The 69,664-nt window shown below is 53.4% G+C and overlaps 2 protein-coding genes across 2 annotated transcripts; one reads left to right on the forward strand and one right to left on the reverse strand.

Annotated features, from left to right (window-relative positions):
- The first annotated feature begins 3,628 nt into the window (after positions 1-3,628).
- LPIN3 (lipin 3) lies at positions 3,629-17,179 on the forward strand. Its single transcript, XM_075721020.1, is given in 19 exon segments — positions 3,629-3,841; positions 4,184-4,279; positions 5,097-5,332; positions 5,557-5,664; positions 6,094-6,214; positions 6,385-6,814; positions 7,678-7,777; positions 7,895-8,064; positions 8,153-8,246; positions 8,467-8,536; positions 13,341-13,453; positions 13,921-13,975; positions 14,248-14,370; positions 14,617-14,765; positions 14,925-15,011; positions 16,149-16,301; positions 16,611-16,730; positions 16,815-16,916; positions 17,035-17,179. Coding segments are annotated over 19 exon segments (2,664 nt in total). The 5' UTR covers positions 3,629-3,649.
- A 3,995-nt stretch (positions 17,180-21,174) lies between these two features.
- On the reverse strand, positions 21,175-31,040 carry EMILIN3 (elastin microfibril interfacer 3). The gene is made up of 4 exons (XM_075721381.1): positions 30,844-31,040; positions 26,904-27,026; positions 23,612-23,859; positions 21,175-23,069 (listed from the first exon to the last, which is right to left on the reverse strand). The coding sequence occupies exons 1-4, from the start codon at positions 31,038-31,040 to the stop codon at positions 21,175-21,177; spliced, it is 2,463 nt and encodes an 820-aa protein (XP_075577496.1).
- Positions 31,041-69,664: the final 38,624 nt, after the last annotated feature.

Consider the following 69,664-nt stretch of genomic DNA (forward strand, 5'->3'; position numbering starts at 1 on the left):
CCTTGGGTTCTGGTGAAGCCTCATTCCTACCTACAAGCACCACACAGCAGCACCTTCCACATTCTTCCTACTCCAAACCTGGCCAAGGTGCACCCAGTCTTACATCTAGGGGCAATTAAGTGAGCAACACAGCAATTACACCCTACCCACCCTTTGTGGTCCTAGTCCATGTGACCCTATAACCACCCCTATAGCCCTATGGAGAAGGTAGAAATTAGCATCTGGCATAGGCTCCCTAGAAAGATACTTCCCACTCTGAACTGTCCTCAGCCCAACCATAGCTGTGTGAGGATGGTCTCCAGCCATTGCAAGGCAGCTTTTAAAGGGCAGATCTTTCCCAGAGCTGCGCACTCAGCCTCTGTGAGCACCTTTTCCAGAGGGCTCAGTCTTCCCTGGGGTCCTGAGAGCTGGGGCTTTGTATAGTTTGTGCCCTGAGGGGTTAAACACTGGGAGATCTGGTCTGGAAAATGAAAGAACTGTCTTTGGAAATTCCAGCCTGGTGGGTCGGGCTGCAGTGTCCTTGCGAGATGGTGGGTTGGAGGAGGGGGGAAGGATGTCCATCGGTGCAAGGCAGTTGGCAGCTCTGCCCGGGACTGCTGGAGCAAACGAACTGGTTTCAGTAAGGTACAGCTGCTCCGTACAGGTGTCAGCTGCCTCCCCACATCCACCCTCCGGCCTCCCAGGAGCCCTCATAGCCTCAGCAGGAGGCACGGCGTGGGGACTGGCTGCTGTTCGGGAGATGGGGCCCTCCCCTTGCTCAGGTGAGAGGAAGGAAGCAGTACGGAGAGGAGGAGCTTGAGGGTGAGCGAGTGTTCCTGCTGGCAGAGAGCAGCTTCTGGGGTAGTTGCCCCAAAGTTGAGGACGTGCTGAGGTTCAGTAGCTAATCAGGTAATGGGGAAAGTCCTGGGCAGTTTGCAGCACGTGATGGATGGGGAGCATGGATGTGCAGGGTGGGAAGGGTGCGCTGCTTGTGGGGTGGCCCAGCTTGCTGCTACCTAGGAGCAGAGCAGGCTGGTGTTAGCAAAATACCTGGCTTATTTGGGGATTCTTTTTAGCTGGAGAGGTGGATGTGAGCTGTGTTGCCTTCACAGGGAAGGAATGCCCCCTTTGTGCTCCACAAGACCTGCATGGTGAAGGGCTGTGATCCTGCTGGTTTTGGGGTTGAGGGGTGGGGATGTCCCATTCTTCTGTAGGGTTTATTTCTTGAGTGTGGCTTGGTGTCCTTGGGGTGGCTTGAAAACCCTTTCTCCTGCCCTGTCCACCTATTAATCTCTCTCCAGAGTATAATTTATTCTTCATCTCCCTAATGGGCCTGCCCCATCCATGGTGGGGCTGAGAGCTGTGAGAAGTCCGAGCCTCTTCTCTCTGTTCTCTGCCTGTCTCCAGTTGTTCTGGGTGAAACCCACAGGGAGTTACATTCACCAAGCTGAAAACTGTACCAGAGCCCTCCTTTTCCTGCTGCCTGGGTCCCCAGCAATGTGCAGGCAGATGCCTGGGGAGGGGGCAGCTGTGCATTGAGGCAATGGGGCATAAAGTCCTGGGGGGGGGGACGCTGGCTCTGCAGAGGGGATGTGGCCCTGGCACGAGGCACTCAGCAGCATGTTTAGCTGGGTGGCTGCAGCACTGTCTTAAGCCCTTGCACCCTGCATTCACTGTGAAGATGCTGCTCAGCGTGGGGCTGTTCTTGGGGACTCTTTCCAAACCCCACGGGCTGTGCAGGTTTATCTGCCCAGGATTTTCCCTATGCACTTTTTAGGTCTGTTTCAGTGTATACCCCAGCCATCAGAGCTGCCTAGGGATCATTGGGGCCAGCCCGATTGTTCCTCCTCTCCGAAAATCCCCCCCTCTGTAGTGAGGAGCACTCTCCTGTTTGCTACCAGGCCCTGCAGCACAACAGGAAAGGCAGCTGGAGGGCTGGCCACAACAGCAGCGATGCCTGGGAAAGCTGGGCTCAGCAGGCTGGTGGGTGGCCCTGCTCGCAGCAGAGCTGATGGAGGGATCGAAGCTTCAGGAACCAGCTAGCACTTCCCTGATGTCCTCACTGCCCTGGGGAGGATCTGGGCTTTAGGCTTATTCCTGGCTGTCAGGGAGAGGCGGGGCGGGGGCAGGACATGGAGTGGGGACTGTGTCTCCCCAAGCAGTCTGCCTTCCTGGAGGGATGTCTGGGAACGGGACAGGGATGAGTTTGTGCAAAACAGATCAGAGAGGCTGGGTGCCTACTGGGGCAGAGGGCTCATTGGGTGGCACCTGCTTGTCCTCGTCCCTTTGGGTAAGGAACCAACTCTCGTCGGTCGTCCCTTGGGTTGGGTGTGTGCTGAGAGCCCCCAGGGATGCCATGCCATCGGCTGATTGTGTTGCCAGCACAAGAGGTTTCCTTTAGCTTATCTGTGGTCCTTCTCAAGTGGCCATCCTGTCTCCTCATTCTCTCCTTGGGGTAAGGTGGGGTGCAGAGCTGGCAGCTTGGGAAGCTGAGCTCAGCCTCTGTGGTTCCCAGCCTCTGGCATGATGCACTGATACCAAGACCGTCGTCCTGCTGATGCTGAGTGCTGAGTACATGGAGCAAGGAGCTCCTCTGGCCCACGGGCTGGGACCAGCAGCCCAGCACAGATCTGTAAGAAAATACACGAGGGATTTCAATGCATTGACTAGGACGCAGCTGCCAGTGGTGGCCTGCAGGAAGGGAAGCTGCATGAGAGCTGTTTGGAGCCTGTGTGCCACCTTGTGTGGCTGGAGGCATGGCAGCCATGCCCCTCCTCCAGCACGGCAGTCTCTACTCAGAGTGAGCAGCTGGAGGATGTGAGTGGGCAAGGGGATGAGCAGGAAGCAGGCAAGGCTTTCCTTCCATGTGTTCTTGCTAATGAAAAACAGGACCTATGCAACCTTGGAGTGCAGCAGTGCCTTGTGAAAACAGCATTGCAGAACTGTCCGGGTGTCCTCCAGGCAGCATGGCCCCTTTGCTGGGATTCCCTGGGAAGGTGGATGATGGTGGCAGAGGCCAAGGCATGGAGACCAGGGAGTTCTGACTTTAACAAGGGCTATGCCTGGCCGATTCAGCAATGCAGGTGGGATGCCTTCCCTCCCGAGCAGGAAATGTTAGGTTTGAACGTTGCTCAAAGAGATCATGTGGTGTATGCAGCAGCTCCTCGGACTTCCCACCTCTCTGCCCTGAGGTGTGTGGGGTTTTTTGGGGTTGGTTGGTTTTGTTTTGGTTTGGTGGGGGTTTTTTGTTTGATTGTTTGTTTTTTTTAGGACAGTGCAGGGCAGGAGGTCTCCTGCCAACCAAATTCTTGTTTGAATGCGATGTTGACAGCTTGATTGCAAAGTGTTTCTGGGAGGTAGCATTTGCACTCTCAAGGGTATGTGTGGTGCATCCCAATGGCAAAGCTCTCTCTCCTCCAAGCTGGATGAAATAACTAGTGCTCTGGCTTCTGTCCTGTTTTCTGGTACTCACAGAGGTCCTGGCTGATCTCTATCAAGGTCTTTCATGTGTTTGCCTCAGTTTCCCTAGAGGCTTACCTGTGCCCATGATGGGGCTGTGTTTGCAGCTGTGAAGTGACTCTCATAGAGTAAACTCACATTGCATTTAGCTGCTGGAGCCCCTTTTCTCCGACCTGAGTCTATTCCTGTCTCTCGCTTGCAGTCTCAAGCAATGAACTACATGGGGCAGCTTGCTGAGACAGTCTTCGTCACAGTGAAGGAGCTGTACCGGGGTCTGAACCCTGCCACCCTGACAGGCTGCATCGATGTGGTCGTGGTGAGGCAGCCTGATAACTCCTTCCAGTGCTCCCCATTTCACGTGCGCTTTGGGAAGCTGGGTGTGCTGCGCTCCAAGGAGAAGGTGGTAAGTGGTGCCTGCCCTGGGACTATGCTTCCTCTCTGGTGTCTCCACACCTGGGATCTTCCATAACCCACAGGTTATGGAAGAACTTTGTTTGAGGGGAATAGGAGCCCTGCTGGAAGGGGTGCTTGCCAGTTTTTGGAGGGGATGACCCAAATGGAACCCATCCTCTTCCAGGGATGACTGTGCTTCCCAGGCAAATTGGGAGAGATCCCTTGCCTCAAAGGGTGGGTGGCTGTCAGCCCTGTGAGCAACCCCAACCCATCCCCTCCCTGGGGAAGTGCCTTCCTGTATGCTGATGGGTGAGTGGGTTCAGATGGACAGGCTGCTTCTGCCACTTTCCAGGTTGACATTGAAATCAATGGGGAGCCTGTAGACCTGCACATGAAGCTGGGTGACAATGGAGAGGCCTTCTTTGTCCAGGAGTCAGAGGAAAATGAGGTTGGTGATGAAAAGGTGCTGCTGGTCTGTGTCCTACTGTGACCACCTGGAAGTGCAGGCTTGATGCTGAAGGACCAGGTTTGGACTTCTTTTCTTCCCCAGGGTGACTCCATTATCCCCTCTGATGTTTTGTGTGTCCAGAAAGGTTCCTACTCAAATGACCTAGTAAACAGTGTGGAGAATCTGGGCAGTGGAGCACCCTAAGGGAGCATTAGACCAAATATCTGCATCCCAGACTGTCCTCCCTCCCTGGGCATGGCTGCTGGCCAGTGAGGCAGATATCTTGAAGATTGGTCTCTTGGGGGATCTTGTGACAGGGATGAGAGTGAGCCAGATGTTGTGGCAGGTTGCCCGCTCTACTGGGAAGCAGCATGAGACTAGTTGTGTGTTCCAGAAATCTTGGCAGCTCTCTCCCAGGCTGACTTGTGGTTGCTGCTAGCTTGGGCTGGGTTTGAGAGCAGGGAGAGAGCTTCAGAGTCGAATCCCATTTGCAGCCTTTGTAATTCTGGTCTCGTAGTGCCATCTCCTGCCTGTCTCTCCTTGTCCATGTTAAAGGCGTGTTTAGCTTGTGGCTGGATAACCCTGGTTTTGTTTGGTTTGGGGTTTTTTTGTGTTTGGGGTGTGGTGGTTTTTTTTTTTTTTTTTACTTGCATGTACAAAAGCTTTCCTTTTGGGCCTAGCCATGAAACCACCTCCAAGCTGATGGCTCGGTGGTGTTGGTTGTGCTGGTGGCTTATGTTGCATAGACAAGACCCATGAGCTGCCAGGCTGGAAAAGAGGGTACTGGAGCTGATGGGCTCTTCCATCCCTGTTGCAGGGCAGCATCCCCTCCTGCCTCTGCACATCCCCCATCCCCACGGAGGAGAGCCCAGAGGATGCCACTCAGCCCTTTCATGGGCAGGAGGCCTTCAGCACTGAAGCGACCCTGCACAAGAGGAGGCAATGCAGGAGGAAGCCCAGGCGGAAGGAGGTGTTGGACTCCAAGTTAGAAGGCTGTAAGGATACCAAAAGTGAGATGTCCGTGGAGGAGCCGTGCAAGCTGCCAGCCTCCAGGTGAGTGGCTTGGTCTCGGCAGTGCGATGCGATGGGTCAAGCCTGTATGTTCGCTTGATGATGCCCAGCAGTACTGAAACATGGGGATAGGGTTTTGAGTTGGACCCTGGCCTCCTATGGAGTAGAAAGCCAGTGGAAATGGTGAAGTTGGGTATTGCCAGCTTTCCAGGTGAGGAGGCTGGTGCCTATGCTGGTGCATAACTGACCTCTTTCCTCCTTTGCAGTGATTCAGTGTATTTCTCCTTCGCTGATCTCCCTCTACAAGAAACCAGGTTGTTGCAGTCCCCAGAGATGCACCATTACTCTGACGGGGAGCTGGCCTCTGTGGACAGGTAACGAGCAGAGCCAAGGCAATCTGCTCAGCTTTGAGAGCAGGGGATGTGCCTTGTGGCTGGGAAGGTGGTAAGGAAAAGGGATTTGGGGGTGTCAGGAGAGGAGGGTTTTTCTGGCCTCTGGTATGGCTGGAGGAAAGCTTGGAGCCAATGAGGGACACTTCTGGCCATGGTCACAGATGCAAGAAGCCTGCATGCACAGGGCTTTCCTGTCTCTGCTTCTGAGCTGCTTCTGGACAACCGGTGGCATAGCACTTTGCTTTCTTGGGCCTCAGCTTCCCATAGGTCTTGCTCATTTGTAAGTGGGGCAGAACTGACTCTATGGGAAACCAACCTTACAGGGTTCTTGGCCGTAAATGTTCTTGCAGTGACAGAAAAGCATGGGGCTGTAGGGTAGATGAGGTCCAACATTCCCTTCTCTTCTTGTAGCCCCACCCTGAGCCATCCACCTTCTCCCAAAAGTGATTCTGAGCTGGAGATCAGACCGCAGGAGAGTTTTACTCTAGGGGCTGAATCCCATGTGCAGTGGACCTGGGGAAAGCTCCCTCAGGTGAGTCCCTGCTCTTGCTCTTCTCTAGCATCTGGTGGGAAGGGGGTTACTGAAAGGCCTGCAGAAAGTGGAGGAGGCTGTGGCCAGGTGGCCTTAGAGAAGCTGGCCTCTTCTGCCTGATGCTTTGGGCAACTTCCAATCCTCAGACCTGTTCTTCTGCTTTCTTTGAGGTGAATAAATCAGAACGAGTTGAACCAGCCAAGTCCGCAAAGACCTTTGCTACTGCAGCAACTACTGTCTCTGTGACACCGGTCCCAGTGGATGAGGCAATCAATCTTGTTGCCACCTCTGAAGGTCTGGGAGGAGGTCCACACCCAGTGGGACATCGGGGTCTACCTTGTTCCTCCGCTGTGTCTGTTGTTAAGCCAACACCCACACCCTGGGATGAAAACGGCCTCCCCAGACTGAAGGACATCCCCAGTGTGGTGGGGGCAGAGAGCTTGTTGGAGGCCTCCTCAGCCCCACAAGAGAAACGGGAGAGAGGTGGGAGTGTTGTGCTAGAGGTTCAGCCAGATGTGGACCCCTTTGAGGGAGCTGCTGCTCTGAGGCAGGTGGGCTTGGAGGGCCCTGAGCCCCAGCTGGAAAGACAGAGGAGACGAGGTGAGTGGGTGACTGGTGCTGCTGGAAGTGGTGTTTGAGCCTGTGGATGTATCTGACTTGGATGGTAGGGGCTGGGTTGTTTATTCAGTCTAACCCATTCATGACTGCCCTGGGTATTCAAGGTGGGATGTATTTGCTTTGCCCTCTCCATGTGCTACCAGCTCCTCTGCTTTGAAGAGACATTTCTTGGGTTTCCTCCTTTCAGTGACCACCCAGATCCCCAGGAAGGCTTTTGTGCCTTATGTTTTCTGAAGTCCATCCTTGGATGTCTCTGCTTTTGCATGGTTACAAGATTTCTCAGCAGTGTAGACTATACCTTAATTTGAAGTGTCTGGCAGCACCTGGCCTGACTTGTGTCTTCATCCTGAGCATGCCAAGTCAGGTGGAAAATCACACGGAGCAAAGCATGCATATGTCTCCCTTGACAGTGTATTTAAGGACTTTCATGTTATTACCTGTCCTAACCAACTTTACTCTTCCAGCCAGCATAAACTCAGAACAAAATTGTATCCCTGAAGAAGAGACGCTTGGGATTCCTCACTGTACAAAAAGGGAGATCACAAATTGTTATCTTGCATGGTGCTAACTTCAAACGGCACCTTTGTATTGTCATAGCAGCACATAGGCAGGACCCTGGCCTGTCCTTTGTGTCCTCTTGGCAAGTGGTCTTATGCCAGTGCAGGTGTCTTGAGGCACTTCTGTTGCTGTTGATTTAAGGCAGCTTTTCAAGTAGGAAAAGAGATGCCCTCTTTATATGATATATGAATATGATAGAGGTATATGCTGTTAGCTTTCTCAATAGATGCTGAGATGGTTGGAAAGGTAATTCAGCTAAGCTCTCTCCCTTCTGTCTGTGCATTGAGGATCCATCAAAAGAAGTCCTCACTTGGGTCCCAGTGATGTTTACCTGGAAGACCTCTCCAATCTGGGTGAGGAGCAGGTGGCTCTCTCTTTCCCCAGGATGTATGGGTTGCCCCAGCTGGCCAAGCTCAGACCTTCCTGAGCAATTCCCTTACAGCAAAGGACGGAGGTATGTCTAAAGCTATTGCCTGATGTTGCCCCCGTTTCTTTTGCTGGTAGTGACACAGAGCAGAGTTCAAAGCCTGTAACAGACCCCAGCAACCCTCTGTGTGTCCAGCTGCCATCTGACTTGCCCCCTGACAGCCCCATGGACTCCGACTCTGATTTGATGCCTGCAATTGCTCTGTCGCTGTGCGGAGGCCTGGGGGGCAGCAGGCAGATCTCTTGCGGTAGGTGGGAGGGGAGGGGAGGGGGAATCTGCTGTCCTGAAATCCATTATATACACCCAGTGGCATGACACAGCCTCTGTCCCACCAGAGAAGTTTATGGAGCACATAGTCTCCTACCAGCAGTTTGCTGAGAATCCCGGACTTATGGATGACCCGAACCTGGTGATACTGATCAACAAGAAGTGAGTGGCCTGCTCTTCCTGCTGCTTCATCCCAAGATGACCAGTGTGGCCCCTTTGTCCCTACAGAAACACTCCTGTAGGAGTGTGACTCCATCCCAGACAATGATTATATCGCAGTAGTTGTGGGAGGGGACCTACTGGCCATGCTTGCAGGATGGTGATCTGGAAACAGCCCTAGCTCCAGGAGTGGTGATGTTCCCATCCCTCTTGCTTCTTCCAGGTATTACAACTGGGCAGTGGCTGCTCCCATGGTCCTGTCCCTGCAGGCTTTCCAGAGGAACATGCCTGAGGTCAGTAGCACTTACTGGCCATGCTTCTCAGGAGGGCGTGGCGCGTCAGTTCGCGTGGTCAGGGCGCGCGGGGAAGGCTGAGTGTCCCCCCCTCCAAGTTCCAAAGGGGAACCCAGGCAGTGGTCACCGTCCTCCCAGGAGAACACCTGGCAGCCATGGTCACCACCCGCCCGAAAGCCGCCGCCAAAAGGAATGCGGCGACCCAGACGGAGCTCCCGCACAGACACGCGGCCGTCCAGGTCACTGGCTGCAGGGAGTGCCTGGGCCTGTCGCTTGTGCCAGACGGCAGCGGGGACGGCAAATGTCTTCGGTGTGAGCAGGTGGATGATCTGCTCAGCCTGGTGGCAGAGCTGAAGGAGGAGGTGGAAAGGCTGAGGAGCATCAGGGAGTGCGAGCAGGAGATAGACTGGTGGAGCCGCACCCTGCCGTCCCTGGGGCCAGGGCAGCAGGCGGAGGCCCCACAAGGAGCGGAGGATCCCCTGCCCTCTTGCCGGCAAGCAGAAGGAGGGGATCCAGGAGACGGGGGGGAATGGAAACAGGTCCCTGCCCGGGGAGGCAGGCGAATCCCCTCCCGGCCTCCCTCACCTCCCCAGCTGCCCCTACACAACAGATACGGGGCTCTGGAGGTTGAGGGCCAGGCAAGCGGGGAGGGAGGTGAAGGGGAAGGTCCAGCCAGGGGGTTGCCGAGGGTCAGTCAGTCACCCCCACGGATTACGACTGCCCCTGTTAAGAAAAAAAGGAGGGTGATTGTGGTGGGGGATTCCCTCCTGCGGGGAACTGAGGGCCCGATCTGCCGCCCGGACCCATCCCACAGGGAAGTCTGCTGCCTCCCTGGGGCCCGGGTTAGGGACATTACGAGGAAACTGCCTGACCTCGTGAGGCCCTCCGATTATTACCCACTGCTGGTTATACAGGTGGGCAGTGACGAGATTGCAGAGAGAAGTCCTAGGCCAATGAAGAGGGACTTCAGGGCACTGGGGCGATTGCTCGCAGGATCGGGAGCACAGGTTGTGTTTTCCTCTATCCCGTCAGTGGCAGCAAGGAACACTGAAAGGAATGGGAAAACTCACCTGATTAACAGGTGGCTCAGAGGCTGGTGCCATCGGTGGAATTTTGGGTTCTTCGATCACAGGGAGGTCTACACGGCACCGGGCCTGCTGGCGGCTGATGGAGATCGGCTGTCTCCAAGGGGGAAAAGGATTCTCGCCCAAGAGTTGGCGGGACTCATTGAGAGGGCTTTAAACTAGGTTTGAAGGGGGAAGGGGATATAAACGGGCCCGCTAGTAAGGAGCCCAGGGGCGGCATGGCAACATTGGGGGCAAAATCGACAGCCCAGCTTAAGTGCATGTACAGCAATGCACGTAGCATGGGCAACAAACAGGAGGAGCTGGAGGCCCTTGTGCAGCAGGATGGCTATGACATAGTCGCCATCACGGAAACGTGGTGGGACGACTCTCATGACTGGAGTGCTGCACTGGAGGGCTATAAGCTCTTCAGAAGGGATAGGCAGGGTAGGAAAGGCGGTGGGGTGGCTCTGTATGTTAGGGAGTGTTTCGACTGCATAGAGCTTGACAGTGGTGATGACAAGGTGGAATGCTTATGGGTAAGGATGAGGGGGAAGGCTGGAAAGGCGGATGTCCTGTTGGGAGTCTGCTATAGACCACCCAACCAGGAGGTAGAGGTAGATGAGGCATTCTATAAGCGGCTGGCAGAAGTGTCGCAATCGCTAGCCCTTGTTCTCATGGGGGACTTCAACTTGCCAGACATCTGCTGGAAATACCACACAGCAGAGAGGCAGCAGTCTTGGAAGTTCCTAGAGCATGTGGGGGATAACTTTCTAATGCAGCTGGTAAGCGAGCCTACCAGGGGAGGTGCCCCGCTTGACCTGCTGTTTACCAACAGAGAAGGGCTTGTGGGAAATGTCGAGGTCGGAGGCCGTCTCGGGCTTAGCGACCACGACATGATAAAGTTCTCAATTTTGGGTGATGCTAAGCGGAGGGGCACCAAAACTATTACCATGGACTTCCGGAGGGCAGACTTTGCCCTCTTCAGGACCCTGGTTGGGAAAGTCCCTTGGGAGGCGGTCCTGAAGGGCAAAGGGGTCCAGGAAGGCTGGGCCCTCTTCAAGAAGGAAGTCTTAAGGGCGCAGGAGCGGGCTGTCCCCGTGTGTCGTAAGACCAACCGGAGGGGAAATCGACCGGCCTGGCTGAATAGGGAGCTTTTGCGGGGACTCAGGGAAAAAAGGAGAGTCTACCGCCTTTGGCAGAAGGGGCGGGCAGCTCAGGAGGAGTACAGGGATCTTGTTAGGTCCTGCAGGGAGGAAATTAGAAAGGCAAAAGCCCAGCTAGAACTCAATCTGGCCAGTGCTGTAAAAGACAATAAAAAATGCTTTTATAAGTACATCAGCAATAAAAGGAGAGCCAAGGAGGATCTCCATTCTTTGCTGGATGTGGGGGGGAACATTGTCACCGAGGACAAGGAAAAGGCTGAAGTACTTAACGCCTTCTTTGCCTCTGTGTTCAACAGCCAGACCAGTCATCCCCAGGGTACTCAGGCCCTTGAGCAAGAGGATAGGGATAGGGACCAGAATGGAGCCCTCATAGTCCAGGAGGAAGCAGTTAATGACCTGCTATGCCACCTGGACGCTCACAAGTCTATGGGGCCGGATGGGATCCACCCAAGAGTACTGAGGGAGCTGGCAGAGGAGCTTGCCAAGCCACTTTCCATCATCTATCAACAGTCCTGGTTAACAGGGGAGGTCCCTGATGACTGGAGGCTTGCCAATGTGACGCCCATCTACAAGAAGGGCCGGAAGGAGGACCCGGGGAACTACAGGCCTGTCAGCCTGACCTCGGTGCCGGGGAAGATTATGGAGAGGTTCATCTTGAGCGAACTCCACAGGCAAGTACAGGTCAACCAGGGGATCAGGCCCAGCCAGCATGGGTTCACAAAAGGCAGGTCCTGCTTGACCAACCTGATCTCCTTCTATGACCTGGTGACCCGCCTGGTAGATGATGGAAAGGCTGTGGATGTCATCTACCTCGACTTTAGCAAAGCTTTTGACACCGTCTCGCATAATATCCTCCTTGGGAAGCTGGCAGCTCACGGCTTAGACAGGCATACTCTTCGCTGGGTAAAGAACTGGTTGGGTGGCCGAGCCCAGAGAGTAGTGATAAATGGTGTTAAGTCCAGTTGGCGGCCGGTCACGAGCGGTGTTCCCCAGGGCTCTGTTTTAGGGCCAGTCTTGTTCAATATCTTTATCAATGATCTGGATGAGGGGATCGAGTGCACCCTCAGTAAGTTTGCAGACGACACCAAATTGGGTGGGAGTGTCGATCTGCTCGAGGGTAGGATGGCCCTGCAGAGGGACCTGGACAGACTGGATCGATGGGCCGTGGCCAATTGTATGAGGTTCAACAAGGCCAAGTGCCGGGTCCTGCACTTCGGTCACAACAACCCCATGCAATGCTACAGGCTTGGGGAGGAGTGGCTGGAAAGCTGCCTGGCTGAAAAGGACCTGGGGGTGTTAGTAGATAGCCGGCTGAACATGAGCCAGCAGTGTGCCCAGGTGGCCAAGAAGGCCAACAGCATCCTGGCTTGTATCAGGAATGCTGTGGCCAGCAGGAGCAGGGAGGTGATTGTCCCCCTGTACTCGGCGCTGGTGAGGCCGCACCTGGAATACTGTGTCCAGTTTTGGGCCCCTCACTACAAGAAAGACATTGAGGTGCTGGAGCATGTCCAGAGAAGGGCAACGAAGCTGGTGAAGGGTCTGGAGAACAAGTCTTATGAGGAGCGGCTGAGGGAACTGGGGTTGTTTAGCCTGGAAAAGAGGAGGCTGAGGGGAGACCTTATCGCTCTCTACAACTACCTGAAAGGAGGTTGTAGTGAGGTGGGTGTTGGTCTCTTCTCCCCAGTAGCTAGCGATAGGACAAGAGGAAATGGGCTTAAGCTGCGCCAGGGGAGGTTTAGACTGGAAATTAGGAAAAATTTCTTTACGGAAAGGGTGGTCAGGCATTGGAACAGGCTGCCCAGAGAGGTGGTGGAGTCACCATCCCTGGAGGCGTTTAAAAAACGGGTAGATGTGGCACTTCGGGATATGGTTTAGTCTGGTCTACCCTTGATTAGTCTAGAGTGGGCTTGGTAGTGTAGGTTAATGGTTGGACTGGATGATCTTAAAGGTCTTTTCCAACCTAGATGATTCTATGATTCTATGATTCTATGATTCAGTAGGGCTTGAAGAGTGTGGTGGGGCTGCAAGAGGCCAAGCTGCCCATCTGGGGCTTTGCAGGCAGTCTGGGGCAGAGATGAATGTCACTCTAGCCTACAAACCCTGAGGTCTGTCCTTTTCCCCAGAGGGACCTCAGGGTGGCTTTTAGATACCTGGGTGCCACTTGCGCCTGGAAAGCAGAGATTTCCTTGTCAAAAATACCCTATTCTGATGGTTGTATCTCTGCAAGGCTGGCCAGAGCCAGGGGCCCTGGCAGTCTGGAGGATTTGGGACTGCATGAGCTGACTCCAGGGCTCTGTAGACCTGGGTGGGGTTGTATGGAATAAGGCATCCAGGTGTTGGGGGTTTTTTGTGGGGTTTTTTTTGTTTGTTTTGTTTTCAAGCTGCGTGAAGGAAACAAGTCACTGTACCCTTCACCCCCAAACCATCTCAGCTCACAGTGTGGCAGGAGTCATACATTCTGTGAATAATTTTGCAAAGGAAACCCTGCCTGGACAAGGGTCTCTTTAGCCTGTTGGCAGCTGAGCCTCCCTGGGCTGAGGACTGACTTCATCCTGTGTTCTGCCATGCTCACAGAGCACCATGAACAAACTGGTGAAGGAGAAGATGCCCAAGAAAGGCAGCAGGTGGTGGTTCTCCTGGAGGAGGAAAGAATTTCCAGCAGAAGAGGTGTGTTTGCAGCAGTGGTTGTGACAACTGTGTCGTCAGGGGACAGGCATTAGTCTGGTGGCTGGCAGGGGTGGGAGTAGGAGAGCAGCAGGGTGCTGGGGATGGCCTGAGTACGAGGGCAGCCAGAGCAACCTGTTGGCAAGATGACTTCTGAAGGTTGCTGCTGTTCCCTCAGGTCTGTTAGTGCCTGAGCATTAGTGCCCGTTAATGTGGTAACATGGGCCTTGTAATAGTGAAACCTCTTGCCACGTGCCCCTCATGCCACAGCCCAGGCACCATGTGTGCTTGCTGGTCTCCCTGCCCTCCCACAGCACTGCATTGTGGTTCCTCTTCCATGGGGCAGTGTCCTCATGAAGGCAGGGGGATGCATCACCACCTCTTTTCCAGTATCACTGCTCCAAGTGGCAGTAAAGCAAAGCAGCCTCCGCTCCTGCCCTTGGTACTGAGGTGCTAATGACACCATTCTCTGCCTGCAGCAGCAGTCAAGGCCAGGGAAAGCCAACATGGGGACACTGCAGCCTGACTCTGCTCTGCAGAGGTGAGTGCCTCCCTCCCAGGTTGCCTTTAGGAGTCTGTGCATGCTCCTCATCTCTTCTTCTAAATGACCAGTTATTCCCAAGTCTACCTAATTTATGAGGGCAGAAAGTTCTTTTAAGGCTCTGGCTGACCTCAGTCCAGCCAAGCTCCTCTGTGGCTGCTTCCTGGTGGGTGGGTTGTCCTGGGTCCTCTCCAGATCTCTCCTGACCCTCATGGGGAAAGCTGTGGTCTGCAGAGTAAAGTCAACATGCTCTTCCCTTTTCTGTATAGGCAGGAGGAAGAAGGGTCATCCAGTGATGATGAGTCCCTGCACCCCAGGGACATGTTAACAATGGATGCCTCTGCACAGAAATCTCTGCCAACCTACAAGAAATCCCTGTGGCTCTCCTCCGAACAAATTGTATGTACTTTACTCCTCCTCCTTCACTGCCTGCTTGTGTGTGTAGGTATGAGACAACCCTTAAACAGGGATTTCTCTACTCCTGACCTCATGTTTTTATAGGGCATCCAAGTATTTTGCCCTGGGTGGCCACCCTCTAGAGGCCTGGGGTCTCTGGTCTGGCCAAGTGGCAGTCTGGCCTCTGGCAAGCCTTGGACTGGTGTGAATTGGTGCTGGTATACCACTTTTGTTCTCCCTCTGCCACAGGGAAGGCTGAATCTGCAGGATGGCCCCAATGAGGTGGCATTCAGTGTGACTACTCAGTACCAGGGCACGTGCCACTGTGAGGCCACCATCTACCTGTGGAACTGGGATGACAAGGTGGTGATCTCAGACATCGATGGCACCATCACCAAGTAAAGGGCCTTTCTGCCACCCCATATCCCTGCTCCCCTCTGTTTAGGGAAAGTGTCCTTTCAAGGCTTGTGTAAGCAGCCAGGAGGGACCACAAACCCCATCGTCTTCCACATACACACCAGGTTGGATCATCCTAACTTTATCTCCTTTCCTTCTAGGTCCGATGCTCTTGGGCACATCTTGCCACATCTGGGAAAAGATTGGACTCATCATGGGATTGTGAAGCTCTTCCACAAAATCCACCTGTAGGTATTGGATCAACTGAGGCCTAGGGGAAGTGAGAGGATGATGGAGGAGAGGCTGAGTGGGAGCCAGAGTCAGGGCTCCTTACTCACTGATGCTGGCGAAAATAGCTTAATTTACTGCTGTCAGTGATCATTGATGCTTGCTGTGCTGTCTGGATGCTGTTGGGGGGTGAAAGCAGGGGGCTTCCCCTGGGTGCTGGGAGCAGATGCTTGCATTGCCCTCCCTGGGAGGAGTGTGTGTTGGTGGAGGCTTTGCTGGGGAGATGTAGCTGAGCACTGAAGGAGATGAGATTGCACAAAATCACACTTGAGAGGCCACAGGTACAGCTGAATACCTTTGGGTCACTGTGCAGCAGTGGCACAGGGATCCAGCCAGCACTCCCAGCCCTGTAGATCGGTGCCAGTTGCCTCTCTGGGCACCCAGCTACCACTTCCCATCGCCTCGGAGGACCGACCGGGCCCGAGGCATGATGCTGTCCCCGCACCCGGCAGAGGCTGGCAGTGGGTCCTTACCGAGCCCAGCCTTCAGCTCCGTCCCTGGCACCTGTGGCCACTAAGAGGCACTGTGGGCCCGCGGATGGTTCGTCTTGGCCTCAGGGGCGGGACACGGGGCTCCTGCTCCCCGGGGCGCTGGGGGGCTGTGGGCGCGTTGCTGGGGGGCTGGGGTTGCCCTGGCTGCCACCGCCGATCCCCCAAGAGCGCCATACCCCCTCTGCCCGAGGTGCCCATCTAGCTCTGTTGGCTGCTTGAGGGTCTGCAGGGCCTGTGTCCAACTCCCCTCAAGCTGCACGCAGCCTGGTGTGATAAAGGTGCTGGCCTGGGGGTCCTGTCTGGGTGCACGGGTACCAAGCAGCAAAGGGCACATTGCAGCAGGGATGGGCATGTGGCTGCTGGGAAGGGCCTGGAGGGTGGTACAGTGTCCCCCTTCAGTGCCGCTCCCTGGCAGCGAGGCAGATGGGGATTGGTTTTAGCCTGGGTCCCTGGGCAAGTGAGTCATGTTGTTTGTGAAGCCACCTTGCTTGCTGAAGGAGTGAACAGGTTTGGTCTTAGACCAGGTACTCAGCCTCCTCCTCTTTGGAGGAGCAGGAGGATGCCTTGTCCAGGGCATAGCTCCGGGGTTCCCTGTGTCCTCTCTAGGAACGGCTACAAGTTCCTCTACTGCTCAGCCAGAGCGATCGGTAAGGCACACATCACCAAAGGCTACCTCAAATGGGTCAATGAGCAAGGCTGTGCCCTCCCCAAGGGCCCCATCCTGCTTGCCCCCAGCAGCCTCTTCTCTGCCTTACACAGGTACTGTGTCCTCTCCTTCTCCCTAGCCCTGCACCTCCTATGTCCCTGGGGACAGCACCCTCCTTCCCCAGCTTGACACTGAGGGATGTCACAGCCTTAAACTGCTTCTGACCTCCTTGGTGCAGGATGCCTTTTATGGGAGGCAGCAGAGGAACTGCCTGCCCTCCCTGGAGCTTCATGGTGAAGCTCCTGATGCACAAAACCTCTCTTCAAATCACTTCTTCGAGTCCTGGACAGCCTGGCTCCCCACAGCCCTGGCCAGCTGATGCCACTCTGACCTCTGCTCTGCGCATGTGTCTTGTGCTGCAGGGAGGTGATTGAGAAGAAGCCAGAGGTGTTCAAGATTGCATGCTTGATGGACATCCAAAAACTGTTTGCCATGAAGCTGCCCTTCTATGCAGCCTTTGGGAACAGAGCCAATGTGAGTGGGTCTCCTGGGAAGGAGGGAGGGCTCAGGCTGAAGTGAGGGTGCCTTCCTACAGCTCTCATGCCTTGCTGGCCTTCCTTGGGCAGGATGTCTGCTTACAAGCAAGTGGGCCTGCCGGAGAGCCGCATATTCACAGTCAACCCCAAAGGAGAGCTGATCCAGGAGTTCACAAAAAACCACAAGTCAACGTAAGTGACCTGCTTGTTCCTCAGCATCTTTGTGTTAGCCTGGGTTTAACCCAGAGAAGCATCTCGTGGGGTAGGAAAGCAAAATAACCCTAATGCAACTTCTTTCTTACCCCCATAGGTATGAGCGGCTGTCGGAGCTGGTGGATCTGATCTTCCCTCCCCCGAGACAAAGTGGGAGTGTTGCTCTGGTGTGTCCAGAGTACAGCCACTTTGCCTACTGGAGACCTCCACTGCCCGCTGTTGACTTGGATGCCTTCTCCTGACTCCGTTACCTGTGGAGACCTGACCTAGGGTTCTCCTGTGCATCTTCTGCCACGACTGGATGCTGCAGATGCATCTCCTCCCCCCTGTTTGCTGCTCAGGCATTTTGCACTTCTAATACGGGTCATGTTCTGCACTAGAAACATCCCTTCTTGGGGGCCAACAGGGGGTAAGAGGGAGCTCTGACTCTACAAAAACTTCATTTGTTAAACGGAAATTCCTATAAGCTGGGTCTTTTCTTAATGTTCTTAACACCTTTAAAGCCTGGCTTTTTTTAAAGGTGGTGGTGGGTCACTGTCTTATTTATTAGTGAGTCTCTGGCATAGCTATTGCTACCTCCAGTATGACCAGTGTTCCCTGTAGTTTGGTAGCCGATGGAGTGAAGAAGTCCTGTGGTTTAACAACTTGTTAAGGTGGATGGAAGCTGTTGGGATTTTGAGTGCTCTTCACTAATAGCAATAATCAATAAATAGTGCCTTAATCCAGGCTGCCTCGTCTGCTGTAGCTGTGTGTGTGGAAATGGGAGCCAGGGTCTGTGTCCTTGTAGAAAAGTGGTTGGGTTTATTCTGCTGAAGTGTCCTGCCAAGGGGGTCTTGGTGGAGATGAGGGCAGGACCTGCAGCTTCCTGGGCCTGTGGAGCAGCTGCACTAAAAAAGGTCTCTTAAAATTAAATTTTATTTTTCATCTATTATCTTCAGGTAATGCTGCAAAACTGACTTAATACAGGAAGTAAACCCTGGCTTTATGTGTGTGTGGATGGGGGCGAATCCTCCCCTGTGACAGCAGCCTGCCACAATCTTGTGCCAGGGCAGGAGCTTATTCCTGTGCCCCTGTATTGGAGTGTTCAAGGAAAGCTCAGCTGTCCTAAAGCAGGGTTGGGTTGGGGCTCAACCAGCCTGTCCCCATGCTGCATGGGGGACTTATCTGAAACCTGGTTGCCAGCATTGCTGTGTGTTCAGCCAGCCTGGTGCCCCTGCTCTGGAAGCTCTCGGCTGTAACTACATAAAAAGAAAACAAGCAGGAGCACTGCTGGGCTCCTTCCTCCAGTCTGGCATCCAGCTTCACACTGTGTGTGAGTGTAAATCATCCCCTTCTAGTCTGCCTGCTCCCTCTTCTCTAAATAGCCTCCATGCTCTAACTCTAGCTCCATCTCTTAACCTAATCCTGGTGTTATGCTGCTTTTCTTAAAGCCACACAAGTAATTTTGATCCTAGAAACCTCAGCAAGAAATACTTTATTTTTTTTCCTTTCCAGTACAAATACTTTTTCAGCTTTTAAAATCTGAACAAATGTATGAGGTTTTAAAAACAGTAAAACACAGCCTTTTAACAAGATCAGTTATCAACTGCCTCAGAAAGCTGCCTGGGCAAGGACAACTGCATGGGCAGCATCTCCTTCCCTCTCTGCAAGCAAAAAAAAAAAAAAAAAAAAATGCCCTATTTTACACAAAGTTCCTTTCACTCTTTTAAATGTGAATAGCTGAGAACTCAAATACAAACTGTCTGTAGCTTCAAGTGAATTCAAGTGACTAGTCAGGAAGAGTCCAAACATAGCACCATTTTCTGGAAGGTCAGGCTTCTTCCTTGTCCTAGTTTTGTTATGGCCAGTCCTGGCTTCCCTTGTGCTTGAGGAAGCTGTTGCTGTTCAGCTGCTCTCTAACCCAGCCCTGGCCTGGGGAGGGGTGAGCCTGGCCCTTGGCTTAATTTACTCTTTGGTTGCTGCAGCCCTTTTTCTCCCTGTTGTGAGAGGATGGGGAAGGGGCTTGGGTGGATGCTCTTGTGCAGCGAGGGCTCCCCTGGCCCATCACAAAGTACTGAGGGCTGGCTTGAGACTCCTTCCATGAACTGGGGGGAGAAAAAATTGGTTTTGTTGTCCAAGAGCAGTTTTTGCAGGATGCTTGAAGGCAGCTGGAGGTTGCTCCTCAGCTGGAGAAGTGTCTCAGCAGCTGCAGTGTAGATCCAAATCAGCAAAGCCCAGAGCACCAAGAGTGGATTCTGGTGCTGTGACCATCCAGCACCCTGCAAGCCAGCGGGGCTAAGCAAGTGGCGGGAGGCCAGGTCCCCTCTCCCTGCTCATACAGCTGATGGCCCATGCTCCTCTGGCAGGGGAAAGAGCTTTTACTGCATCAGGGTAACATGACACAGCCAACTGGACTCGGTGATCCCTGTGGTCCTCCCCAACCTGGAAGCATTTATTTCAGGGAGTTCATCCAGTTTTTATGGAGGAGAAAAGCTGCCCAGATGCATCTCTGATGGGAGTTCCTGCTGCTTTGTGCTGGTCAGAGCACAGAGCTGTTCCTTTGCAGGGCAGGGGGAAGTGGAGGGGAATGGTGGGGCAGAAGAGGAGGGATGACCTGGTGAGGGTGATGGGTACCAGGTGGGAGCTGGAGGCTAGCTGGTGTGGAAGGGTCCATGAGCTGCAATGCTGAGCTGATAGAAAAATACGTTCCTCTGCTATAAAGTGCCAGAGCTGGTCAGATGGAGGGTCTTTAATTTCCTCTTCATCGTTTCTGATAATTAAGTCCCTGTTGGCTGAGCAGTGGAGGACGCCCATGCTGTGCTGCCCAGGAGACACAGGTTTTGTGTGCAACAGCCGCACAGTCCAGGCACCTGCTCCATAGGGCAAGGCTGGAGTTGCTCAGCAACATGTACAACCTTTTCCAGCCTACGTGTTCATGGGAAACCAGAGTGACCTTCAGTAAATCACTTCAGTTTTTCATTCCCAGGCTGAGCTGAGGAGAGGTCTCGAGAGGTCTTCTCAAAAGTGCCCTGCCTCTATCCTCCCTGGGGCTCCATGTCGGTGCAGGTCCTGGGACTGCTGGCATCCCAGTGGGCTCAGAGGAATGTGAGGAGGACGCAGGCTCCTGCTCCTGTGCTGCCAGACAGGGAAAGCCTCATGCTCATACCCTGGAGCAGCTGTAGTTCTCCTGCCCCGGGAAGAGATGAGGGAAACCATGTTCACAGTTTAAGCAATAAACCAGGAGAGAACTAGAGCTGGAGGACAGGACTGCTCCATACCCACCTTGGTCTCTGTAGAGACCTATGGACACACATCTCTTTGGGGAAGACACAAGTTTTCCATAACCCTTCATGTCAGTCCCAGGTGTAACCTGGAGAGCACAGCAAAGTGGGGTTGCAAGGCATGGCAGCCCCAAGGGACCATGGGGCCCTCCCCCAAATGCTGTGGTGGTGGTGTTTAACTGCTCATTGTAGTTCTTTGAAATAACAGCAAGGGACGTGGGGGAAGCAAGAGGAAACTTTGCAATCAGATGAGCACCATGACAGTGGATTGTTCAACAAATACATCTACACATACCATATAGATATATATATATATGCATATGTGCGTTTTCCTAATGCATATCCTCGTATGCTCCTAAGACATGTGCATTCGCATGAAGGAATGAGCAGTATAAATGGATTTACCTTACACGAAGTGGGCTGCCGTCTCGAAGAGGGGAATGTGAATACGTGTGTTCTTTGAAATCCGCAATTCCTTTGGTGAATTTTGTTCCCTGTAAGGATCCCTATCTCTGCTCAGTCCCTGAATTAAGACGCAGGTGGTCTTTAGGTCAGATAAACTCTATTCCTCAACTGAGAACTACAGGGTTTTATTCCTCAAGAAGCGATAAATCCACAAAAATAAAATAAAATTAAAAAAAGACATTCCCACCTCCAGCTTCCTCCTGAATTGTCCTTCTGGGGTCATTAGCCCAGGAGCCAAAGCAATGCCCATGGCCAGGAGGCAGTGACCCTGCTGTGCCAGGGTTGGGACAGCTGCTGAGCGTCGGGAGGTGAGTACTCTAACGGCAGAGTTATGGAAATATTTAAAGATTTAAAGAAAATTTTTTTTAAAAAAAGGGTTTGTAGCAGCTTTTAATTTATCTTTTCATTAAAAAAAATTATCCCAAGAACTGTTGTCACATTGGAGCAAGTCTGTGTGATATAAGTTAATCCTGTCCTTCATGGGGAGAAGGAAGAAGCGCATGGTGGCGCAGCTAATGCTGCTTCCCCTCTGCCTGCTCTTCCAAGTGGCTGACCTGCTCTGCAAGCTCAGAGACCTTGGCTTGGCAGTCAAGCAGGTTGTCCTTCAGTCCCGTTATTTCCTGAGAGTGGGCAGCCAGGGTCCCATTCATGTGGTCCATGTAGTCCCACAGACTGCCCGTGTGTTTCTCCAGTTCATCCCTGATGCCATCCAGGCTCCCTGTGACAGCACCCAGCCTGCCACAGATGCTCTCCACCCGGGCCACCCGGTCATCGAAGTGAGCAATCTCCTGCTGCAGGTCATGGGCCACGCTTTTGCAGGAGCTCAGGTCGCTGGCAATCCTGGCTTTAAGTCGCTCCAAGTCTCCCTTGAGGTTCAGGACACGCCGGTTGCTGAAGAAGAGCTGGGAGCCTTGGTCATTGACTTTCTCCTGGATGGAGTGGACCTCATCCTCGATCTTCCGCTCATGCTCATCCAGTGAGGAGTTGATGTGTGTCACAGTGTCTGAGTACTGGGAGACAGAGTCCTTGAGCCCCGTCAGAGACTTGCTCACGGTGTTCAGGTTGATCTTTAGCAAGGTGATCTCTCCTTGCAAAGCCCCTGATGCTTCCTCCTCGATTCGTCGCTGGATCTCCAGGATGGTGGCATTCAGCTTGCGCAGGAGGTCATAGTTGCTGTCCATCCGGAGGAGCAGGTCCTGGTTCTTGTTCTGGCAGTCTTCGATTTCTGTCCGGAAGGTCTCCACGTCTTTGGAGGCAGAGGTGCAGCCCAGGGAACAAGTGCTCTCCAGTGTGATGAGGCGATTCTGCACCACCTCCAGTGTCTCATCCATCCGTTTCCTCATGCTGGCGAGCTCCCCCTCCAGCATGGGCACCACCGCTCCGTCCATGCCCACAGGAGAACTGACATTGTTCAGCTCCCCCACGATGGTCATGAACCTGTCCTCCAGGGTCTGCATTTTATCTTCAAAGGTAGTCCTCATGCCATCCACCTCCGCTACCACCGTGCCTCTCATGCTGTTCTCTATAGCGGAGCAGCAGCTCCCCATTTCTCTCTCTGTAGCATTGAGTCTGGCTTCCAGGTCCTCAAAGCGCCCTTCAAAAAGGGTCCCTAGGGTGACAGTGGAGATTTCTCCATCCAGCCGTGAATGCAAGTTCTTCTGGGACTCAGAGATGCTGTGAAGGCCTTTCTCAAGGATGTTCATGTGATCGGTGAGATAGTCCAGGTTGCTGCAACAGCTTTCCACCACTGTCAGCCCTTGGATCTGGGTCTCCAGCTGGGAGATCTCTTTCTTGATCTCTAGTTCCTTCCCATCCAGTGTCTGCTGCAGCCGCAGGTTGGCAGCTTTCTCCTCCTCACACTGCTGCCGCACCTCTTGGATCCGGAAATCGCACATGGTCTGGATCTTCCCCAGCTTCTTCTCAAAGCCGTCAAGCAGCTCTCCGCGCAGGTTGCTCAGCCGCGTGTCCACATACTGTTCCAGCAGGTCAATGGAGGTGAGGGGCGAGGGCCGGGCTGACTCCAGCAGATGCTTGATCTGCCCGTCGTGATCCAGAACCATGCCGTGAACCTCGTGCAGCAAATCTGCCTTGGTTTTCAGCACGTCACTTACCTCTGTCACTTTGGTCAGGATCTCCCCCATGGGCGGGTATGTGGCGATGTCAGCTTTGTCTGCCACATCCACCAGGCCATCAGGAATGACGCCAAAGCCCACCGTTGAGTCAGGTGTGCCTGGGTTGTTCATCAGGGAGCCGATCATCTTGGTGGTGTCCTCCTGGATGGCCAGCCGCAGGCGGTCCCCCAGGCTGCTCACCATGGTGTGCAGGCTATTGTAGGACTGGGAAAGGTGCCTCACCTCCTCCTCCAGCCGATCTAGGCGGTCCCCGAAGAGGCTGGGCAGCTTCCTGCCTGCACAGGGAAAGAAATAGAGAGGACACAGTCAGAGCTGGTGCTCCTTTCACTTCCCTCCTTGGCTATCTTCTAGATTTGAGTCCTTTTCCATTCTAACATTAGCTCCTGCCTCCCTCTTGTTGCCATTTCAGAAAAATATCAGCCCACTCTTCCTCCTTTCCTCTATATCTCTTCTTAAGCTGATCAGGAAACCCTCTTTCTTCTTGGGATCAAGCCCTCTGCTCCCAAGTTCAACAGCAGGTGATGAGAACAGCCTGGGGGAACTTCATCTTGAGACACACTCTATCGACCCCAAAATTAATGGAAAAATGCTTTAAAGCAATGAGGAAAGGCAATTTTGAAGCAGCACAACTAAATTAAAAAAGCAAGTGATCTTCGAAGCAATCAAATGTCACCCAAGAGAAAGGTCAGTGAAAGCATGTCACCCACTGAAGGTTTCCCAAACTCATGCCCTGTGCTGGAACAGAAAGAACTGGGAGGTTTGAGAGCATGCCAGTGGTGTGGTAACCTGGGGATGTGAAGCAGGAGCGAGATCTCACCATACTGATTCTTCTTTGGTCCTGGAAACAGGTCAGGGTGGCTTTTTGGATAGGGAGGAAGTCTAGGGATTGGAAACATCTTTTGCCCAGGAGGTATTTTAGGGCTGGGATGTTGGGGCAGAAGGCCGGGTTGGTCAGTCGGGCTGTTGTGGCACCCTTCTCCCATGAAGCCTGGGCAGCACCTCCAGGCCAGCTCAGTCACTGTCTTGTATCCAATCTTGTATTTGGGTCTGAAGAAGGTGCGGTACCTTTCCAGGAGGGGGGAGGAAGAGAGAAGACAGTTTAGAGAAGCAACCTCAACACCAAGCAATAGAGAAGAGTGGGGTCATGGGTCCTGTTGGGTGTGGGAAATCCAGGCACATGGGAAAGCCTGGCTGAGACCCATGTGCTGCACCTGCAGACGATGACACACGTCCTCTAGGAGCTCTTGCTGCACCATAGCTCAGTGTAGCATTACAGTGCCCATCCAGGGACACAGCTCATTAACCAGCACTCCAAAAACATGTGCCCACCCTCTCTAGGACTGGACCATGAGGTGCAGGTGTGACAGCACATGGTGAGAGAACACTTCTCCCCAACAAGTTGGTAATACAACTAGACAAGCCTGAGAAACAGTCTGGGGGTGAGGAGGGACTATCTGAGCAGAGGCACTGTTTATGTATCTGTGGTTTATGGAGAGGTTTTTTTGTTAGATTTTTTTTTTTTTTAACCTGGGACTCCTGTTGTTAGTTTAGAAAAGCAGCTATAAGTGTATTTTTTTGGCCTCTGGCCTAATAGATGACCACTGTGACAGATGCCACACAGTTTGGCAACTTTTGGCCCAGGAGATGCCAAGATGAAATGATGGAAGTGATTCCAAAACCCCTGCAAGCTCAGATCACTTCCAAGAGGGGTCTGGGCTGCTTGTAGGTGTGTTTTGCACTTTGAATTGACCTAGAGAATTCTCTAGTAGGCTGAAAAAAACCTCTTCTCAAATGTAATCCTGTCCTGAAGCCTCCGGGAGGGTTGAAATACCTTTGGAAAGGTATTTTGTCTATGTGTGGAGGGCATCAGTTTGACAGGAAGTCTACATGTCTTGGGCTGACATTGCAAGCAAGAGCTTTGGCAGTGGGGAAGCAGAGTCCTGGTGAGGTTTACCGGGGCAATGCCATGTGGTGTGCACAGGGGTGGCTCCTTACACCTCCTGCCCCCAGCTGGGATGCCCTGGGAGGCTTCTCCATCACCAATTTGGGCACTACAACATTGATCCCCCCCATACACAGCAAACAAGGGTACAAGCCCACCTCCTCACCCAGTGAGACACTAACACCCTCCCTCTCTGCTCTCACTCTACATGGGGTCCCCACCAGGCCAGCAGGGAGGACTCAGCTTCTCCCTGCTCTTCCATGGCACTTTCCCATGAGGTGGCAGGGATGGGACAGGACCCCACCAGCACCCCTGCTGCCCCCACCAGCCGATCTGAGCTGTGCAGGGCCAAAGACAGCGCGTTTCTCACCACCTCTGAAATGTCAATGCTTTGAACCTGCCTTTTGGAAATTTCTAATCTGAATTTACCAGGGCCTGAAAATCCTGAAGCTTGCTGTTTTGCAACAACATGCACAATCGGGCCCTTGTTCTTCTCCAGCACGTTCAGCAGAAGGTCTCGGAGGAGGTAGCACAACTGTCCATGTTGTACAGAGGGCCTGCATAAGGCACTCGCACTTATACAATTGCTCAGGGCAGCACATGGGGCCAAGCCCCTGTCATCTGTGTGCCTGCCTGGGTGCTCAGTGCCCCCAGCCCAGGCTGCAGCCCCAGGCAATACCACTTCCACGTGACTCCCAGTACGATACAGCCACCTCCATATGTACCGCAGGGCAGGAGGAGAAAGCAAACCCAAATCCTCTGTTCTTTGAATCACTTCAAAATTTCTCAACATCAACAATTTCCCAAAGGCACCGGACAGTTTCAAAACAAGCTCTTTTAGTTATTCCTCTTCACAGTCACTGCTGAGTTTCTATGGTCTTTCCTTCTGTCTTAGTGTGTAGAAACCTGCCTGGACGTACCACAGCAGGAGACTGCTGCACCCAGCCACTGTCAGGGGGTAAAGCGAGAATGAGGACAGCAAGAGAAGGCAGGGCACATTCTCTTTGTCATGCCAGCCTCTGCAGAGGAGCCTGGAGCCCTTCAGCACTTCCGAACCCTTCTCCTCCTGCTCAAAACAGTGGCAAGGGGAAGTACTTTTTGCAGCTGCACAAACATTAGCTGATGGCCCCAGCACATGGAAAACTGTGCGTGGATGGAGCATCCGAGGCTATGCAGAAAGTTCAGCTGTGGGTCCAGCTGCTTTCAGAAAACACCCCAGTTTCGCCCCAGTTTTGTCTGAAGGACTGGAGGGGCCAAGCAGCAGACACTGCAGAGATGGGCAAGGCTTTAGGGATCTCCTCCACGGCTACCAGCAGCTGCAGGATGTCCTGAAGTCCCCAAATGCTGGCTAAAGCACTTGTCATGGGAGGAAGGAAAGAGCGAGTCAGCAAGCAGGTCCGATGGCCCATCTCTGGCAGGAGAGGCTGCAAGCTGAGCCTGCGGCACCACCAGCACATGGTGAGTCCCAGCCGGCTGCAGCGTCATGTGCTGGTGCCACAGGAGGGGTGCCAGGCTCTGACAAAAGCTCCTCTCAGCCCGGTTTTCCTTGGTGCTCTGCTCTGCCGCTCTCAGCAGGCCTGGGAGGACATTGGAGGACACTTCTGCATGGGGCAGCATTCCCGGCCAGGGGCTGTGGAGGAGCACAAAGCCCCAGTGTCCGCCCTGCCCTGTCTGTGGCTCCAGCTGTGGCATGGCAGGGTGTTTCCCTCCAGCACTGATGAGGTGGCAGAGAGTTTTGCAAATATTTTCCTGGGGCAGGAAGCCCTGAGCCACCCCCAGTCACAGACTCCATTTCCCCCTCCTCTTGGTCAGGCTCTCACCTAGCTGCCACCTTTCTGCCAAACTGCAGGTCTGTGACAAAATGCTTCCCTGCACACATGCACATGCACCCCCACCCCGCCCCAGCTTCCCATGTTTTCCTGATTTATTTCTGGTGAGGGATAGAGCTCCCACTCCTCCTGACAGATCCCATCTTGCCTCCTCCCAGCACCACTGCCCTGCCATTGACTGCCTCGTTCAGGAAAAGCTCTTCAGCCCCTTTCACTGCCCTCTGGAAAGCAAGGGTTCATGGTCAGAAGGGTGGCATGGGGGCTCGGGAACCCGAGGAGAGCTGCAGCCTGAAGCTGGGAGGGGAAGGGAGCCACGCCCCAGCATCCCCTGTACTCACAGCACTTTCCCCGGGCACTTGGGTCCCCAGCTGCACTTGTGGTACTCGGCCTTGATGTAGCTCTCGGGCCCATCCTGCAGTGTGCACGTCACGTTGCGCTGCACCACGTAGGCACAGTAGCTCCTAGGGGGAAGCACAGCGAGACACCGTCACCCCCTGCCCTGGCAGATAGCAGTGCCCTGGCTATTCAACCAGTCCCCAGGCAGGTCTGCCTGCCCTGTCTAACCCTGCCAGTGAGATCTCGGGGGGCAGGAGCTGGAGGGATGCCCCAGCTTGTGCAGCTGCTGGGGAGGGGGCATCACCCATCCCACCCACTGGGGATGGGGACAGCAGTGGGGCCTGGGGAATTGCAGCAACTGGGGATGGAGCAAAGTCCCCCAGTGCCCAGCCTGTTGCTGGGTGCACAGGCAAGGGGCAGGGAGGTGCTCCTGGTCCGGCCAGGCTGGCTGAATTGGCTCCTGCTCCTGGTGCCCCCAAGGCACCCCAGCTTTCACCTGCCTTCACCTGACCGGCTCCGAGAGCCTCCATTGGAACCAGCCCTGCCCAGCCCCACTAGCTGCCCTCCGGGTGCCAGGATGCCACCTCAGCAACAAGGAGCCTTTTCCTCAGTCCAGATGGGTCCAGGCATCTCTCCCCTGGGTTAAAAGGGTGCAGCTAAACCCCTGCACACCCAACACAGATCTGCTCACCTCAGCTCTGCTGGACTCTGCGCTCAGCCTTGCTCAGCACTGCACTTGGGCAGTGCCTGGCCCACAATATTCCTCCAAGCTGGTGGCTGCCCCATCCTCCCCCAGCTGATGTCACTCCACAGTTGAGCCCTGCCTGAGAATTCAGTCCTGGTGCTAGAAACAGGCTGAGCACCCTTGCCTTCTGATTTTTCACTAGCAATTTCACTGTCTACAATAAACCCACAGTCCCCCCAGGCAGGTCTGCAGTGCTGCCGCGCTGCAGGAGGCCGGGTGCTGAGCGCGGTTGCTGCTGCTGTCACAGTCACGTTGTCACCAGTGCTGGGGTCACCCAGAGCCTCAGCCCCAGAGCTGGGCTGTGCTCAGCACAGCATGGCCTGGGTGGCAAGTAGGGCTGGGGGGACAAGCAAAACCCCACCAGCAACAGCAGTTATGGGAACAGCATCCCAGAAATATCTCCAGCAATGTCTGTTAGGCATGGTCTGTCCTCCTTCAGCTCCCAGAGTGCTGCCAGTGCAGGGACCAGCCCAAAAGCCTTCGGACCTTGCTGTGGGTGCTGTCATCCTCAGACCAAGCATGATGCTACAGTCAGCAGAGGGAGAGGCGATGTAGGTTGGCCACTCTGCGGGGCTGCAGCATTGTGGCTCCCTCCACCATGGAGGCAGACACAACCCAGGTCCCAAGCCAGATGGAGGCTGGAAACCTCTTCAGATCCCTTGGACAGGTGGTGCAAGGAGCAGAGTCTCTTCCCTCCTGCCATTGTGCCTGCAGCTGGGTGCCACAGGGTACCAGCCAGCTCCAGGCACAGGACCTCTCCTGGGCTCGAGCAGCAAACCCAGGCACTGAGGATAAGGTGGCTGGGAGGAAGCTTGTGTGGGAAGGATGTGGGAGCGCTGGTGGGACAGGTGGAGGCCAAGGCTGTTCCAGCTAAAGGCAGGGCTGCTGGCAGGAGCAGATAGACTGGGTCCACAGGGGCAGAGAGAGCAGGGATGTGCGGTGAGGCAGGGATTAAGGGCACAGGGACATAGCAGAGCAGGAGGAGAGGAGCGCACAGGCACACAGTGCAGAGCTGAGGTGGAGATGGAGGATCAGCAGGATGGAGCAGATGGGCCAGTGTGAGCTGCAGCTGTGGCAAGGTGTTCAGTGAGGCAAGAGGACCCAGCTCTCCCTGTGCAAGCTGTGGTTGCTGTGGCTCGGCTGCCTGGTGACAAGCTGGGAAGCAGCTGGAGTCCCCTGGCATCACCACTGCATGGTCAGTGGAGAGCAGCCTCGGGGCTGACCAGAGAAACAAGCTGCCAGGGCCTCAGCCCAACTCTCACAGGCCTGACATGGTGATGGTCTGGATGGCATTGAGACACCTCTGGCAGGCAGAGGTGAGGGAAGTGACTGTGATGTCTCCTGTTTGGGGAGTGAGCGTGTACATGTGTGTGTGCATGCATGGGGGGGTGGGGTGGGGGGGGGTGGTGCGCAGCCCTCCCCAGCCCCCCCACTGTCACCCTCTGGGGACAGAGCAGTGGGGCTCTGGCTTACCCTGAGTGGGGAAAGAGAGGTGAAGGAGGGACAAGCACTGATGGCAAACATGTGAAGACAAAGTACATCCCCTACCCATGCCAAGGCCCACTATAAGCCCCCCAGTGCCCCCATTCAGAGGCCCCGAGCAGGCTCCTCTGCCTCCAACAGCCCACACGGGACAGGAGCATCCTCCATGAAGCAGCAAGGTGCTAGCAGGCTCATCCTCCCCCCAGCACCCCAGCTCTCCCTGCTCCCTCCCAGCAGGGACCCCACACCCCCAGCACATCCCCCTTGCTCCCCCCAGGAGCAGCACCAGCACCTCTACCCCAAACCCTCGCCCAGGGCTCTCTTGGCTCCTCTGGGACGGACACCGCAACTCCCGGCAGCAACTGGCATTTCCAGCCTGCCCAGGTGCAAGTGGCTCTGCCCTGGCGAGAGGCTGCCAGGCTCAGAGTATGTGCAGGGATCTGTCCTGCTCCCCGCTCCTCCAAAAGTGAGTCATTTATCCATGCACAGGGCCACACAAGAGCAAAGGCCAGACACTTTTCTTAGCTGGAGGGAAGAGAGAGAGATCATGTGTGCATGTGGAAATTTAGAATCACTGTCTATCCATAAATCCAGGATCTGCTTACAAACACACTGCTAACCCCCTCTGTAAGTAAGCTGGCAGCAAACACAGGCAGATCTACTAGCCACTACAAATGGACACTGCTTGCCTGTGACTACTTGGGTTAGGGTGCTTCTGGATCACTATCCTTCTCAAAAACCCCTTTCCTTCTCACCCACCTGTGGCTAGCAATTTTATAGCTCCAGCCTGATGTTTTAAGAGTGAGCAGCTGGAAAACGTTACAGGTTTTGGAAAGCTTTCACTGGCACTGCCAGTATTGTTTGTCTTGAATGTTACTTTATTCATTTCAGCTTCTTCATAACACCACATAACCCTTTTCAAAGAAGTCTGGCAGAAGTGGGGAGGGAAGCAAGCCCCTCCCCACTGTAACAGTCTTTTTGCAATTGAATAGAAAAAGCCTATAATATGTGTAAAGCCCACATTCCTCATCTGCCTGAGCTTTCCAGGTTACTCGAAAACATATTTAAACTCTAGTAAGTCTGTGCTTTACAAGCAAATGGGCAAATTCCCTCCAAACCAATCTGTGTTTTCACGAGTAGCTCTGTGCACTGCCATCCTCCTCTCCTGCACATCCCAGCCCCGCTCCCGTGTCATGCAGAACAGGTACATGCACCTACCCCGTAAACACACACGGGCACCCCCCCAGCCCTGTCCCACACGGGACTACAGCACACACATCCCACCCGCACGCAGCCTGCTCCCTCTTGGAAACGCAAGCACCGCAACCTCCTGTGCTGAGCGGGCCCCCCAGCCTTGCTCTACACGGAGGGGGTCCACCGAGACACACGGTCAGTACCCGGCAGCTGGTGCGGGGCAAGGGATGCCCGCGGCGGGTACCCAGGGACCGCTCCCCAGCAAGGGGTGGCCACGGCCGAGCCCTGAGAGATGGCACCCATGATCCGTACGGGAGGTTGGGTACCCACCAAGGGGTGCCCGCGGCAGCCGGTCCCCCGGGGATGCTGCCGGCTGAGCCCACACGTGTGGCCAGTACCCGGCGCCCGTTGCCTGTGCCCGGTAAGGGGTGCCCAACGGGAGCCGGTACCCAGGGGCCGCGCCGGCTCGCGCTGCCCGCCGGATCGGTTGCGCGGCCGCGGACGCGCAGAGGGTCGCTTACTTGTGCTTGCCCAGGGGCTTGCCGGGGCCGAGCTGCGGGCTGGAGCCGGCCGTGTAGAGGCTGTACCTGCCGCCGTAGGGCAGGGGGGCGGCGGGCGGGTAGAAGGCGCCCTTGGCGTCGGCGAGGGCCAGCAACGTCCCCAGGGAGAGGCAGGCCAGCAGAGCTCCGCGGCGGCGCAGCGCCCGCGCCCGCCGCATGGTCCCGGGCCCGGCGGCGGCGGAGCGGGACGGGGCGGGGCGGGGCGGCCGCGGGCCCCACCGGGACGGCGCTGCGGAGGGGACCGGAGCGCCGCCCGCTGCGCTACCTGGCCCTGTGCGGCCCGGCCGTGCCCTGCCCGGCGGCACACGCTGCTCCGCTGTCCGCCCGACCCCTTTTGTACCGCGGCGGCGGGGGCGGGCCGCGCTCCTCCTCCCGCCCTCCCACACCCGCCGACCCCCGGCCCCGCGGGCGGGGAGCAAAGCGGCCCCCCCCGCCCCCGCGCAGCCCCCGCGGTGCGGAAGCTCGGCCCGCGCAGCCCCCAGCGGAGCTCGGGAGGAGAGCGCTGCCGGCCCCCGAGGGGGGCTGGAGGGGGCATGCACCCCGGCCTCGGCCCCAAAGCCGCTCCTTCTCCCACTGCCCCCTCCCCGGGCACCGGGCGGGGGTAGCAGGTGCAGCGGGGTCCGGAGCCGCGGGGTACCCGCACGGCTCCCGGTCCACCGCCCAGCCCGCAGGCCTGCTCTGCTTCACCCCAGAGCGCAGGCAAAGAGAAAAGCTGGAGGAACCTTAACTCTGTCCCTTGGGCGTGTTCGGCTCGAGGCGATCTTTGCTGCTGGAGATTGGCAGCCATCAATCATTTGACTGGCACCAGCCTGATGCATCCAGCATCGCCAAGGGCCCAGCGAACCCAGCACATGGGTTCTACAGGAAGGGGAAGAGGGAAGCAGCACTGTTTAGGAGCTGATACCAGCCCTCCCTGGTATATTTGGGCTTCGGTTCCAGGCTCCAGGAGAGAGGGGAGATCCCTTGCCTTTCCTTGCAGACCCGTGGATCTCCCCCAGCCAAGTGTATTTCCTCCTAGGCGGCTTTGGAAGGCAGGCTCGGGTCTCCTCTCCCTCCTGCACACTGCAGAGACCCCTGCTAACCTGCACCCCGATGCCCCCACCCGCAGGTGACCCACAGCACCGGGTGCTGGGTGCTGACCACCCTACCCTGTCCTGACAGCACTCCCCAGGCATTGCACCATTAACCACAGAAGTGTAAGACCCTTCATGTGAGCCACAGGGGCCCTTTGCTGTTGGGCAAGGGGAAGAAGACCCCCACCTGGGGCACTGTCAATTTGGGAGAGGTGTAACATCCCTGGTGCTATCCAGTAGCGGTCAGCTTGTAGCCCTGCCAGGAAACGAGATTTTGTCATATGAGCAGAGCCTGGGCGGGGCATCCCCAGGGCCACTTGCACCCTTTGGCATCCCACCGAGAACACACCAGGGGTTCAATGAGGCTCCTGCCTGATCTGGCAGAGGACAAACCCAAGTCAGCCCTGGCCGGGAAGCACCACGGTGAGGTGTGCAATGCTTCTCCGAAACTCTTGGAGGAAAACAGGAAGTGGCTGAGAAAGGGTGGCTGGGTGGAATCCCAAATGCAGGAGTGAAACCTGCTGCTGGGGGAAGGAGGCATCAAGGCTTGGGCTGACACTGAGACAGAGATGGTAAGATACTGGGACAAACAGCCTTTTTCAGCTCAAAGGAGCCTTTGGCTCAGTCTGAGGTGAATACGGAAACATTAGCAGGAGAAGAGAAATGCATAGGAGAGCCGTGCTGAGGGACACAGGCTGGAAAGACCAGGCAGAAAACCAAAAAGAGGAAGTCTGTGTAATGAACTAGTGCATCGTCTCAAATGGCTCCCTCCTCTCTGTTCAATCTGCTCCAGGGTGTTGCTGTAAGCCACTATGCGCTTGTCAGGCTGCACCCCAGAGGTGGCTGCATTATGGTTTTTACATGGTATATTTGGCAGCACATGAAGCACTTCTTGTCCAGCTGGTGCATTGGATTGTTCCACTCCGCTGGGATGCTGCAGGAGGGACAGTCTATAAGCAACTCTATAAAAACAAACAAGAGTCGACTGAGCCTGCATGGTTTAATGCTGAATGCCAAAGCCGAGAACTAACCTTGCACACAGCCCTATTTTTTTTTCCCTGTGCGCAGGGAGTATGAGCCAGTTTTAATAACAGCATGCTGCACGTGTGTGTCTGAGGCTTCAGGAACAAAACATCTGGTGTTGCATGGTCTCAGAAAAAGGCCTTGGTCCTGGCCTTCAAGCTGTGCTGTGATGAACGGGCACAACAGGGCAGAGTTAAGCATGTTTGTTCATTCTCACTAGCCAGGCTGTGAAAGGGAAGCAGGTGGGAGCCATTGCACTTGTGTGGGTGCGTGCGTGTATCTGTCTGCCTGTTCCTGCTGTCCAGCCCCACTTTCAAAGTTCTGGGTCACTTTCTGCCAGATTTCATAGTGAGGCAGGATCCTCAGGGAGACTGAATTCCATTTTGTTGTTTTATTCTCTAATTGTTTTATGAAAAAAGGCATCTGGGTAGACAAGAGAGCGTCAAACTTGGGTCCCCACTGAGGAAATGGATTCATCATCAACTCTATTATAAGAAGCCACATAGGAGAGAGCCATTATGAGTGCCCCAAACCATGGGAAAAACTCTCATGAGCCTTATTAGCTGTGAGCTAATCCAACCATGAGACACAGAGCAGCAGGAAACTGGGATTTGTTAAGTTGCACTTCTCAGGGAGCAGCTCGGGTTTGACTCTTTGATGCTCGGCTGTGCTGCTGCCAGGCCCCACCACACTGCGAGCTCTGGCTGGGCACAGGAGGGTGCCCGTGTGCAGCCTGGCATGACATCCTGGCTCTGGAGAAGTTCTTATGTGGAGAAGAAATAGGAGACTCCTTCCTACCAAGGCGTCCTCCTGACATGGGCATGTCCCAGGTGCTAACAGAGAAGATGCCAAGCCCGATCTCCCAGAGCTGTGAAGTGCATGCTGAGCACCGAGCTCTCCAGCAGAATGGAAGGGCTTTGCCACCCCAAACTGCTGCCAAAAGGCTCTGCAGACCTGCTCACTGGTAACCTTTGGGTCAGGGAGCACCAGCCCTTGGTGCTTCCCAGAGGAAAGCTCCACTTTCCCCCCTGGCCTTGGCTAGAGAGTAAAAGGGATCGGATCGGAGCTGCTGATGATGATCAAATCTGGATGCTGGGCAAGCCTGAGACCCTACCAAGGGACACCCACAGGGGTCCCTGACCTGGAAGGCTGTGTCCATCAGTGTCCCCATCAGTGCACCTCCTGCAACAGCTTGGCATGTGACTAGGGAGCTGGTTTCTCCACCTGGACTGCCAGGAGTTGATTATTTTGGTTACACCTCTCATCCCTGCACAGCTATGCTCCGAGCCAGTCCAGGAATGAACAGATAGAAGTTTTTCCCTAGAATCATAGAATCACAGAATTGTTTAGGTTGGAAAAGACCTTTAAGATCATCAAGTCCAACCAGTAACCTAACACTACCAAGTCCACCACTAAACCAATTGAGGGTAGACTAATAATTAATTTCATGTTTCCTGGCTTGGTGGCTGCATTATTTTTTAATTAAAGTAAAACAGGAATAGAATCATTAAGGTTGGAAAGGACCTCTAAGATTGTCAGTCCAGCCATCAACCCAACACCACCGTGCCCACTAAACCATGTCACAAAGTGCCACGTCTACCCGTTTTTTGAACACTTCCAGGGATGGTGACTCCACCTCTCTGGGCAGCCCGTTCCAATGCTTGACCACCCTTTCCGTAAAGAAATTTTTCCTAATATCCAATCTAAACCTCCCCTGATGCAACTTGAGGCCATCTCCTCTTGTCCTATCACTAGTTAATTGGGAGAAGAGACCAACACCCACCTCACTACAGCCTCCTTTCAGGTAGTTGTAGAGAGCAATAAGGTCTCCCCTCAGCCTCCTCTTCTCCAGACTAAACAACCCCAGTTCCCTCAGCTGCTCCTCATAAGGCCTGTGCTCCAGACCCTTCACCAGCTTTGTTGCCCTTCTCTAAACACTCTCCAGCAACTCAGTGTCCTTCTTGTACTGAGGGGCCCAAAACTGGACACAGTATTCCAGGTGCGGCCTCACCAGTGCCGAGTACAGGGGGATGATCACTGCCCTGCTCCTGCTGGCCACGCTATTCCTAATACAAGCCAGGATGCTGTTGGCCTTCTTGGCCACCTGGGCACACTGCTGGCTCATGTTCAGCCGGCTGTCGACCAACAGCCCCATGTCCTTTTCGGCCAGGCAGCTTTCCAGACACTCTTCCCCAAGCCTGTAGCATCACATGGGCTTGCTGTGACTGAAGTGCAGGACCCAGCACTTGGCTTTGTTGAATCTCATACAACTGGCCTCTGCCATTGATCCAGCCTGTCCAGATCCCTCTGCAGAGTCTTCCTACCCTTGAGCAGATTGACACTCCTGACCAAATTGATGTCATCTGCAAACTTACTGAGGGCGCACTCAATCTCCTTATCCAGATTGTTGATGAAGATATTAAACAAGACTGGCCCCAAAACTGAGCCCTGGGGAACACTGCCTGTGACTGGTTGCCACCTGGATTTAACTCCGTTCACCACAACTCTGGGCTTGGCCAGGTACATACTAAGGATCCAGCAGAGATTTGGCGAAAAATCAGGGACATTTTGCAGGACCCAGGAGGTACCCAGAAATAGGAGCTCAGCTGGAGCAGATGACAGTAAGAGCAAAGGTACTACAGGCAGCTCTTCCCCTGCTCTGTCTCCCAGGAAGGGCTGGGTGAACCACCACAAGGCTATTTTCACGAGCGGATGGCACCAAACAGTGACCTGTTCTGCTTCGCATGCTTTTTAATTAACACCTGCATGGCCTCATGAGCTGAATAATTGCCTCCCTTCATGGGTCAACAAGCCAGCAGCCTCTGACCTCCCATACCCACCTGGGTATGATGTTTGGTGCCTGCACAGGGTGCAGCGGGTATGCGCTCTTGCACCACCAAACCCTCCCATGGGCCAGCACAGCAATAGGAAAAGTGATAGGACAGTCCAGGAGCTCTTCAACTCTGCTTGCTCTTGGCCAGGACCAGCCTTGTCCACTCTAATTGTGAGCTTTAAATAGGAATAGGTACAACTGCTGGAAAGGCACCCACCACACTGGGCAGGGTGGGGTGCACCAGGCACAGTAGTAAGAGGGCAGTTGCCCTCTGTGTTGCCATGGGAAAGGAGCAGATTGCAGCAAGGGAAATTTAAGTTGGATATTAATAATAAAAAAGTATCTGGTAGTAAAATGAATATAGCCCTGGAGGAGATTGTATTGAGCCATCTGGAGATTTTAAAGGAAAGGTTAGATTAAAAAAAAAATCTGTCAGGACCAATTTGGGGTAGGGAAATGGATTGGATGTCTTCCGAAGATCTCTCCCAGCCTGAGTTTTTCCAAGTACAAATTTATTTCCCAAAATGGCAAGGCAAGAGAGCAGCTCAATTTAGAGGCAGAGTTTCTCCCTAATGATTCCCACTGGATCAAAGGCATTCCTTGAATTGGCACTCACAGAGGCCTTTTCCCTTGGCAGCGGGACCATGTCTGTCTGAGAGAGGGAGCCTTCTGGAAAACCCAGCTTTCCTAGGTGCACGTCCAACAGGATACACCCAGGGCTCACTCTGCTGTTTCAGAGTCCCTGTGAAGCCACCACAGCTAGCCCATGGCTGCTCCCCAGCCCCCGGGAGGAACGGGGACACCATGTTGCCCAGACTGGCAGGCAAGATACACGTCCCAAATGCCGTAGCAGTGCAGGGGGATACCAATCCAAGGAGAGCAGTGACCCCAGTAAGGCTAGGAGTTCTCCAGGTATTCCAGTTCCCAGCTAAAACTGAGCTCAGGGAAGCCCACCATGGTCATGGCTCAGCTGCAGGACTGGAAGCTCTTGCTGGCTCCCAGCACACACTTCTGTCACATCCCAGCTCCATGCTGAGCATGGACCACTTCTCCGGTTGGCCTCAACGGGAAGGAAATGCAGGCGTGGAGGCAGGAGGCAGCCCTGGTCCAGCCAGTGGCATCACAAACCCAGGCAACGTCACAACTTCTGTCTTGTTTGGAGGTTGCCAAGGTTTTGCTCTGAATCAGACCCCAGGCCCACTCCGAAAGGGTATGATTGCAGTGTGTGTGTGTCCCAAGCTATGGGGCAGGGAGCACCTGGGTTTGCCCAGGCTCTGGAGGAAGCTGCAGCTGGGGGCTGAAAACAAAATCCCTTTCTTCAGGGGAAAGTGTAGTGACTTGAAATGGTCAGACAGCCTTATCTCTGGTTTCGAAAGCCACACGCTGATCATTTGTCAAGATTAGCACATGCGGTAGAAGGGATGGAGCTGTTCCAAATCCATGCTCACATCTCTTCCCTGGGCTCAAGGCCATTCATAAAAATGCCAGAGCAGCAGCAGTGGTAGCAGCAGGCAGCACATACTGGGGCTGTGGTTTGCAGAGGACTAGGAGGGGTCAACCGCAGGTTACACAAGCGCTGAGCAGGGAGCAGAATACACAGGTTGCTTTATTTATATATCTGTTACCGTCCTTCCTTTGGAAAATGCACAAGGAGGCTGGCAGGGGAGATTTAGCAAGGGCAAGGGGCAGGCAGGAGGTCCTTTGTGTGGGACAGGGATCATGTGCTAAAAAAAACCCTTTCCCAGCCATGCCAGGACCCCAGGGACAAGAGAGCATTAACAGCTAACAGCCATAGAGATGGAGCAGGAGCAGGACCAGGCTCCAGGGGCAGTCCCAGCTGGATTCATCAGCACATGGACACAGGGTGAGGAGGATGAAGACCGAGCAAGGGAGGAGGTGACACCCTCCCAGTAAACTCCAGCATGTTGATAGTGGGGCACTGGGGACCTGGCTGGACCCAGGCTTTGTGCTGGGGTGGGCTGGCCCTGTAAGCCCCAGGGAGGAGCAGCCATGATCTCAGCTGGTCCCCGTCATCTCGGGCGCAGCTGAGCAGGAAGCTGGGGAATGCTATAAAAAGCTGGGTGCCTGTAGCTGGAGAGGCTGGGGGTGAGGAGCAGGCAGTATCTAGGGTAGGGGCTGTGTGCTTCTGCAACCAGGGCATGAGTTGAAAAGGCTGTTCTGTAGGCAGGTAAAGATCTGGGGTGAGCAGAGGGATCTCTACTGCAAGAAAAAAGTTTGTCAACTCCTGCCTACCTGCAAGGATATCTCTGAAACCAAGGGAAGGTGGTAGGGGAGGAAAATGCCTTCAGGGTGGGGGCTTGAGGCTGGGTCAGGCACAGAGTTGTGCTGGCAGGAGCAGGGCTCAGGAAGCTTTTGCAGGAGGGGTCCTTCCAGCATGAACCCTTGCAAGGAGGTATGTGTTCCTCCTGGCTTTGCTGGAGAGAGCTCTAGCAGCAGATCATGGGCTTGTTCAGCCTGCCTGAGACAACAGGGGCTCCCTGGTCAAACCTGTTCAAAGCAGGGTCAGCTATGAGATCAGGTGTCTGAGCTGCCCATCCCATGGTTCCAGGAGAGGGGTTTGGTGCCAGTTCATCCCCCAATACCACCATGTTATCTTACAGACCCTGTTATCTGCAGTACCTGAGGAGCCCTAGCTTTCGGGGAATTGCATGGCTTTAGGGCTACCTGCTGGCCTGACCTGCAGCCAGGTGTACTTGGGAAAGGCTCTCCCAAAGCAGGTCTGTGCTGCATCCCAGCTGGTGCATGCCACAGGGCTGCAGAGAGGTTGTCTTCAGCAGGAGAAGTTGACCTCATGTGCTACCAAAATAATTCATTTCCACACTGTTACAGTAGTTCAGCACTTGCACTTCAGATGGTCCTTCCCATCTGTCCTGCATGAATGCTTTTCTCTAGGGACTATCTCTGGTGCAAGAAACTCTTTCACTGGAAGTGTAAAGAACAGCAGCCTGGCATTTTGATTTAAATAAATGCCCCTAGAACTGGTACATATTATTGCTTCTCCAGGGCTTGGCCAGGTCCTCTGCAGAGCTGTGCCTCTGGCTTTCAGGAAGATCTATGTTCTTCCTTGTCTGCATGTCCATCTGGGCCAACTTCTGCTTTTCCTAGGAACAGGATGATGGCAGCAACCCAGTGATTCAGCCACAAAACCTCTGCTCGGTGACCTCGTTGCTGCACATACTGGAAGAAAAACACCACAAGAGTGGAAAGAAAATACTTTTCCTTTGGGACCTGGGGAGTATTGAAGGACATTAGTACAAATGGACCTCTTTGATGATTTTTTTTTTTTTCCCCCCCAAGGTCATCCAGCAACAAGGCACAGTTGAGCTAATTGTAACCTCTGACACTCCTGCAAAGCATAGAGATTGCCCAGCATCGACGTGCTGGTGCTGGGATGTTTGGGAGGGCTGGCTGCCCCTGTGCACCTGGTTCCTGCAGGCAAGGTGGAGTATAATAACGCAGGCAGGGAGTCTGCTGGGGTGACTTTAGTAAGAGAGACCTGAGATGAGGCTTTGGAGACAGGTTTCCCTGCACGTGGTAGGCCTGAGTAGGCAATGGCCAAGTGCAGAGGCTGCTGCAGGGCTCTGCGAAGAAGCAGCCTGAGGATTGTCCTCTGTCTTCCCCATCTCCTGCATTTTGGGGGCAAGAGCTGCATGGAGCTTTGCTGGCTGCTCTAACAGCCTGCTTGGATGAGGACTGTCTCAGTGGCAAATATGTGTTTTTGGGGTGGATGGTGGAGAGCATCCCTACGAGTCTATCTGTGACAAGTTATCCTACACACTTGATTCTCTGTTTTGTGCCTGTTTTGGCCTAGCTGCGACCATTTTGCCTAGGGATGGGATCCTGGGGCAGGTTTCCCACATTTTGAGGCTGCTTGCTCCAAGCCATGGGCAGTGTGGCTCCCATGTGTCCCCGAGCACCAGGTGACTTCTGATAGATCAATGTGGCAACAGCTGGGCTGAAACCCTGCCATTATCCATGCTGCTTGAGGCAAGTGGATGAGGGGGAGTTAGCTCTGCCCCATCCTCCAAAGGGACCTGCAGGCACACATGTAGTGTGTGCGATGGGGAATGGCCATAAATAATGGGCAATTATTTATGCACAGGCAAGGGAGCAGGGAAGAAATTGTAACTGATACCAGCTTGGGCTCTTTCCAGACCTGCTTGGAGCTGGGACCTTGTGGCTGATATTTGGCTTCACTGGCTTCCCTTTGCAAGCAGCTGTTCCTGCGGGCCCTGCATCTGCGTTTGGCCTTCTGCAGTGTTTTGCTAATCCTCTTTCTCACTGTACAGCAATGTGTGCTTGCCAAGGTCCCACTGACCCATCACCAGAAAAAAAAAAAAAGAAGAGGAGGAGAACTTGATATCTTCTGCAAGTGAAATAGCTTGGGTTCAGTCTTGGAGAACTTCCTGAACTCTCAAGGAATTTCCTGATCTTAGGAATCTGCCAAAATTTGGGATCTGCCTTGGTTGGACTGCACATATTATCAGAGCATACACTGCAGTGTTGTGTTTTGGGTTTCCACCCCGTCTTTGCAAGGGCACACTCTATCTGAACTGGTCAACAAGAACAGAAAGGAAAGCCTCCCCCTGACCAGCTGTAGGAATACGCAGGGATTTATTTAACATCCTCCCCCTCTTTATTTTGGGATCAATGGGATTTTTGATCCTAAACTCCTGTCTTGCTTCCCTGTGCCAAACTCCAGGCCGTTACTGCAGCTCTCGTGAACATGGAAACTTGGGTGCAGTTGTAATACTTTAGGTTAGTGGCTCACTGGCAGACCTGGAATTAAAGGCATAACCCCAGATTGACTAATATCCCATATTTTTACAAAAAATAATTCTTTTGCACCAGAAAGCAGCCTCTTTGCTTGTAGCTGGGGCTCAGCATTCATGTGTTTATTGCACATATTTCAAGAGCAGACAAGCTTCTGGGTGGGAAAAGCGCAGCCCCTCCCCTCAGAACAAACTCAAATGAAATTCCTCAAGGTCGTTTTCCAAAAATTAATGCTGGCTGGATTTCGACCAGGTTGCTTTTGATCAGCTTTAATCTGTGAAATCAACACCGAGTCAGGAAATGCTTAGATTGACTCTGAATGAGGATTTGGCCAGAACCTTTCTCGTCTTTATGAGGGATAGTTGGATACAGCAAAACCTCTTGGAGGGGACCTGTCCTGACCTCCCTGCTCCTCCAGCCCAGTCCAAAGGGGCTTTATCATCCCTTAACACTTGATTTTGTCCCCAAGAGCTCGGCAGTCCCATTGGGTCATGCATGATGCTGGAGTCTGGGACAGTTTTTCCACTGGCTTCAATAGACTTTGGACCAGGCTGGTGAGACCAGTCCCCCTGCCAGTCAGCAGTACTATTTTGGGGAAGAAAACAATTCCCTAGGCAATGGGTCAGGACTGAACCCTTTGAACCACCATCCCCTTCCCAGCTCCAACACGGACCAGCCCAAAGGGTCACTGTCTCTGCCTCCCTGTTTGCTCCTGATGCCTCTGCATCACGAGGCCTCCAGCCCCGAGCCACGTCTGAGCAGCGCCTGGTCCAGAAGAGCCCATGGCATCCCCTGTCCCCCACAGTTTGCCATCCCCTCTTTCCCATGCAGTGCTTTGCAAGGACATTGCAACTGTGTTGCCCTTGAGAGGGAGAAAAAGAAAACCCACCGTGAGCACATGTGTCGGGAAGGGAGAAATGGCTGCTGAAAAGTAAGCAGTGCCTTTAAAGCAGTGTTTGTCTGGGGTTTGTTTAGTTATCCTCTAGGTGATTTTACAGCTGAGGAGGCCAGGCCATTTGGGCAATGGCCAAAACAATATACCCACTGTTTTAGCAGCTCTCACGGCTCAGCACAGCTTGGCAGAGCTGGGTGGGCAGAGGGAGACAGGGAAGAGAAATTTCTTTTGCTAGCTGTAGCCAGAAAATGCCATGGAGGACATTCTGTAATTAAGACATCACTTCAAACGATCAAGTCACTCGGCTGTCAGGTTGAATAAACCTCTGGGCTAGGGCTGGGTGTGAGAGGGGGAGGAAGGGATATTGTTGGGAAAAGCTCAGTCCCATCATTTTGATCTGAATTGTGGCTCCAGGCACGGGGTGCCTTGGGATGCTCACTGTGGAGGAGGCCGATGGGATGGGGGCTTAGGTCCCTCATTCCTGTGGACAGCAATTCTTCGGTGCCTTGCGTGGAGTCGGAGGCAGGTCTGCCCTGCCTGTGCCCCTCTCAGCCCTCAAGCCCTGGGAACCAGCGGCTTCAGCCTGTTGGACATGGGGAACCAGGGCTCCAAAATGCCACCTTGCCCTCATGGAGGTCTGTGTGCCAGGGCAGGTCCTGCCCCCCACCGCACCAAAGCATGGTTTGTCCCATCACCCCAACAGATCCCAGGCTGAAATCCCCATGCAGTCTCCAGGAAAAGCTCCTCTGCCTCTTCCAAAGGACTCGTGCAGCCCAAGCTGGAAATGTGGGGGCTCAAGTCGCTCCGCGCTACGTGCAAATAGCTCACATCAGCTCGTAGTGCTGTTCCCAAGAGCTGTAGCACTCGCTGCTGGCAGCCAGCTTGCAGGAGGATACCAATATTTCATGCAGACATGGTGAGAAATCAGTCCTGTTTCCCATTCACAAGGGGTGGCTCCAAAACAACACAGAGATCTGTCACAGCATATATGCGGCATCTGTGCAAATTGGCCTGACTGCCTAAATAATTCCGTATATATTTATAAACTGTGAGATGTAACGTTTTTTCCTGTTTACTTTTTGGTTGAATTCCTTGCTCATGGAAATGAGAGCTGCAGCACAGTGGCTAGACATAACGATTGTATAGGGAAGACACTGTACAAACTGTCCTAGAAAACTCTGCCAAAATGCCAGGCCATATCAGCTCCCATCTGCAGCCCCCCTCACCCCTTCTCACACATGGTCCCCTCTTCTCCCCCCTGCTCCAGCCCTCTGCGTTGAGCTGAACCCAGCTGGATGCTCTCACACCAAGCGGGCGTTTGCCCAAATTATTAATTGTGAGGGAGACTGCTGCAGATAGATTGGGTTTGGACCCACAGCAAGGAAGGTGGAAAAGAGGGAGAAAAGGGTGGGGAAGTTTTGTACCCTGCTAGGATTGCTGTTAATCTGAGCTAGGCAAATCCTCTGTGGATAAAATCCAAAGAGGTCTCTGCCCCACCAGCCATGGGTGGGATGTTGTCTCCCACATGCTGCTGGCACTGAGCATCACAGTGCTGGCAGCATCCCACACTGGCACCGAGGGCAGCTGGTGGTGTGAGCCACACCGTAGCATGGCTCAGAAAGCGGCAGTGGCACTGTCCTTGTGGAGATCTTCTGTGGCTGATCTCAATATTCAGTGTTTGCTGAGCATCACTGGAGTATTGCTGAATCACTGTGCCTAGCATAGCAAAATCAGAAAATTTGCCAAGGTCACGCTGCAGCAGCTATTTGGGATGCTGGGAGGGGCAGGTTCCTGGGCTCTGCTTCTCATTTTGGGGCCAAGGACATGGGGATGCTGTCCCAGCTACATGGAAGCTGCAGTGCTTATACCAGGTGCAGCATTTTAACACTTGTGTGGGTTCGGGATTCAGGTGTCTGGAGCATTTGGGTACCTGCAAGGTGAGGGATAGGTGCAAAGTGACTGGCTGAGGGAAAGGAGCTCACACAGCTTCTGCATCAGCCAGCAAGGGAGTCAATGTGTGCCCAGGTCTTGCTGCAAACAGGGTCATAAACAGCACCACAAAGGGCTGGAGCCAGAGTTAACATATCTGCTGGAGAAAGAAGGCAAAGGAAAAGGGAGGAAATATTTTAATCATTGAAAGTGAAATTTGAAACCCATTTTATGGCTGCTTGGAGGCCACATGCGAGGCTGCTGGCTGCCCAGGTGGGCTCTGGGAAGGTGACAAGAGGGGCCTGGGCCACTGTGGGGGCTTGACCTTCTTCATGCCCCTCGAGAGATGAGCTTGCGCATCCCACCCTGTCCAGTTCCTCCAGGTCCAACAGGGCCAAGGGGAGGTAGAGGTGGGAGACCACTTGTGAGCTGGAAGGATGGAGGAGCCTCTGGGTCCCATGGGCTTTTCCCCGTCCTGTTGCGCCCAGCTCCCCTTCCATGGGCACTCCCGCCTTTGGGAGGACTCACTCCCAAATACCAGCTGCAGCTCATCTCCCCCTCCAAAGCAGGAATGGGTGAAATAACCACTTCCATGGCTGACAGACAGCAGGAATGGAGTGGGGCAATTAGAACATGCGTGGGCCCTTGCTGGTTTGCACCGCCATCACACTGGTCTCTCCCCACCTCGATCCATGTCACCTGCTGGTGGCATCTTTGCTTTCAACTCTATTTATACCATCAATTCAATTAAAAACTTATTTAGCAGTGATCACAGTTATTGTGTCATATTTATTTATAGTCTTTCACACTTGCTTCTGTTCAGTCTGTCAGTTATTTCAGTCACATTTCTCATCCCTTACATAAAGGTCTGGGAACAGCTGTGCTGGAGCAGATCAAAGGTCTGTGGAACCCCATGTCCCCTCTCAGATATTAGCCAGCCATGGGTACTTGGGGAAAGAGGAATGAAGCAAGTGTGCAGTGATCCTCCTGGCAGTGAAAGGGTGAGGCACACCTCTGGGTCAGCCTGCTGCACAGGCCCCCACCCCCACCCGGGGACCTCCCTGAATGGCTCTAATCTCTTTTGCAATGCGGTTATATTTCTGACCTCTCCATCACCCTGACCAGCAAATGTCACATTTCAGGGTGCCCTGGGTGAAAGAGGACCATGCCTGCAGCATCTGTTCCCCTGGAACTGTGGGGCTGGCAGTGGCAGGGATCCCCTGTGAGCAAGGGGACTTAAAAAAAGTAATAATTATAGAAAGTAACTGTTGAATGCCTAGAATTGCCTTAGAATTAGGAATTTCTATGCTTGCACATAGAAGCAGGCAGGGGCATGGTGGCCTCCCAGCCTCTGCCCTTTGTCGCGGGATGCTGTGGGATGGCCATGGGTGTCAAAAGCAGCAGGAAGTCCCCTGCCCCATGGGCCTGAACTGGGGATGCAGGCTGAGCCCCTGTGTGAGCGATGGGATGCAGTGATGGTCCCCAGCCATGTCAAGACCCCAGCTCCTGCCTGGTGGCAGGCACTTTGCTTGGTGCCCAAAAGCAAGCAGGCTGTGGGGTGGGGAGAGCAGTTGTGCTTGCAGGAGGGTAAATGGGGTTCCTGGGATGGAGCTGGGCAAGTGAAGAATCACCGTTAAAGCAGGAGTCCATGGAAATCCTGGCTTCTGGACACAGTTGTTTCACACAATGCCAAAAAGCATCAAAAGGAGGTGGGACAGGCAGAAGAGAAAGCGTAATTGGATGTTTTGGTAATCCTTTTCTGAAGGAGATGCGATGACTTATCTGACCAGAACAGGGTGATGGCTCATCTACTCTGGGCTGCTCTGCAGGAGGGCTGGGAAGGCAACTGCCCTCCTTGCCGATGGGGCCACAGGCACTGGTCTGGGGCATCTCACCTCCTGTCTATCCCCTGAGCAAAGGGGAGCTGGTCCAGGGGTGGGTGAAGGACAGACACAGCAGCTCCTGGGCAGGAGAGGGGCTGGTGGGGCTGCCCCACAGCCACTGCTGCTGCTGGCTTTACCAGCAGTGCCCGTATTCATCACCAGAGATGTCCCCTTTAGACAAATCTCAAGCCTTGTGCTTGACTTTTATCAGGGGATGTCCAGGCTGAGGTGTCCCTGCACCTTCCCTTGGGTGCCACATGCCCCCACCTCAACTCAGGATCTTGTCCCTGCTCAGGATGATGTGGCTGATGGGCAGTAAACCCTTCACTGAAGGTCTCAGACCCGGTTTTTCTTTGTTTTACCAGCCTGGCCAAGCATTATCCAGGAGGAGAAGTGCCTGGGGAGTGCAAGTGGGGACAGCATGGGGGATAAGGTGCTGCCTGGCCGGTGTCTAGACCTGGGGGAAGGCAGGAAGGTGGTGGTGGTGAGGTTCTCCTGAGCAGCCTGTGATGCTCTCCCCACCTCTCCATCAGGATTTTAATGAACAGGGAGAAACCTGCGGCAAAGTCAGTCCCACTCCCCCTGCTCTCCTGTGAAACTGGATCTATTTCCTGGGATTACATGCAGCACCTTAAAGAAAATATTTACAGAATTTATATTCACATCCCGTTTGCCCTCTTCTCAGGGGGCTCTCCTGTGCCTCCCTCTCTCCCACTCGCACTTCATCTCCCCCGCGCCTCCTCCTGCTCGCCTCCCTCCCCACAACCCGCTACAATACCCGCCTTTGTGAGAGGAACAATGTTTACTCTCCATCGAGGATGAGGGGATTGGAAATGAAAAGGGTTGCCTCCCCCTCGCCCCGGCCCCGTGCTGCACTCGGCAGCGGGAGAAGGAGGAATTTCTGCAGGAATGCCGATGGCGACAGCCAGTGCTAAGGCAGCCCAGGCGAGGGGATAAATATTCAGCCCAGGCAAGGGGATAAATATTCAGCCCAGGCAAGGGGATAAATATTCATGCTGGAGGAGACAGGGAGGAAAGAAAGAGAGAGAAGGGCCTGGGGACCAGTATAGTCCAGGGTCCATCATTTTTGTCTGCAGCTTAAGGGTGCGTTGGAAATTCCCCGCTGGCCCCGCTGTTTTTACAGGTCCATGATGCAGAACGGTGCAGCTCTCTTTCGGCCTAAAGCAGTAGATGAAAGGCATTGGGGGGGGGGGGGGGGGGGGGGGAGGGGTGTCTGTACAGCAGCCCCAGGAGTGGAGAAGAGGATTTGGGGCTCGAGTGAGGCAAGGGCTGTGAAAGCCAGCATGTGGCTACAATTACAGGGATGCTTGTGAGGATGGTGTGCTCAAGCATTGGAAATGCAACATTTTCCCTCCCCGCCCTTCCCCGGCGCTGGCTGTGTTTCCCCTCCAGAAGCCAAGATTTCTCCTGCTGCTCCTTGCTGGGAAGCCATCCAGTTGGAAAAGGGGAGTGCTGGAGGGAGGGCTGCCCCACAGCCGTGGGCGGGTGGCAGGGATGGGGACCCCAGCCCAGGCACTGTGAGGAACAGTGGCAAGCATTTAACAAGAAATCAGTAAAAAAGGCAACCTTTTTCTTTTTCTCACAGTCAAGAAAAAAATGCCAGGAAAACTGTAGAAGCTCTTACTATGGGATAGCTTCACCGTATTTAATGCCCTCTGCCATCAAGTGCCAGCAGCTATCGCTCCTGGGGCTCTGTGGCAGCCAGAGTCAGACACCACTGCTCTTTGCCATTGCAACCTGGCCCTCCACCAGCTTTTCTAAGCCTTTCCCCATGTGAAAGGGGGACTGGCTGGGGCCCACAGAGCCTATCATGGGCCAAGGGCATTTTGGGGTCCCCCAGTGTCTGGGGGAAGGGCTGGCGGGGTAGGGAAGACACATGGGGTTGGCACCAACGCAGCAATGGGCTTTGGGGTCGCCCATGGTCAGGAGGCTAGGAGCCATCTCTGGAGGTGAACACAGAGTTTTGTACAAGCCTTTTTCTGTTTCCTGAAAAACCCCGGTGTCTAAATATAGCAAGTACTTGGGCATTTTAGTCTGGGAAGGGAAAACTGCTCCAGTGCCAAGAGAGCTCCTCTTCTGTTTGCAGAGCGCGAGGGCTGAATGTCTTCTGCCTGCTCCCATCAAGGGGGATCTGTGCTGACAAAGGTGGCTCACCCCAAGCCCAGTCTGTCCCCCAGGACCCTGGTCCAGCGGGCCTGGGTGATACAAGAAACCCCACACCACACTTGGTGTGTCAAGTCCCACTGATGCATGAGCATGCTGAGAGGCTCAGCTCTCTCCTGGAAGCAGCACAACTCTCTTCCCACTTTGTTCCAAAAATAGGAGAAAACATTTGATGTTTTAATTCAGGGCTGAGGCAGGAAATCATCGTTCTCAGGGCCCCCTCTCCCTGCTGATTGGGGACAGCCTGATCGGGTACCACATCCTTTTCCCCCAGCAAGAAAGGAGCCTTAGGAAGAGGCATTCATCGGGATGTTAATTCAGTCAAATTCCCTCACTGGTCTCCTAAGAGGAGATTTGGGCATGAGGACCCATACCATGGTCCATTTTTGTCACAGGCAGGAGCCCCAGCATTTCTCTGGGCACTGTTCATTTTCTACCTGACAAGTGGGAGGGTGCAGCTATCAAATCTTCTCCCTGATTTCCCAACCAAATAGGTGTGATGGGAACCCTCAGGCCACCCAAAAATGTTTTCTTCACCTTGTTTCCCAATGCTAGAGGACAAATAGGCTGTGCAGTGTATTGTCACACAGCTGGATTTAGCCCTGCTGCCCAGGCAATCCTGCCCCTCGCCCATCCTCAGGCTGTTGGGAGCAGCAGCCGACCAGCCAGGCACTGCCACAGGCATCGGTGCTGCAGCTTGCACTCATCAGCTTTGCAACCTCCTGCCTGGCGGAGGCTCTGGTGTGAAGGGGATGGTGGGTGCCTCTTGGCCCCATCACTCCCTGTCACCACCAAGGGCTGTGGGTGGTCTGAGCGACCCACCTTTGCCCCTGGCCTTTGCTCCCCAAATCAAGGAAAACAAATGAGCGGCAGCCACATTGCAAACTGCACGGGCTATGTGCTCCCCAGACTCTGCCTTGCTGACCTCCTCGCTGCTTTTCTCCTGCACTCTCCTTCAAAGCAGGATGCTGGCCCAGGAGCTTGGAGCATCTCTGTGCCATCACGCCTGGCACTTGGACTGCACCCTTCGGTCCAGCACCCTGGGCACTCCTGGCTGCTGGGTGATGGGCAACTGCAGAAAGAGCAGGGCTCTGCTCTGAGCCAAAACATGTCCTGAGCTCTGGGAGGGACTGTAATATTCACAGGCTGTGCAGGGCTCAGAGGAGAGCAGCTCCAGTGCAGAGGCTGGGAGTCTTTGCCTCCCTCTATAAATTGTTTTTTCATAATTCCCCGGTGATGTAGAGCTGCATCTACTGTTGGATCAACAGCATACCGGGGCCACAGCGATAACTGCCAGCAAGTCAGTCATGGAGACACCCCAGGGAAATGCAGCATCTGACTGGGAGCAAGCACCATCCTGGCAAGGTGGGAGGCCAAGATCTCCTCTGGGAGAAGCCCTTGGCTCGCAGGGATTGCCTGGCATCAGCTCCCACTTTCCCCGGGCTGCCGGGCTGGAGGGGGTGTGATGGTCTGCAAATGGTACCTGCCACAGGAAGGCCACCAAGGTCACCTCTGAAAGCTGGAGGGATCCGGTTTTGCATTCAATAGCTTTGCATAGGCAAAAGGTGGCCCAGAATGTTTGCAGAGCAGTTGGGCTCCTCTCGCTGCATTGGCTGGAGAAGGCTCTAAAGGAGAGCAGGAGTGAGTTAAAGGGTGGAAAGAGGCCCTGGATTTCTCTGGGAATGCAAGGAGGATTAAAAACTCTGGTGCCTATATTGCTTTTTCTATTTCCTTTCTCCTTCTTCTTTTTTTTCTCGTGGTATTATTTGATGGTTAGAAAAAAATATCTGGCAACATAACTGCATATTGCTGTTATTTCCGGCTATCCCTGCAGAGCCCGGCTCTCTCCTCACCAGATGGACTGGCTTAGAGAGCCTCCAGCTCCAGCAAGGCTCCCAGGGGTCCGAGGCTGCCCTCTTTTTATTTGCCATCTTGAATTTTGCTCCCACCACCCAGGCTTGCAGCAGGAAGCAATCCTGCTCCCTGAGCCAGGTAACGGAGGCAGCTGGGCTCCACGGGCCCCCACTTGGGGAGGCATCGAGCCCTTGTTTGCTTTGGGAAATGAAAATCATGCACAGCCTGTGGCTGGAAGCAATTGGGAAATGTTGCTGCAGGCAGTTTGGGGTGAGCACTGGGGCTGCTGCGAGGTGATGGCTTGGGGGTGCAACATGGCCGTGGCAGTGCTGTAGTGGAACAGCAGCATGTCCCAGCTCTCCTTTGCAAATACAAAACTGCCTTGAGGTCTGCTTTCTCCCCAGAGTGGATGAGCAAGGGGGTTTGGGCCAGTTTGTCCTTCCCCAGGGTCAGTATTGCTCCATGTGTCTCCATGATGCCTTGGGGACCAGGAGGGAGGGCAGGCACAGGGATAAGGGGAGCAGGACAGTAGAGGAAGGAGACTATGGCAATAATCTGATGATCAGTGTCCAGTGGGAAGGAGGCGGTGGACAGATGCCCAAGTCTTTGGGCTGTAGATCCTGTTAGAGATGTTGAACCTGGATGAGCCCTACAGGACAGGCAGCTCCTGCCAGTGTCAAGTTATTCCCCATAAGCACACAGCTCCTTGCCATCCCTGCTACTGAAGAGCAGCCCCAGCACCAAAGTGACCTGTCCCTTGTCGCAGAAAGCTGTTCCCCAGTCCTGCCCCACAGGGGCTGCTGGCATTGCTGGCTCCTGCACCACAGCCAGCAGAGCATGCAAAAATTCCTCAAATGCAGGAACAACGATGGGTTCAGCCTCATATGCAAGGAAAAATATGTATATGTTCCATATGCACAAAGAAAGAGGCCTTGAAAACTGGGAGGATGCAATGATAGCTTGGATAATACTTTTACCATCACCAAATAAATATGATCTTATTTTCCCCCTATGTCCACAGGTTTAATGGCAGCAACAGTGCCCTTGGTGGTCTTAAAACTCTATTCTCTTGCTGAAGGGCCTCCCAAACAATTTGTCATTTGGTCTTTGCTTGTTTGCTTTAAAATTAGCTGGTCCAGCCACTTAATAGCCCAGGAGCTAAGAAATCCATCAACCTACCCCAGCTTCCAACTATCTCTGTGTGCAATCTGAGGCTGCATCGCGGCATGGTGCGTGGAAGAAGTGATGGGGAGGGAGCAAGCTGTGAAGTCAGGGATCATGAGGGATATTTTTCATCTGAGCTTTAAGATCACCTTTCCTATTACCACTTCTTCCTTTCTTCCCATCTTTTCTTTCCCTGCTATGGTCACTTCACCTCTCCAGCTGCCATGAGCAATACTCCCCTTCAAGCCACAGTGAGCAAGTCAGGAGCTGACCCTTTCTCATAGGTGTAAACACTGCCTTGTTAAAAGGGGATAATTACCAGGGTCTAGTTAACCCTGGTGTAAAATCAAAGTGAATAGAGCCCCACTGAGACTTCCAGCCATGCGGACCATGACGCCTGGGCTCTGGGGTAAACAGCCAAGGCTTCACTGCTTGTCAGCTCAGTGCATTCAGTGGAAAGTTAACTTCTCCCTGAAACAGAAACGCTCTTTTGGGCTGATTTATACCCCCCAGACACAGGACCAGCTGAGGGGTGGGACCTTTTCCTGTTGGAAAGTCTTGCCAGGATTTTTCTGGCTAGTCTGTTGGGAACAAGCAGGGGTTTAATGCGGGGGGTAGGCAGTGTGTCACTGCATAGACAGTAGGCACTCCTTTGACTTGCTGAGCATTTTCAGCCCCAGAGCCCCTCCATCCTGCAACGGTCCCTGGGGTCCCAGGAAAGGCAAACCCCAGGGCTGCTCACAGGAGCTGGGAGGGTGCAGCTTGGCTGCCACTGTCCATGTTTCTTAGAGGAGCTTGTGTGTCACCACCACCACAAAATGGTTTCTATATGGTTGGAGGTCTCCCATAGTAGCTGAAGGGCTGCTGTTGCATTTCTAGCCTCTGCTGTCTCAGTGCTTCCCTGACTCACATCCCCACAGTGCCCCACTTCCCTGGATCATGAGCAGATTTTAGAAATAAGTATGCTCAGAAGGCTTTTCTCAAGTCACAGGAAGGTGTGCACAAGACGGGGGAATGGAGGCCAGCCCTTTCCCCCGTATCCTTCCCAGCAGTCTGCCAAAGCCTGCTCTTGCATTCCTAGCCAGAGGAGCTGCTGCCCAGACATGCTCAGCAGGGTGGGGAATGGGGGGCAGCAGCACCCCAGGTGGGATGCCCTGAACAAGCTGCAGAGCAGCCAGTCCTGCCTCTGCAAAACCAAAGCATCTGTAGGATGTTCCCAGGCCAGCATGCAGGAGCAGACACCATCCAGGCTCTTCCAGTCATATTGAGAGTGAAACCAGCTCCCTGGTGTTATTTTTTCCTATTTGACCAGTGGGGCCAGTCATAGACAGCTCTAGTAATTCAACCTGAAATGCCAAGAATCCTATTTCTGCCTCTGCTCGCTCACTGAGCTCTGCCCACGGCCTCAGAGTGAGATAAACTGTCTGTGTGTGAGTCTGGGCTGTGACCGAAGCCTGTGGGTTCAGGGCTGACTGCAGACATCAAGGCAGAGAGGGGCTCTGCAGGCACGAAGCTGAAGGCATTTTGATTGCTTCCAGGATTACTACCCAGCATGTTTATTCCTCCAGCAAGGAGGACTTCATAACTCAGAGACTCCTGACAATGTATATATATTGAAATCTTACAAGAGTAATGACCATATCCAATGATATTTTGTTCTCATCTTGCCAATATAAACAACTTGCTGGACTTACCAAATTGTGTTGGGTCATCCTGAATAATTAGGCTCGCATGTTCCATTTATTACCTTGAAAATCCTTTCTCATTGTATTTTATATATATCTCTCTAAATGTAATATGTTTAAATGAAAACCAGATACAGCTCTGAAGGAATTTGAAATATGAAGCTGAGAGTACAAAAAGCGGCAAAAAGGTCCTCTGCTAATAGGAAAAGCCAAGCCGTCCGGGGCTGAGGAAATCAGGGAAGGTCAGGTGTGAGCTGCTGCATGGGGCCGGGCTCAGGCTGCCTCTCTGCAGACAGTCTTGTGTTTAAGGAAATCCAGTAACTAACTGGTGAGGACGCTTATACTGGCAGGATGTGGGGAAGAGCAGGGTGGGATCCTGGTGGCCGGGTCTGCTTTGATGTCCCCTTCAGTGCTGCAGTCTCTCTTCAGATGGCTTCAGGCCATCGGTGGGGTCAGGTAGCATCTCCAGACCTTTTTGAGAGCCTTTGTTCAGGGCCCAGAAAGTCTCCCATGGCATCAGCAGGCAAGAAGCTGCCAGCACCTTGAAAAAACGAAACTGTAGGGGGGTGAGGCAGGACTGCTGGCTGCCCCTCATATGGGGATGAGGAGTGAGCCTGGTATGAACCCAGAGAGCATTGTCAGTAGAAAATAAAAATGCCTTCCCTGGAGCTGTGTCTGAGTGGGAAATGCTAGACATAGACATGCTCAGGAGCAGCTACTGGCAGTGACTCGTGGTGGCTGAAAATTACCACTGTGTCCTCCATGAAACAAGAGACCACATCATCAGCTACTCTTAACCAGGATGCTCCCTGACATCGATGGATTCATGGTGGGGTTTTGGCAAACCTGACACTGGCCCCAGCATTTCACTGATACTGTCCCTGTACAGCATGGACAAGGCAGAGCAGTAACCCTCAGGAACCAGAGCTATACATAATCCTTGCCAAAATTCCCTCTTCCCCTTTCCTGAAACTCCATACACGCAAGTCAGGTGAGCATCTCTGCAGTGATTCCCAGCCCATCCTGCCACAGCTGTGCCATGGGACACAGTGCATCACAGCTTGTCTGTGCAGGAAAGGCAAAATGGTCCTTCAGTGAAAAAAATGCCTTTTGCAGCTTTGTTTCCACTATTCTTCCTTTCAAAAGAACATTCCTCAGCAAAATTAAGAGGAATTGTAGTTAACATGGATCTCAGAGACCCAGTTAAGTGGCATGCCTGGGGTGGTGCATACCAAGACATAGCTGTGACTGGGAAACCCTGTCGGGACACTCTTTGCCTCACCTTGGCTTGCTGATGCCTCCAGGGCTCATGGCTGTTGGCCTTTAATGGCAGGTCCATTGCCATTTTGGTTTGTTCTCTCAGTAGGGACAAGGAGGAGAAGTCCAAAGGTGGAGCAGACAAATACATCTTGTGTCAGCGCTCATGCCTTTGGCATATTCCTCCTTGAGGATTGCCATAGAAACCCTCAAAATGGGGACCAGACAGGAAAACCTGATTCATGCTCTGCTTGACTAAAACACTGCTTTCAGGTCACTGTGAAGAACAAGGCATGAGCCATGGTCTCTGTGCCGTGGGGTAGGTGTCCTCCATGAGACATTACCCAAAGCGACCTGATGCCAGCAAGAACCAGCACACGGCCATCCATGAGGCTCCTGGCGGGGTAGACCTGGCTGCAGGGTGGTGGGAGCACCCAGTGAGGATATTTCAGGTCAGTGGGCAGGTGTTCAGTGGATCAGTGTGTGGGAAGCTGGGAGGAGCCCTGCTGGCTCTCCCCATGGTTCTGGCCAGCACTGTTGAGTGCTTCACTTGCATGAGCACCAAGAGTAAAAACAAAATGACATTCATTAGATGTTTTAGGGAGTGTTCAGGCATGTAATCCTCCTGGAATGAGGCAGCCATAACAAGTTACTGTAGTTATTGATGGTCATGTCAGTTAGCCTTTTCCCAGGATTAATCACCATCATGTCCTACAGGATGTTTTTATCTCCATTTTCTCCCAGTGTTGCAGCATGCAAAGCCAGCTGGGCTGACCAGTGTGGCTTCTGAATCTGGGGGGGAGGCTGGCTCCTTATACTTAGATCCTATTTGGAAGAGCACAGTGTCTAGATGCATTGTTGGGGCAGAGCTGCAACATTTCAAGCTTTCACCATGGAGAGTCTGAATTTAAATGTATCCTTCAGTGAGGTCTAATATGCAAAATGATGGCAATTTCCCCAAGGCAGTTTGCAGCCTGCAGGAAGGATACTGCCCAGGAGAGGTCTTGCTTTGGCTACCACTGCCATTGCAGGTGCATCTAATGCATCATCCAGAGAGGGTGGTGCAGAGCCAAGGCAGAGCTCCTTGTACCCAAGAGGACGGCAAACCAGGTTGTACCATTAACTAAAACACCTGAAGATGATCATTCTTTTGCTTTGTTCTGAATAAAAGGGGGAACTGGGGGGGTTGCTAGGACTATCACTGAGCTCAGCATGGGAAGAGCACAGCACAAGGATAACACAAGTAGCAAGTGCCAGCATTTTCCCAAAACTGGCTGCCTTGAAGAATTATTGAGTTTGAGCAGTCTCAGAGGCTGAGGCTCCTGTGTGCAAAGGGGGATGTCCCTGGCAGCAGTATATGACATCAGAGCACCCGTCCTAGTCTGAACTCTTCCGCTCTGCCCTACACCTGAGGACAGACAGTGTCATCCCAAAACCCACACAGGCCAGAGAATGAAAGCAAAGCCAAGGGAAATGTCCATCTGCTCACTCACAGGAGGGAGATCCTGGCATGCTTGACTTGGAGGGTGCAAACAAGTCCAGGATCTTCAGCTGCTCTTCAAAATGTCCCTGGTGAGCCTGGCCATGGCCCAGAAAGAGCTCCCTGGCTGTGGCCAGAGGCAAGATCCTTCAGCAGAGGTGTGCAGTGCTTGCACAGCCAAGCCGCATGTGTCCCTGGCTGCTTTCTTGCAAAACCTGGCAGGTCTTGGTGTGCAGCTGACTTGTTAATTGTGAACGAGTGACTCCAGGAGGTCCTGACCTTCAGCATTTGGTCAGACCCCATTGCCTGCAAATGCTACAGAGTGATGAGGGCTCAGGGCGGAGGATATGCCTCTTATTTACCCACTGGCTAGCACAGCCAGATGAAGGTCAGGATTTGTGCTCGTTGGCAGTGCCAGCATAATTGAACCTCCAGCTGGAGCTGGATTTGGCCTCTTGTCCTGGGTATTTGTGTTGGTGCTTCTCAGCTTGCCCCTTCTGCTACACAGGATGGACTCGGGGCTCATTTTCACTGCAACCCTGATGCTGGCGGTGGTCTGGAGCCTGGAAAGGGCTCCAGAAGCCACACAGTTGGGCTGGGTTAGGGAAGAACCCAACCCACTGATGAGGGGTATTGCTGTCTCACTAATGCTGCTCTGCTTGGAGGGGAGGGAGAAATTCAAGATCCCAGTGGGGTCTGGATAAGTCCCCAGCTCAGCACTTAGCAGCAGGGCTCTTCACACTTGGGAACATCCTCCTGGGTTTGGGCAGCCCCATCCAGCCTGCACTCAGGCTCAGGAGTAGTGTGGGGTGCAGGGCATCACAGGTATCCTGTGAGGAGGCTCTCCCAGGCTTCTTGCCTTCACAAGACCTGGCATTGCCTTCAGCCATTGTGCTTTCAGGAGAGCCAAAATCCGTGAAATCTCTCAGTTGCCCAGCCTCCCTTCTTCTGGGAGCAGAGGTTTGCCCCTAACCTCTCTTGCATCCATGCACATCACTTTCTCAGTGCCTGTAGGAACATGGGGACATTTCTTGCCCTCCTGGTGCTCAGATCTCTGCCTGCTCGGAGCAGCAGCAGATGGACACAGGGCTCTCACTGCCCCTGTCTGGTCCCCACTCATGTCCCACCGATTGCTGGGTGACTCTGAGACCCAAGCACTCCTCAAAGCAGCTGTCCCAATGGCAAGGGACAGTGGGGGAGATTCATCAGCCCCACCAGGAAAACTGCCCACTCATTACAGCAGGGTCCCACAGCATATGTTAAAACCAAGCAAGCCAGCAAGGCTGGAAAAATGCTGCAGAGCAAAGGAATTAGTTTTAATCAAGCCTAATCCCTGGAGGGAATTGCTCCAATGTATGGCGCACAAGTGTGCTGTATCCCAGACAGGCTGGTGGGCCCTTGGCAGCCCTTGGCCAAGGGGCCCCAGTGACTTCCCAGTGTTGCCCCCAAAAGCAGCGACTTCTGATGTGAGCTCTTCGCTCCCAGCCAGTGGGGAGAGAAGGAAAAGAAAAAAAAAAAATTGATGCTTTTTACCTCTCCCTCAGCACCTTTGACAGACCTGCCCCCTGCCTGCTTTTCCAGAGGTTTCCCAGGGGCTGATTAACCTCCCTGCCCAACACAGGGCCGGGTCCAACCGAGTTTGATTGGGCATTTGTGGGGGCTGCTTAATTAGCCAGCCCACTGCAAGCCCACCAGGACAGACGACCCCTCATCTGCCCACACTGGCTCTGTGGGCTGCAGTGCCCGACATGGGCAATCCTTCCACAACCACATCCCAGGGTAGAAAATGGTGGGGGGGAGGTGACCCGAAGCCAAGGGAGGTGCTCTGCTCAGCTCAAGGCATGCTCAGCTTGGACCAGGAAGGTCTTCTGCTCAGTGCCCGGAGACATGAGGTGTTTCACAGCCCTCGTGGCCCTGGGAGCTGCCAGAAGTAGAAGAGCCAGGGGGCAGCTTTGCTCTGCCCCTCACCTTGGATCTTCCCTGCTCTGCTTTGTGTGCTGCTTAGGAAGGGGTGGGAGAGCCAAGCCCCTCTTTTCCCAAGCCAAGGTCTACCGTGTCCACTCCAGCTTTTCTGTCCATCTCCAAAAACTGATGACTGTTACTGCTGCAATGGGGTAAATTAAACTTTTTGTCAGCATCATTTCCTCTGGTTCAGCTAGGTGGGAAACTCTGCGTTTTACAGCCCCTTGGCTTCTTATCCAAAAAGAGAAAAAAGAGAGAGGAAAAATGCCATTTAAATAGAACTTTCCATGCTGGAAGTACCTCTGGAAACACAGCGAAGGGGGAGCTGTCAGCATGAGCGATAGGTGCAGGCACAGTGGGGTGTGGGGGACGAAGGACAGACCGGGACATGGCCCATGGACAGGGTCCTCCATTTGCCTCCTGGCATGGCCATGAACTCCTTCTCCAGCCATCGTCTTGACTTGCCCTGTTGATGCTCTGTCCTTGCCAGGCAAGACCAAATCCCGAGTTCTTGCCCTGCTCAGAGCCACACCAGGGACCCTGGGAGCCATGCTAATTCCTCGCCATGTCAAGGAATTTCCCCAAATTTGCTTAACAAGAGAACTCCCAGGCTTATTTTTGCGGCTGGAGCAGCTGGTGGGAACATGGGCTCCCTACAGCAGGGAAAGAGAAAAAAGATGCTTGGCTCCTTTTTCCAGCCCTCTGGCCCCTGATAAAAGCCATGCTCACTGGAGGAGACCATCAGCCAGGTCTTTAAATTCCAGGCACAACTGTGAATTCACATTCAGCTAATGATGCTGTGGATGCAGACTGCCCTTCACCTGCTGGGCTGGGAGCCAGGAGCCATGCAGGGCAAGAAGACCCATGTATGTCTGAGCACACCCTGGGCAAAGTGAGACCATGTCACCATTGTCCCAGCAGCCAGGCAGCTTTGCGCCGGTGTGCCCCGGTCAGCAGCTTTTGGCTACATGGAGGAAAATTGTGGTTAGCCATGGTGCGTGATTGGTTTTCAGAGCTTTTTACAGTGTAAAGCTGCAGATGTGTACTCATGTACTCATACTGCATGTACTCAACTAAAATGAGAGCACAACCGGATCACCTCTGATGGCGGACATGACCCATCGGAGATGGGAATGGGGCAGGATCTCTCTAAGACGGGGAGAATGACTAAGCACATGGCTGTATTGTGCACTGCAAAGCTCAGAGATGGGCAGGAGGAGAGTTTGCATTGCTCCAAATACCAATACAGGCTGATTAGTAGCAAATACAGCTCCACAGACCTTTACTGTTCCATTGTCCAAGCAGTTTGCATTTATTTGATACTCTTTTTTTTTGCCAGTTTTCCCCCTTCTGTGTTATTGCCAAGGATCCTTATTGCATACCGTAATGATTTATCTGTCTTGCTTAGCTGTGACTTGGCATACGTCATCGATGCTGTTTCTCTGCTGGGATGGGACGAGCATGACCTACGCTGGCAGGAGGGCTGGGATAAGCCTTTGGGATGCCCTGGTGTCTTAGAAAGTGGGAGCAGACCTGAGGGGCTGGGACCTAGATAAAGTGACACCATTTCCCCTGGTTTATTCCTAAAAGAGCTAAATGTGTTGGACATGTGGTGGCTGGCTCCAGCACTGGTGCTGAGCTTTCCCCCTTGCAGACCAAGAGATTAAATGTGTTATCAAGTGCAAAGGTGGACACCAGTCAGCCCTGCCTGTGCCAGGGGGTTTGGTGACCCCTGCTTTCCTGGACCCCCATTTGCAAAGCCTGAACATTTGTTTTCCATCGTGCTCTGCACGGGTGATTGTCAAAGGCTCAGATGCTGGTGGAGGACAAGAGCAATGGTGGTCTGAGTTCAGCTGCGCAAAGCTTGAGTCCTCCATCTGAGCTCATCTCCACGGAAAACATTTGAGGAGGATGCATCCAGTTCGGATTTGTCATGTGGAGCAGCTTGGCAGGTCCAAAAGCCCCTGGGGCCCTTTGCAAGCATTAACCAGTGGATTAAACCAGCCCAGCCATCACTCTCACTGCTGGGATGTGGATTTCTCAGCTGAAAGCTGCCGAGATGAGTGGAAAAAGCACGGTCTGTCCCTTTAAGTCCAAAATGATGAGTGTATTTCTGGAGGCTCTGGAAAAGAAGTCAAGACTATTGGCTTCTGCGTCACCAGCACCGGCCATTGATTCCCTGGAAATGTTTCATACTTGGCCAAACTGGCTGTTGACGGAATAGTTTCTGATTTAACACTCTCAGCTGCAGTCGGGACCCAGCTGGGTCTCGTTAGCTCTGGAGAGACCGTCCTTCTCATTGGCTGCTGCAGAAATACTTCCAGCATAGCCCCCTCCTCCATATTCCCAAATAGACACTTAAGCCACTCTAACAAGATTTGAACAGGAATCCTGGTTATTTCAGCCTTCAGCCACTGTTGCCTTTTATTGTTATTATTATCTTTTGCTTTAATGCAAAAAAATACATGTGTGATGACCAGCCCCAAGCTGGTCTCTCCCCCACCTCAAGCCCAGCTCTCTGCAGGGAACAGATGTGGGTGTACTCAGCAGCTCTCAGTCCTGAACCAACACCTTCCCTGCATGCTCCCATCAGACCCCATGGTCTGGAGAGGGTCCTCTCTGCTCCTCCTTCCCTCTCATTCTCCCACTCTCCCGGCTTCTCATTCTCTCTACACCTCTCGCTCCCTCTCTATTCAGTCTGCATTCAAAATTCAACACAAAAGCTCTTACAGCTCCCCGGGCTGTGACCCAAACAGTAAAGAATGTTTATATGCTGGTCACCTTCCATTTCTGTGTATTAATATTGCACACACACGCTCATGCATTCACACACGGCGTTTCTGGTGCCTCCGTGGGCTGCTGGCCAAGGGAGCCCAGCCAAAGTAAAGGCATCTGGGCCCTTCTGGAGAAAGCAGGGAAAGAAGAACGAAAGACAAAATACAAAAGCAAAACAGATTTGGAGACAAGCAGCTCCTCCAGCCTGTAGCCCTGCACCCATTGCGGATGGGGCCAGGGAGTCCTGCGGAGAGAAGGGTTTGCCAGGCTATGCCTCTCCCAGCAAGTCCCTCCGTGTCCCTAGCCACCCCCCTGGCTTTGCCCATGGGGTTGGGCAGGCAATGGGAGGCTTGGTGTGAGCCACAGACTCACATGGAGGGGGGGTAGATATGCAGAAATTGGGGGTCTGGTTTTGGACAGGGCTGCCTGCCAGAAAGGTGCAGCAAGCTGCTGGAGCTCATCTCACCACATGATGCCCAGCCGTGGGGACAGCAGCCAGCCACAGCCAGCCCCAGCTGAGATGCTGGAGCCCCAAAAGGATGCTGGGATGTCAGGGCTGGTAGCTCTGTAATTGGGGCTGGGGGATGGATGAGGTTCTGTCTCCTCATTGAGTGATGCCACACGAGAGCCTGAATGTCTCATTAAACCACTGGCCCGTGGGATCTCTGACAGGGCTGGGGGAAGAGCTGCTGCGAGCAGGCACGGGTGTGAATCCCACATGGTCTATGCAAGGAGAGCTGGCTGCAGGATGGTCCTTACTGTACCTAAAATCACCTGGGGATGCTAGTAAAAAGGGGGAAAACAAGGCAAAATGTGAGGGTGAAGAGACCCAGGAGTTTCTGCCCCCTGCTCTTGCAGGAAGCCCCCTGGGTGCTGGGGTACGGGGGGCTGCAATGCAGGGGCAAATCTACAAAGCCAGTGGCTGGCTGGGAAGGGTCAGGTCTTTGGCTGAGCTCATCCTGCTCTTCTCCGGGGTTCCAAAAACAGGCCCACATGCATATGGCTTCACCAGCACCTGCAGGCTGTGATTTAGCAATGAGGAAAGAGGAGCCTTGCTCATCTGCATGGTAAAGATGCTGCCTTATCTGACACATACTGCCCGGGCTGATCACTGCCATGCTGCTCCAGGCTCGAGGGCTGCTGGGCTTCCCTGGACTGGTTCCTCTCCCCTCTGCAGGACACACAGCCTGTCCTCGACCCCTGTGAAGGGGAAAAGCTGCCTAGTGCCAGTGAAGCTGCTGAAACTGCTTCTGGATGCTGTGAAAGCTTCATGTGTTGCATGGCTTTTAACCCCAGCAGTCTGATGGGTACTGAATTTCCTTCTCATCTTCCAGAAAAATGACCTCCCAGAGGTCTTGGCAGGGGTTAACTCTGCACAAAGTAGTCACGCAATGGAGAGGACTTGTTCCAAGCACCAAATAACTTGCAGAAATAACGCATTTGTTCCTAATTAGGATAATTGCCCCATCACTTTTCTCTGTGGCATCGGCCAACCTAACTCAAAAATATCTGAAAACACCAGCTAAAGTATGACCAAGTTTAGGAGCTGAGTCGAGTAATATATCGCCTTGATTTGTCCTAAAACATGAATTGGCTGGGAGTCCTCCCACATATTGCATTTCCAGGGAACATAAGGAACCCATTGTGCAATTAGCGGTAGTATTTTCAACACACTGTAGTGCACAGCCTTTGTGGTGCTCTGCCCTCCTCTCCCATGCTACTGCACCTCCTGGGACCCCCAATTCATGGATGTGAGCGGATGGGGGTGGGGGTTGTAAAACATGTCTGTCACAGAAGTGCTGAGCATGGTTATGGCAAAGCAGGAGATAAGGGCTTGCCTGACCATTCATCATTCTAGCCACAGTTCAGAGGCAGCCAGAGCAGGGATGTGCCTGGCCCTAACTTGTCTGGTGACCAGGAGAAGACCTGGGGACAGGATGAGGTCCTGTGTTGGAGGATCCATCTCGCAACCATCGCTGCCCACCTGCAGTTGTCAGCTACAGCAATGGGATACAGCAATGGGATACAGCAATGGGATACCCTCTCTGGGAGCTTGGCACCCCAGCAAGAAATCCTGCCCCAAAGGCTGCAGGGAGGTTGTGAAGCTGAGCCATAGCAGAACTGCGGGTCCTACCCCGTGCCCTCCTGCCTGCCCATAACCTGCTCCGCAACCCTCGCCAAGGACAGCTGGAAGGACTGTCTTCAGTCCCTGGTGGGAAATCTGATTGATCCACTCAGATCTGGTCAAGATCTGGGCTTTCGCGCCCACCCTGCTCTGCCTGCAAGATGCAATGCTGAGACCTTGCCAGGGATCCCACCTGCCTCAGCAGGGCACCGAGTCCCCTTTGTTTTGGCTCTCTGCTCTCCCACCATGCGGATGTTTCCTTCTTCTCCATTCCCAAACTGCTTTGAACAACTTGGGCCATAGGCACTGGTGACCCTGGATGAGTTGGCTCTCCAATGAGCTGGGTGCTTGATGTGACCAAGGAGAACATCCTCCAGGACACCAGCTTTCCCTGCCTTGGTCTAAGCCCATGTTTGACAACACTCCTTTCTCTTCCCTTTAGGTATCTCCCTCTTACCCTGCAAGGGACCATGTGTGAAGGCTGTACCTAGGGCTGGCTCAAGGCAAAGCCTTGGGGGTAACATCTGCTCTCTGCCATGCACCAGTGTGCCAAGAACAGGTGACTTGCAGAGGTGATCTTCTGTTTGCCTGGATATCCCTTTCATGCTCGTCTTTCCACATCTACTCACCCCCTCTGAATGCATGAGGCTTCTTTCCCCCAAGGGTGTTGGTATTTAAAGGTATTTGGAGAAATCCATTGCACTGTAAAAATGACTAATGGTTAAGCCTGGAAGTTAATTCGGTCTCCTCCATGTCTCGTCCCTGCCAGTCCAGGAGCTAGGCAGAAAACAAGCAACAGTGCTTTCCTCCTCCCCTTGGCTGTTTGTTGCCAGCCCCATGTGTTTACCTCTCACATCTCATCTTGAAATGTTTTCCTCCCTTGTGACTTTTAGAAGCTTTTGGAGGGATCGGGCATTGCTGCCCTGGTTAAGCAGCCATGGAGCTGCCCCAGCTCTCTGCTGAGACCCTGTTTGGAAAGGGGTGTCATGCAAAGGGGATGGGCTATGGGGTGTCAGACCTCCTGTGGGCAGTTGGCCCAGTGTGGGTGGATGTGAGGGGTGTGCTGCACCCACACCGTGGGCATGGTTGGTGTGATGGCCCTGGGGGGCTCTCCTCCTGCTCCCCCATCCTGACGAGTCTGGCAGGACCCATATGGGGTTAGGGACGGTCCCCTCTCTCCCGCCCACTGTCCTCCCACAGAGGAAGGGTTAACAGCAGAAACACTGGCCAAAACAGGAAAAGAAACTGAGAGGACTTTCTGTGTGCCAGGACATCCACTCAAAACAGCTAGCTGGCCTGTCTGGAGTCCTGCTCTGCTAAAGGCATACATTTCTGCTCTGTATGGATTTTTCCACCTAATCTCTACATTTTACATGGACGTGCTGCAGGGGGGAGGGCTGAGGCTGAAGCATTCATTCATTTCCCCAGCCCAGCTTCATTTGCACACCTCCCACCGCTGTCTCCTGGGCTGGGTACGCCTTTGCATTTGCTCTCCCCTTCCTTCCCCTCTTACCCTTCCACTGGGGCTCTGTCCTGTGGCAGTGTGGGGAATACACCTTTGATAAACACCACATTTCTGGCACTGTTATCCGTGTGCATGTATGGCTTCATCATAGCAAGAAAGAAAAAAAGATAAGAAGAGTCCCTTTCTTTCACAAAACCATGGAAACCTCCTCATTCGTGTGTGAGCAGATGGCTTTCCAATCAACCCCGTGGCTGAGGCAGCCTACATGTGCACAGCAGAGCCCTGGAGCCCGCTTGTGCTGCTCTGCAAAGAGGCAAGAGAAAAATCAAAACTATAGGCAAGCACGTGGCTGCAATGTAAAGCAAAACCAGCTCCACAAAAGTCTCATTGCAGATAAAATCAAGCACAAGATGGGATGTGAACCTGAGAACCCAGAGCAACTCTTTTCCCCCTTGGACTTCCCAGGCTCCCGCTGAGCAGTGATTTTGTCCCACTAGTCTTTGTTTAATTTTTGACACTAGGGAGGTTCAAACTGAGATGTAGCAAACCCAAAGGAAGCTTCTCTTGCTGCGCTGTTGCCTGAGCTGCTTCAGAAATATCAGCCTGGGAGGTCAGTTACTTCTGCATGTTAGTGCAGAAACTGACCTTGCAGGATGAGGTCCCCCTCTGCACGGTGCAGATCTGTCACTGCCGCCCTAACCTTTCCTTCTCATTGGAGCTGCAGCTCAGTTCACGTCCCATGGGCTGTTATAGGGTTGGTATTGCCTCTCCAGCTCTTTCCTTCTGTCATCAGGTAGCAGTTACATTTGCTCCTCAGGAGAGCTGGCCCCTGGCCTCTCACATTTCCCTGGAAAAGCACCTAAGCCTCTTGCTTTCAGTCCAAGTGCATCCCCCTTAAGTCTCCCTCCTGGATCTGGGCACTTAATAAGTCTTAGCATTTTATTAGCAGATGCTAATAGCAATGGCACAGGGCCACATACTTTGAATTCAAATCCTCCTCAGCTTAGCATGCACCACTCATCCCCCTGTCCACCTAGCAGCTAGGATCCGGATGTCTCCTGCATCCCTGCTTGAAGGTCTTCCTACCAAAGGGGTGAGCAGCCTATGTTTCCAGCTAATTGCAGTGCTGGAGAAAGGGAACACTGAACCTGTGGCACCAGGACCTGCACTGAGGGAAAGAGAAACCATCATGCCCCAAAATGCCTTCAAAAACCTTCTTTCCAGCCTCCAGCAGGGAAGTGGACCTCTACCAGGCAAGATGAACCAAGGCAACAACTCAGCTGGTAAACATAGACAGCAGCATAGAAACTGGTCCAGAAGGATGTGTGGGCTGATCCCGTCAGTGTTTACTGAGCTGTTCCCACAGGCTCAATGGGAAGGTGGCAGTCTCTTTCCTCAGATGCCCCCATTTTGCCTCTCCACTTCCAGGTCCAAAATGTTTCTGCCCAAGGAAACCCTTGTCTGGTTCTTTCCTCCTGGCAGCCATCCTGCCCAAGTTTTTCTCACAGCTGGGAAAGCACAAAATGGGCCTTGGGAAGTCAAGATAAGGTCAGTCCCTTAATTCCCTTTAGCTTCCAGTCTTCAATCCCTGGTTGTTGTGAATCCCCAAACAAGTAATACTTCTCATCTATGTGATGATGTTGTGATGCTTACAGACAGTCCCGGTGAGAGTGGGAGACCATGGTGCTGCCAGAAATTTTCCTTACCCCAGCCTTGCCCATGAGCCCCCTTCTTTCTCCTGCGGAGCTGAGCAAACCAGTGCTCAGTGACCCTTCTCACTGACCTCCTCCCAAAATGAGAAGTGGGACCTGAGATGGCTGCCCAAGATGACTAACACTGTACCAGAAAGAAGGACAAGGAAAAGCAATGCTCAGGAAACACACACAAGCCAGGAAAGATCCCATCCGCGATAGAAGCAGTTGCCCCATCTTGCACGGCACAGAGAGCTGGCTGCTCCCTCCTGCTCCGCAGAGGACCAAGCAGATGCCTTGAGTCCAAGCTGCACATCTGGAAGTCAGATCCATTAAAACAAACCCTATTACATAACAACAGACATCTGGAGCCTGTTACCACTGCATTTTTAGTAAAAATAGTTTTTTGATATGATGTCTCCAAAGAATGTGGCAGAGGGACTTGGAGCCAAAGTCCTCCAAGAATGGCTGTAACTGCTTCTCATAAAACATCCCCCACCTCCTGCTCGGGGCAGAGTTGTTTCCTCTCAGTGCACACACTGTGCCTCCACACTGATGCTCAGAGGCACAGAAGGGAAGGTTTCAGGCTGAAGGCAGGTGCGGTGCTAGGGGCAAAGCTGGAGGACTCACCAGGTCCCAAGCTCTGAGGTCTGCATAGGCTTCACACTGCCACTGACATCAAGACAATTGGGGCTCGCTGAAACTGTGGCTGCATCAGGATGTAGCATGATGAAGCAAGCTGTGAGTTTTGCTAGCCTCTCCAAACTGGGGGCCAGGGGCTACATGCCTCAGTGCATTCCCCTTAGCCCCCTGGAGCTTGGAGGAGAGGGCTTCCTGCCTGAGTCTATAGAAAGTAAACACAATTTGCTTTGGAAGCGCTTAGGTACTACAAGGATGCATGGGTGGATGGATGGAAGGAAGGAAGGAAAGCCATGGTTTTCAAACAGTAGTGTCAGACCTGCTTTTCATGACAACTGGAATAAGCAGCCACTGGAGTGAGAAGTTGGGGTGACCAAAAGTCAAAACAGCAATACCTAAAATGGGTGAAGGAAGGATAGCAGTAACTGTAACCTCTGCGGGTCAGGGAGCTCAGGAAGTTAGCAGCAAACATTGGCTTGAGTTGGTGCTTGACTCCCAAAGCCTCAGGTGAAAGCCCTCAGGTCCTTTCCCCTGCCAGCTTTGGTGACCAGAATAAATGAACCCATGTTTCAATTTCCTCAGATTTTGGTTACCCCAAAACTTCTTGCCCAGGTAATTTTGGAAATGCTTCAGCAAGATCCATCTCTGTGCCCCGAGCTTTGTTAACCTGGTCTGCAATGGGCCCAGAGGGATGCTGGTGCTCCCATTTTCACACTGACTTGTATTTCACTCACCAATCAAAAATCCCTGTCCTCTCTCAGCTGAGTCCTTAGACTAGAAGTACTTCATGGCCACACATTTCCCCAGCACATCTTCCTGTCTCACCTCTGCCTAGTCTTGACTGAAAGCCCCAACTAGTTTTCATTGTCACTTGTAATCCTTGCATCATCCCTAGATGTCCCTAGAAGTCCCCTTCTTACACCACTCACTCTACCCCTTAGTAGTCTAAGTGCTGAGTTCCTGCAACATCCACCTCTGTTTTGCTGACTTTCTCTTGAGTCTTCTTTCTCTAACTTCCCCAGTGGGCCATCTCACCTTATTTCTCCTGAAGGCTCCACCCTGGCCATGAGCTCACCAGTGCTGAGCGGACCAGGTCATGGCAAGCCCAGTAAGTGCTCATCTGGGAGAAGCAGAGAAAACCTTGAGCTGGCGGTGACTCAGCTGGTAGCTGCCGTGCTCCTGGAGCCAGCTCAGCAGCAATGCTCTGGAAAGGACCTGGAAGGTCATTTGGGCACATGCATTTGGTGCTAAATATTGAAGTGTGGTTGCTAAGGAGACCTTGGTGCTCCTGGCCAGGGTGAGGGACTAACTTGGGTGCCATGGCCAAGATCCAGCCTGAGCATCTACCAGTTGTTCCTTCTGTAGGTTTTTAATGGTGCAATTTTCTCTAACGTCACAGCTGCGATTCTGGCTCCCCCAAAGCTCCTCAGCTGCTCCAGACCATATGCTGACTACCTGCAGATCCCAGCCCAGAGCTGTACCTGCAGCCAAGGAGGTTTTGCCTGATGCTAGCAGACCCCAGGCAGCAGCAGCAGCAGCAGCAGCAAGGAGGGGTTTGGCTACCCAGACACAAATAATCAGTCTCCTCTGCAGGTCAGAGGACCAGCACATGAATAATGGAAACTCCCTTCCTTGCTGTTGATCTACCTGTAGGAAAGTGATCGAGTTTTTTAAAAGATAGGTGGAGCTGGATTGGGGTGGATCCCAGCTGCTGGAGTTGGGACACCCACATAAGACAGGGTATTTCGTTGCTGCATTGAGATTCCAGTCCTGAGCACCCCCAGCAAACGTGCAGGGGCATGCTATGTGCTCCTCTCTCCAGGGCATGGCTGGCCAAGCCCTGGCACAAGGAGAAATGAGACATCTGACCCATCAGCCAAATGCTCCCCACCCTCCTGAGCCCCCTCACTGGGGCCCATTGAGGTTGCACTTCTTGCATATGCACCCACTGCCCCATCCTCCTTGGGGGGCACCCATGGATGTATGGGGTGCCTGGTGGGGGGCCATGCAGCACTGCCCTCTGCACATGGGGGTGCACACCAGCGCAGAGACCAGCAGCTGCTTTCCACCCTCTGAGACATCAGGAGAGAGAGCAGTGCTGCGGGAAGACCCCTGGGGTGAACCTGCTGCAGCCTGAGACCCCATCACAGCGAGGTTCAGCTCCTCACAGCCAGCGAGGCCATGTCACTGGTCCCACCAGCAGCTGTGCCGGGGCTTGCTGGGCAGGCATGAGGCAGAGCCAGGCCAGACCTGGCCCCAGCCACTCTTGGCCAGTGAGTGACCCTTGGCCTTCATTCCCTGCTCAGCCACCCTCATCACAAACTCCATGCCTGCTGCTTCCTTTTTAATGCTGAGACAATCTCCATCTCCAGCATGGCCACAGCTCCCTGACTAGCACCTGACCTGCTGCCTGGCAGGTCCTCACCCGCTAGAAGAAAAGCTTTGGGGTTTCCATGCTAGTGCCAAGAACATCGAGAAAAACCTCCTCCTTCCCACCACATGGATAGCAGCCAAGCGGGGAGCTCTGGACCGTGGCCAGGTCCTTATATCTTCCCCGGCTCCACACTGACAGTGAGGCAGCCAGGCACGGGAGCAGGGTTTTAAATGATACCTGGACACATCTGAAACACAAATCCACATCCACTCTATCCCAGGTCACATGAGAAAAGCTCTTCTGGCAAGTAATAAAAGAGCAAAGTGACTGATTACTGCAAACACTTTCTTAAAAGCATTTGGCAGGAGAGGACACTGCTGCCCTCAGGACAGCCCAGGTACACAGCACTGGGTCCTGGCTGCTCCCTGTGATGTCAGCTGGGCTCAGTCCTGGCATGTAATTTCCCAAAGGGGGAAAGCAAGGAGAAAGAAAGCAGATCCCCTGTTTGCGCTGGAAGGGTCAATTTCTGTGTGGATTTTAGCAATTGTGTTGCTGCATTGAAGTGGAAGCTCTGCTTTCTGTACAGGGGCTGGGGCTCAGCGTTAATACCTTCAGTGCCTCAGAGCAAGGCTGCACCATTTCCTTTCACATCGGGCTATAAAAGACATGAATTTAAATCCAGCCTCTCCTTTTTTCTGCCACAGGTACCAGCCAGATTTCAGTTTTCCAGAGATTATAACCTGGGTAGCTTTTCATCTCATTGCCAGTAGGTGCGTCTTTGGGTGAAGCACGTCTCCTTGCCAGAGCAGAAGGCTGCTAGAGCTCTCGTGCAGAAAATGTTTTCCTTTTTCTTTAACCTTGTCCTTGCAAACGGTGGTGCTATTTTAGCTAATGTGCAGCCAGCCTAGAGAAGTTCAGGCCAAGTGGTTAGAGTTTGACAAAGTTAAAAGCAAATGAAATCAGAGCCTTGTAACTGGAAATAGCAGACTACTTTCATTACAGGTGGGGTTACCAGTTCTACCTACAATAAAAGCTGCTGGAAATTTGTAAGAATGCTTTTTCTTTCTTTCTTTTGGACACTCCCTCCCACTCCGCAGTCTCTGGCTAAAATCAAAGCAGTCCTAATATCACCCTCATTTCCCACCTGCAATTAAGTCCCTCCTGTACCCTGTAAGCATCCCAAGTGGGAAATGCACAGCCAGCTTCTGACAAGCTGAGGGCAGGAGGAAGAAAGGACAGTGGGAGATGAGGCAAGGACACCAGTTCCAGAACGCTGCTCCAGGCTGACGTGAAGCTGGTGCCTGCTTTTGGTTTCATCTTTGCAGCCGTCATCTTGGGAGATGTTGTCCAGCTGCTTCAAGGCTTGAAAACAAAAGTTCTTTATTTTCCATCCCTTTCTTCTTTTAATGTGCAGATTAAAACACTGGACATTAATGGGAAAGTCCTGCATGGAAGGAGCAGCAAATTGGAGGCTGCTGGAAGACAGGCTCTTTAACTGAGTGCAGTTACTCTGTTCATGCCTCTTAGATGGCCCCTCTGTGTTGCAGTCTTTGCTGGAGCTGCCTTCTCTCTCTGGCTCTTTTTCTATCCCTCCCTTTGCATTTGGAAGGCAGCGTATGTTGCCTCTGATTTTCTACTAATGTTATTAAAGGAAGACTGTGAATAAATAGAGCAATCTGGAGAAAAAACAGAGGCTC

This window comes from Pelecanus crispus, chromosome 14 (assembly GCF_030463565.1).
Source record: "Pelecanus crispus isolate bPelCri1 chromosome 14, bPelCri1.pri, whole genome shotgun sequence".
In the NCBI taxonomy this organism is placed as follows: Eukaryota; Metazoa; Chordata; class Aves; order Pelecaniformes; family Pelecanidae; genus Pelecanus; species Pelecanus crispus.

Coding starts and splice junctions, on each gene's coding strand:
- EMILIN3 (XM_075721381.1), bottom strand. CDS start 31,040: ATGCGGCGGGCGCGGGCGCTGCGCCGCCGCGGAGCTCTGCTGGCCTGC. Junction 27,027..30,843: donor AAGCCCCTGGGCAAGCACAA/GTAAGCGACCCT, acceptor GCTTCCCCCTAG/GAGCTACTGTGCCTACGTGG. Junction 23,070..23,611: donor ACCAAAGAAGAATCAGTATG/GTGAGATCTCGC, acceptor TTCCCTGTGCAG/GCAGGAAGCTGCCCAGCCTC.